This window comes from Onychostruthus taczanowskii, unplaced genomic scaffold, assembly GCF_017590055.1.
Source record: "Onychostruthus taczanowskii isolate IOZ18803 unplaced genomic scaffold, ASM1759005v1 scaffold48, whole genome shotgun sequence".
Classification (NCBI taxonomy): domain Eukaryota; kingdom Metazoa; phylum Chordata; class Aves; order Passeriformes; family Passeridae; genus Onychostruthus; species Onychostruthus taczanowskii.
The window spans coordinates 1,001,358-1,073,446 of NW_024502347.1; the positions used below are offsets into that span (position 1 = coordinate 1,001,358).

General features: G+C 39.6%; 3 protein-coding genes across 4 annotated transcripts in view; 2 read left to right on the plus strand and 1 right to left on the minus strand.

Annotated features, from left to right (window-relative positions):
* The window catches only part of METTL24 (methyltransferase like 24), a 47,524-nt gene extending 43,221 nt beyond the window's left edge, over positions 1 to 4,303 (plus strand). The window contains exon 7 of the mRNA XM_041414859.1: positions 2,813 to 4,303. Within this exon, the coding sequence (XP_041270793.1) occupies positions 2,813 to 3,127 (315 nt within the window). The 3' untranslated portion in view covers positions 3,128 to 4,303. The remainder of the gene's footprint in view (positions 1 to 2,812) is intronic.
* A 7,502-nt stretch (positions 4,304 to 11,805) lies between these two features.
* Positions 11,806 to 48,931, minus strand: CDC40 (cell division cycle 40). Of its 2 annotated transcripts, XM_041414912.1 has the most exons (16): positions 48,686 to 48,931; positions 48,282 to 48,586; positions 39,969 to 40,055; positions 38,563 to 38,692; positions 29,588 to 29,671; positions 27,524 to 27,663; positions 26,817 to 26,913; positions 25,021 to 25,160; positions 23,366 to 23,440; positions 22,740 to 22,785; positions 21,304 to 21,405; positions 19,956 to 20,071; positions 19,739 to 19,872; positions 15,104 to 15,180; positions 13,532 to 13,676; positions 11,806 to 12,787 (listed from the first exon to the last, which is right to left on the minus strand). In XM_041414912.1, exons 2-16 carry the CDS (start codon positions 48,474 to 48,476, stop codon positions 12,610 to 12,612), a joined length of 1,746 nt encoding a protein of 581 aa, XP_041270846.1. In that variant the 5' UTR covers positions 48,477 to 48,586; positions 48,686 to 48,931; the 3' UTR covers positions 11,806 to 12,609. The 2 variants fall into 2 exon arrangements, with proteins under 2 accessions (XP_041270846.1, XP_041270845.1); XM_041414911.1 differs by having other exon boundaries at positions 48,282 to 48,931.
* On the plus strand, positions 48,490 to 59,464 carry LOC121341395 (neural Wiskott-Aldrich syndrome protein-like). Its single transcript, XM_041414860.1, has 3 exons — positions 48,490 to 48,569; positions 49,016 to 49,445; positions 59,405 to 59,464. The coding sequence occupies exons 1-3, from the start codon at positions 48,490 to 48,492 to the stop codon at positions 59,462 to 59,464; spliced, it is 570 nt and encodes a 189-aa protein (XP_041270794.1).
* Positions 59,465 to 72,089: the final 12,625 nt, after the last annotated feature.

Here is a 72,089-nt window from a genome sequence, read left to right on the forward strand (position 1 = left end):
GGAAACTCTGGGCAGAGAGGGACACCTTGCCTGGAAGACAGTAACAAAAGTTGGTGGGTTGAGACAGGTACCTTCCCCCCTCCAGGTTTCTGAGCAGTGCAGGGACCAAGAGCCACAAAGAGCCTCTGGTTTGTGTATGCAGCACATCTCCACTAGCCTTGTGATTCTTTCCTGGTCATTTCATTATGTGTTCAAGCTGTTATTGTGGTAACTCATTTTCTCCTACTGAAACACTGGTTACCAGCCACTTTTCAGATCAGTTTTGCAAATACAGCACAAAGCATGCAGAGTGCCTGCTGAGCAGCCAGAGCAGCAGTTAGTGTCACCAGAGAAAAACAAACAAACCTGAAGGACTGGAAACATTACCATGGGAAAAAATGTCCTACTGATGCCATAAAGTAAGACCATGGGAAAACAAAACTAAATGCCTAGAAACTTCTTCCCCTAACCCTCCACCCCCTCCCCCCAAGAAAAAAAAAAAAAAAAAGAGTTATGGGAAAACAAAACTAAATGCCTAGAAACTTCTTCCCCTAACCCTCCAACCCCTCCCCCCAAGAAAAAAAAAAAAAGAGTTTGAATAATTTGTCTGCTTTCAAAGTTACATAAGTCTCCCAGAGATAAAAATCTGTGGTTTCTTAAGTGTGGCCATGTGGTCCTGTGGCAATTGCACCCGTGTGGAACCAACTGCCTGCAAAACTGCGTTACAGGTAGAGGTATGAGTTGGTATTTGCAAAATAAATAACCAGTTTAAATGTATGAAAGAAAGCAAGTGGGCTCACCCACCAGCTGAAATGTCATGAGCTGCATCATTTAAATTCAGCCTCCCCTTGAACCCAAAGGAGCGCTGTGTTCAACTCTTTCACTGACCCGCGGATGGACAGACTGACAGGCTCTTTGTTAGAGAGACAAGTTAGGAAATACCAGAGCGAAGGTTGTCTGTGCAACCTTCCTTTCTGCTCCCCATGTGCACATACCACAATATGGGCTTTAATTCCACAATCCCTTGGTCATTTTCCACTGGCCCCCTGCCTCCTACAGAATGAAGGAGGCACAATGCCTCCTTAATGAGCAGACGAGCGGTGGCTTGGCTTATTATGGTTCACTCTGTGACCATGAACCTCATTCAAGTCCTGCTCTGAAAATGTGGTGTTTTGTTTCCAGCTGGTTTCCAGCTTGTTCCATGCGAGTCTCGCAGCCCTTCATGCGCTCAACCCCTGTTCGGTGATTACCACCCTTGTTTTACAGATGGAGACCAGAATGGGCACCTAGAGATTCCTGCCATGCCATGCCCATCCATAGCGCTGGGGCACAGCCCCTGAGGAGGGCTGAAGTGGCTGTGAGCTCTGCACCCCAGTACCTCAGCCCCTGGCATCCCCAGTCAGCAGTCCATGGAACACGGGAAGGTAGATGTGGCCACCCCTTGCCACAGCCCTGTGGTTTCTGGGCCAGGGCCATGCAAAGCACAGCTCTGGTTGTACTGGAGATGTGCTCACAGCACAACTCCTGCCCTGTGCCCGGAGCAGAGGGGTCTGTGAACCCCACAAAGGGGACATGGCATGCATGACACCAGCCAGCTGCCCTGGGATGGGGAAGCTTGGGAGAAAAGTTGCCTTGGAAGTGCTTTTACATTATCTGCCCAAATTTCTCTCCTATACCCACACAAGTGCCTTTTGTGGTACTGCCACAAGTGGTTAACGTAGACTGCCAGAGAGAATCTGGGAATTTTGTTGGGTTTTGGGTTTTTGTTGTTTTTGTTTTTTTTTTTTTTTTTTTTTTTTTTTTTTTTTTTAGGAATTCTTGACTAAATAAAGTCTTCAGATTTTCATTTCAAACCCATCTTGATTGTGAGCAGATGGGCAGAATCATCAGCTCGGGTGGAACTGGCACAGGCAAACCCTACTCTCACAGTGTAGGACTTTCCCCTGCTGGGCTCTGGAAAACAAGCTGAGCTCTGCAGCAGTGACCACTGCTGCACTGTGGTCGTTGTTTTCTACCAGGTGTGAAATGGTGATGAAATGCTCTTTTTATGTTAAAGCATCAGCTCACCTCCCCCAGCTAATCTCCAAACAAAGTCAACCCACAGTTGTGTCGGGCTATGAAAAGATGGATTCCTGAATATCTTACTACAAAATTAAATAATGGTCTAAAACCAGAAAGCGGCACTTTTGTGTTAGATCTGTTATTCCTTTCAAACATCCTCACATCTTCTTTTCTGCTATGCCTTTTCTTTTGGAGGAGCTGCCCTTAAAATCCTGAAGACTCTTTGCATAGTTGTCCTTTGTTTTGGTCCTCCTCTCTGGGCATCTGTAGTGATGCCTGCAAAAGCTTCAGCCAGCAGCTTGGCCAAGGGCACCTGGTCACCTGAGCTGCTCACAGCATTTGTTTTTTACTTTGGTCTTCTCTTGCACTTGTGTGATGCACGTAACATTTGGCTCACAAGCACCCTACTCAGCTATGGTGCAGGTAATCCCTGTTAGTGGGTTTGGGTCTGTTGTTTGGTTCTGTTTCTTTTTTTCATAGTTGTGATGCCACCCAAGAATTGTGAAGGAACCAGTAACACACTTTAGTTGTAGGAGGCATTTGGAATATGCAGCTTTTCAACCCTGAGTTGGATGCAGGAGTAGAAGGGCTGTGAACAGTCAAGTGTGAAACCCTGTGTACTGCCTGTGTTAGTCCTCTGGGACTTTTTGATTTATTTTTTTAATACAAAATGAATATCTATGTGTATTGAAGAATGGCTAACCCAGGCCTCAGATGTAACTATAACTGCAAAGTTTCTCCTTTTCACATAGTAATGGTACTTTTGTTACAGATCGATGTCCTCAAAGCAGACGTGGAGAGCGCCGAGTGGAAAATTTTGGAAAACCTGATCCTGGAAGATGTTGTTGAGCAGATAGGACAGCTGGTCTTTGAGGTTCACATCCACTGGCCTGGGTTTGAGGTCAGTGGCAATGACAGCACCGTGGTGCGGTACTGGTACAGTCTGCTCCGAGAACTGGAGCTGAAGGACTTCAGGCTTTTCCATACCTACAAAGACTTATCAAAACCACAGATGTTTCTGAAAAAGGAAGCCTTCAACGCCAGTAGCTGTTACACATTGAGCTGGGTAAATACAAGATGGAAATAGCAGAAAGGAATTTATGATGTGTGATTGCGAGCCATCTGGCCCCGTAGTGTTATTGAAGAGGATTTTGGTGTCACTGGCTAAAGTTGCTAAATATGCACGCAGTGACTGCTAACAAAATGAACTGACTTTTACATTTATATGTTGTCAAGAGAACTGGCACTAGGAGAAGATACATGGTGCAGATTTGTATAGCAATATATTGGCCAGTGGGTACATTGTCCCAGAGGACAGAGGTTTCTGTAAAGCCTGTAAAGCTCTGTCTGGGGGAGCAAAGAGCATGTCTTTTCCAGGCTGCCCCATGCCTGGGCATGCCAGCCAGGAGGGCGTCCCACTGGGGCTGCCCTGGGAAGCTCTGCTGGCTGAGCTGGACCAGCCCTTGGGCAGGACAGTGCTTGTGATGAGGTGTCTTTTTAAGAAAGCATCGTGTGTTACTTCTCTGTAAAGTGATCATCTTTGATTTGCACCTTTTTTACTTTGGCCTTGTTTCCTATGGAACAAACTTTAGGCAAGAACAGTATGTTCTTGAGCCCACTGGTAAATTTCAGCTGAATTTGGCAGAGACAGAAATCACCACCAAACAAAGTCCCTACCTATTTCTTTGAGCAGCTTCTGAGTGCCCTGAGCTGGGTTTTTCAAGGTAGTCTGGCTGCAGAAAGTGACTTCAACGCTTCTGACATGGGAGATGGTGGGACAGAGACACTCAGCTGCTGGATAAGCTGCTGCCTTCCTCATCCACAAGAGCCACAGAAGACAGGGCTTCCCTAGTTCAACTGCTCAAAGAACAGCTTGATTGAAATTACTCATGCAATGGCTGCAGCAAGTGGTTTTTGATCTAGTGAGATAGATGTAAGAGACAAAAATGCAACCTGGGCTTTTTTGTTTGTTTTGGGGTTTAGTTGAATATTTCCTGGTGCCTTTTCCAGTGCTGTGCCTCAGCACCTTGCCTCTCCCTGGCATAAGGAGGCCAGACCCTGCATCTGTACTGATGCTGGTAGAGGTGGCAGCCCAAGCTGGTGCCCTGGACTGCAGCTGTGCTGGGGCTCTGCTGGAATGTGGATTGTCTGAAGTGCCTCTGAGAGCCTTTGACATTCCCCAAAGAGCTAAGGAATGGGGGAGCTAAAAAATATATAGGAGGTTGGATTTTTTCTTATCTTTAGATCAATTTTGACATTAAACTTTTCATTAAAATACAAGATGTCACTTTCATGTCTTTGCTATGTGGACTTCTTAACTGCCTTTGGTTTCCACCTTCTCCAAGTCTACAGCTTCCTCAAGGGAGGTGGTGGAGGGGGAGATGCTGATCTCCTCTCTCCAGTGACAGGACATGGAAAAATAAAATGAAACTGTGTCAGAGGAAGTTCAGATGGGTTATGAGGAAAAGGTTCTTTACCCAGAAGGTGGTCAGTCACTGGAACAGGCTTCCCAGGGAAGTGGTCATGGCACCAAGCCTGTCAGAGTTCAGGCAATCTCTGCATGACTGACTCTCTCACTAACCTGGTTTAGTTTTAGGTCCAGTGAGAAGCAACAGGTTGGTTTTGATGATCCTTACTGGGCCCCTTCCAACCTGAGATGTTCTATGATTCTATAAAAGTAGCTCCTGTTTCTGCTCCTGCACATCCCACCCGGACCAGGGCTTTGGAGACACCCAGGGCAGGGCACTGTGGGTGCCCACCATGTCCTCAGCTCTGCATCAAAACCAAGATGACCTGATACAGATGTGTAGAATTCCCCATGTCCAAGATGTTTGGCACAGTACTTTCCTCAGGGCTGAGCTACCTATTGCCATCCCTGAACCAGGTAATGCACAATCCAATATATCCACAACCTCTGAAAAATGAATAAGAAATTCCTTCTTTGTGACAGCCAGCCTTGCTACAACCCTCATACATTAAGTACTGAAGTTGTTTAACGATGCAGAGCCATGAGGAGATTCATCAAAATGCAAGAGGCTGCCAGGGCTTCCTAAACTAATATCTGGTGTGTTGCAATGGCCACGCTCACTGCACCGCAGAATGGCTCAGCTCCCATTTTTCAAATAACGGGGTGGCAGAAGTCCAGCTGCAAGTCCTGATTTATTAACGAAGTATAAAAGTATGGGTTCTAGCACTGTGCAGGTTTTTCCTCCTAACTAGTCTTAGAGTAAGTAGCCTAGCAGCTTGTTATCATTTGTTTAAGAAACCAATAGATAGAGGTTAAAAAATAAATTACATGACCTCTCTCAGATGTTAAAGTTGAAAATGGAAGCACATCTTCCATCATTTATTTCCCTGAAGTAATATGGTGATATGCAAATTACAGAAGTGGAGTAGAGGTCCATCCTGGTTCTTTGGTTAGTAAGGGAGTTTAATAAACCCTCAGGTAATCTCTTGCTTGGGATTGCCAGGTAGTGTCAGAACCACTTCAGGCTACAGCAAATACATCTTTGGCAAAAAAGATTCCAATAACTATGGTAATTTTAAAGAAAACCTTATCTCTAATACAAGGTAGATAAAAGCCATTTATCATTCTGGAGGTAGTTATGTGATATTACAGGAGAAAATGAACAGTGCTTATTTAATGCACTCTCTGCTTTTCTACTTCACATCTTTTAGAGCAGAGTTACAGCCTTCCTTTCTGAGGTCTTGCTTTATGCCCTTACCCCTTCTCTTTTATTGATCTCTTTTACCTAAAGGACAGACCTTTAAATTAATTAGGTTCCTGTCTGCTAATGCCTGAGCTGCTGGATACGTGCCCAGGACACAAGCCAGTGCTGGCTGACTGCTGCGGTGGACAGGCTGGTGCTGGGGGATGTTGTGTGGGGTCTGTGTCTACCCACTGCCACACCCAGGCACAATTGGCCCTGACCTGCTCAGAGATCATCTCCATGCAGTAACCACATGCTAGTGTTGCACTCCACAACTCTTCCCAGATCACGCCTGCACAGAAATCATCACAGTTTCCCCCTTCTTCAAGGGCTACGTCCAGAGAGCACCATTAAAACCAGTGTGGACAGGGCGTTCTGCCCTTGTAGCCATGGCCTGGAGGCTGGGAACTGCATGGCTATGGAGGAAGTCAGACTCAGCCCCAGATCTGCTCAGCACCACCACTAGAGATATTGCCCAGCTCTGCTGTCCACCCATTCTCCTGGCCTGCTGTCCTCAGGAGCACTGGGCATCTCCCCACCCTCCCTGCAGGCACGAGCATCAGCTCACCAGAGCAGCCAGTCCACTGCTTCCAGCCCAGGAGCCTCCTTCCTGCCCGATCCTCAGGCCTCTCATGGTGGCCACAGCCAGTGCTAACAGACATGATGACAGGTCTTGTTCCTGACGTCAAGCCATTGTTGCATCAGCTGGACAACTCCACCAGGAGATGTTTTAGGTTGGTCTAAAGTGGATCCTTGCAGAGATGACCCAGGGGTAGAGGCAATTTTACCTGCACAAATCCTTTTGTGGGGGTGAGGGCATTTCTCTTTCAGACAGGCTCACAGTGATTTATAAACCACACACATTTGTGAATCAGAACTTACAGGTGCTGTCCATAACCTGGTGAAAATGAAGAGAAGCAACAGATATGAAATCCCTCAAACTATCCCAGCTGATACTGCAACATGAGCTTTCCATGATGAGCCCATGGCAGCACAGAGGGCAATTTGTTAGAACACTAATACACTCCTCCAGGAAAACTGGGTCCTTTCTGAATGTCATATTGGCTTCCTTAGAGGTTCCAAAATTCGCCTAAAGAAAGGTCTGACCTCCTGCTGCACTCCAAAACCTGTCATTTATTGCAGGTACTTCTGGCTGCAGGCTTTGATCCCATTGTCACTTGTGAAAGGTTGTTCTTTGAGCGCCTCTCAACTGTGAAAGAACAAAGAAAGCGTAAAGGGAACATATGTCTGCCCTTCCTTGGCAGATGCCAAGAAGACATATCACTCAGTAGCACACCTGAAGAAATGGTACTCATTCTCTCTGGTGAATAATTCAACGGCTGAGACCATCTGGTTCATTACAAAACTTTGATTTCATGAGCTTCATTAGCCGCTCCCTTGTCCTTGACAGGATACTCAGGGTTATTCAGTAGGAAATCACTCTTGATTTTTTTCCTGCTTGTTAACACAATGTGACATTTAATTGCAGTCAGTAGAGACCTGGTTTAGTGGCAGTGGAAGTTCAGAGCTGACCTACATTCAGAGACATATTTATACCTGCCCCCCTCCACTGGCTTTCAGGGGCAGCATCTGCAGAGCAAGCTTGGCCCTTGAAGGGAACCACCTGCAGTAATGAATGGACCTCTGCCCTTAAAGAGAAGTCCCTGTTCACAGCACAGTTTGGCCTCATGGAAGGAGCTTTACCTGCTTCAGAAGGAGACCTTCGCAGAGACAGCCCATGTTACATCCCTTATCCCAAAAGGCAGCGCCTTGCACAGGAAGAGCAGGAGCCCGCTGTGCACTGCCTGGAAGGGATGACTCAAATGTGAACACCAGTGCTATGTTCCTGCTCTTTTTGGTGGATTACCAACATAGATCTTTGAGTTTAAGCAGTTTTCTGAAGGAAAGTGCAGTGGTATACACAGTACAAAACTTCTGCAAATAATGAAAGTGCTTCAGTGTCTTAGTTGGTATTTCCCCCCCTCTATATTTGAAATTCCATTTCTGAATCAATCAAAACCAATGTGAATCCCACCCCTGCATCCACCTGCAGATATCTACAGTGGAGCCACCACCCAGGGTGCCACTGCCCTTGCAGGGAGGAGGGGACAGCTGCCTGACTGGTGTCAGACCCCTGAGGCAGCAGCAGCTGTGCCCTAAGAGGACCTGTGTCTCTCCAGTGGTTTCTCTCCAGCAATACCAGCCAGGAGCAGCCAAGACACAGGGACTTTGGTAGTCCCAAAGCATCAGCATGAGGGCAGAGAAAGGAGCTTGCAGTAGGGAAGCTCTTCTGACAAAACTCAGCAAGGTTTTGGAAACTCCAGGGAATGGGCCTTCCTTCTTTTTCCTGTAGATGTCTGGCCTGACAAATGATTTCAGAGTCTGAGTTCCCTTTTTATCTCCAAGGAATACTGGAAGGGATTATTGTTTGAGAGAGAACATGAGGAAAAGCTGAAAGAGCAGGACTGTATGGGGATGCCAAAGCAAAATATGAACAACAGCCCTGAGCAAAGGCCTGGGGAAATCAGCCTGGAGCAAGCTAAGGTGGGATGTGAAATTGTTACAACTCTTCTAGGACAGGGCATTTTTCCTTTTTTTTTTTTTTTTTTTTTTTTTCCCCCTCTTAATATCGTTTTGCAAGAGAATAAACTCCACCAAAAAAGAAAGATTACACAATTCCAAGAGTTTAGCTGGGGAATAGGAGCGAGACACCAACTGTGGGGCAATTATGCTGCGAGAGTGGGGAAGATTTGCAGCTCCCAGAACTATGTCTGGGCAACTGTCAGTGGTCTTGAAGCTCCATAAAGTTCCTATTACTCAAATGACTACCCAGAGGATTTGTGTTGCTGTCTTCCTTTCCCAAACCAGAGAAGCAGGCTCAGTTAGCCTTGACATCTTCCCAGCTACCCAAAAAACACCAAGGCCTAATGAGAACCTCTTACTCTATTGACCAACACAGCAATGTTTCATTTGAGCAGTCCCCCGGTGGTGTGAAGCACGGCAGGGCAGAAAGCCTCGGTGCATTTAACACATTTTAAATATTCTGTCACATAAGATAACAAACAGGTCTGAGGACAAACTTCCAGTGTGCCTGGTGAATTTACAGGTCCATGGTCCGCTGAAAGTTATTGCAGCTTGTTTCTGAAAGCTTTAAATTCTGCAAACAGCTTCTGTAAACATAACTCTGCCACAAGTAGTTTCCTCTGAGTGCTGCAAGACAGCCGTGGTGTCTGTTTTGCTTATCAGCAAGCCTAACAGCAAAGGCATATTTTCCTGCAAAATATGAGGCTTAAAATGTTGAGTGTATGCTAGTTAAGTCCACCTACAGTAACAAGTCCTTTAAGTAGTCTCCAGAAGAACAACCTTCCTGGCAACTGATTTTTTCTGGTGTATAGGTTATACTGTTTATAAAGCCCTCCAAGCAAAACTCCCCTCCCTCCTCCGCTCTCTGCGTGTTCCCTCCCGTGCTGGCTGCTTGTCATATGGAGCCTTCCTAGCAAATGGGAGCAGGATTTTGTAATAACCAGCTGGTAGAAAGAAGTACATCGTGTTACTGGGCTGCCAGAGCTGCAAGGCTCCCTGTTTAAATCAGCTGTTAAAGACCACGGAGTTAAACAGCGTACGGAACATCTGCCTGCTGCTAAAAATCGGATTTTTACAAGACAATCTTGGACTTTCTGGATGCACAGTAATTTTGATGTTTGTTCTTTGTAATGAGGGCAAAGACTGAGCAGCCCCATCTTACTGGGGACAATTATAAACTCTGAGCAAGACAGATGCCAAGACCATCTGCTTCAAGACAGCCAGCCTCCTTACCAGCAAGATGCACGAGGATATGTGGGCTATTTCCCCCTCTTGCATATAAAAATAAGTCCAAGAAAAAGCTGGCAAAAGGTGAAAGGAACTATCAATTTTCCCAGACAGAACTCCAAGAATGATGGAGATAGTTGACTGACCTGCAAAACTTCTGCTATAAAAGCAATCAGTATTAATAAAACAGCAACATATTGGCATGTAATTTCTGAGATCTGCAGGTGCATGATCAAGGGGAACAAAATAACGATGCTGTGATGGCAGCCCTGCAGTCCAGCTTTGCTGTGTTCCTCCCTGGCAGTGCCACACACTCTCTTCCAGCCCTCCCAAGATGTCCATTCAGCTGGAAGCACTGAGCTGCACTCTCCACTAATGTCCGAGGAAAATTAACCAGGGATCTCGAAATGCGCTCTTCCTTTTTCTCCCAATGCTGACTTTTCCCTGGATCTGTCTGCTCACAGGCCATGCTCAGCATAGAGGTCTCAGCCTAGACTTGCTCTGACCCTGTGACAGACCAATTTCTGGTCAAACATGAAATTGGGAAGGACATGATTTGAGTTGATGAGGCCAGGTGGCTGCTGGAAAACAAGTCTGGACTCGCACCTCACTCACACACACATCTATCCTTGTGCACAGCAAACTAGCTGGCAACGTGAGCTTTGCAGTTTGCAACAAGAGGGAATTATCCTCATGAAAATTTCCCCTGCAGGCTTCAATGCAGATGTGAGAAATTCCACAAAAGATTAATGCAGTGACCAGCTATGAGGGACAAAGGATTTTATCTGAAAGTTTCTAGGGTAATTTTGATTCTGGTCTTGCTGCAAACATTTAATCCCAATTCATCAACTCCAGCAGAATTGGTTGAAACATTTCTTATTTTTTTCCCTACAGAGACAACACCCAGTATTATGAATAGAAGAGTTTATACACTTATTTTCATATTTTGCATGTACTATTTTACAAGTATATATCTAAATATATATCTATATATTATCTATTTCTATCTAAATATATTTTACAAGTATATATCTAAAGTTCAGCATGGTAGATGACACATGGAAAAACACAGTACCAACAACAGAGCCAAGCATCTTGTGTATTATGATTTAAATGGTTTTAAGCATTTGGGAAAGGTGTTTCTGATGTGAAAGCCAGTACGTGTTCCTGTGGGAAGATCTTCTATCAGCTCTATTCCTCTTCTCCTCCTTATTTCTCTGTACATACAAACTGTTAACAGTCAGGGCACACCGCCACATGCATTTGGGAAATGTATTTGAAGGAGAAAATCCGTTCCAAATTCCTCCAGCCCACTTTCTCTTGAAGCAGCACCTGGCACACAACACACACCAGAGCTCAACTCCCAGCTCAGGAATCAAAACTCCCCTCTGAAAAGCACAACAGAAATTCATCCTCTGCAAGACAGCAGCAGCCCTTTCCCACCCACATCCTGAAGAGCAGGAACAGCCTCTCCCAACAGAGGATCAGTCCACAGGACATGCTGGACCAGCTCTTTCCTCCCTCTCCAGGCTCTACCATTTTTTATGTCAGTACTTGTATGAGAACAAGGCTGGGCAATACCTAGTTACCACCAGGATGGTGCTTGTGAAAGTGTGGAGTTTTTCAGGCACACAAGGCTGCTGGAATGGGAAAGTAACCAGGAATGTGTAAACTCAGTGCAGTTACACGGACTGACAGTGGAATGACTCTCGAGATCAGCATTACAGAGTTTGCCTAAAAATGCTTAAGCTTCCTGTTCACTCACAAGGCCTAACTTGTATAACTCACTCTTTGAAAGACCAGAATTTCTTGCATCATTCAAACAACCTAAAACCCACAAAACAACCAACCATCTCCTTCTGCCTTGACCATTTGGGATTCTGTCTCAGCTTCTATCCCGCTGTCAATTAAGGCAATTACTCCTTTGCTAGCCTTTCTAGTGGTTGAGCAATAATTGGATTTACAGTAAACAATATAGTATAATTCAAAACTGTAATTGAAGACTGATCAATGGGATAAAATTCAGCACATGCATTTATTTTTATGTGCCCAAAAAAGAGAGCAGACAGGGAGTAAAAAGGTTTTTTTTTTTCTCCTGCTGCCAACTTGCCTTAGTTTTGAATGAATACTGCAAGTGAATGAGTTTATCTGAACACTGATACAACTACACATTAAAATACCAAACGGCAAGAAATATTTTATATGGACAGCTCAAGACAGAAAAATTGAATAAAGATAAGCAGAGTTTTTATAAAAAGATTTATTAAAAATAAGTTCTTTAAAGAGAAAAAGTGTGACATGTATATACATTGAATTGTCAAAACCTTCATGGGGCTTATAATACAAACTATTCCAAACAGAAAAAGAGACATTCACTTTTTTTTTTAATATGTCATGCTTATTGGAACAGAATAGCATATGGGGAGACAAAAAAACAACACAGCACACAACCATACAAGGAAAACCCTGAAAATGAAGACTACTTGCAAAAGTGAAACTGAGTAGCCTCATGATTCTACAGACAGAAAGTAAGACTATGAATGGCATCTTCAGTTGATAGAGTTCATCTGAGAACTGCTAGCTTCCAATTAATTCTTTATTTCTAGTGTGAATTAGCGAATCCCAGCAAGTGGATTTGTGCTTATCTTTTCCAGCTCTATTGCAGTAGGTACCAAAGATTTCTTCTTAGGAAGAAAGTTCCACAATTGCTGGTTCTCTCTTTAAACTCTCTGACAGCCAGAACCACAAAAATAGTTTTTCTTAAAATTATTTTTATTTTACAAGAGTGTTTTGCACAAGCAGAGGCAAGACAAACTGGCACATGATTCTGCATGCTTCAGATGACCTCAGCTTAGCTTCTCATTCCCAGATGCCATATTTAGAACTATATCCTTTCACCTGAGTCTTCTGAATTTCCTGGTGTTTAGTGCATATATACAGAGAGCTGAGAACTGCAGTATTACAAATGTCTACCCATCCTCACAGCAGAATGCACCCTAATCTCAGATGTATGCAGGGCTTGCATCTTTTGGTCTCTGTAGCACCCTCTTTAGTCCCATAGTTTAATCAGACCATCCCAGCCGCACGTGATGACTTTGGATGTTTCGTGTGGATGCCACACTGCACCAATACACACTTTGTCATGTGCTTTTAACCTGCTGTAGAGTTTTGTTGTCTTCCAGTCCCAGATGTTTAGTTTCCCATCTGCATCTCCAGATATCACATAGCTGTATTAACAGGAATAAAATGAAAGTTGTATCGTGTGTGGACTGCTTGTATGCTATTACAAGCAGCAAGTGAGCAACAGAAAAGAGCTTCCTCCAGGGATCTTCCCATCTGACACAGCCTGCAAACATTGCTACCAAGGAATTAGCTTTCAGGCCGTGCTCTAAGAGTGCACAAGTCCTGCAGAAGGTGATTCATCAACTGCGAGGCAAATGTGCTAAGCAGTGTGATTGTACCCTGCATGGTGCGCTGGAACCCAAGAGAAAGTGCCACAAGTTTCTCTAAAATTATGGACACTTTCCTCCAGGTTTGCTGAGGTTACCCCCTGGTTTTTATAGTAACTTGTATCTTATGTACATACAGTACTAAATGTATGGGCATATTACTAAGCCAACGGGAAGCAAGAGATGGTTCTCTAAACAGTAAATGAGGATACCCACACCAGACCTACGAACTGGGGAAACGGGGTGAGTTCAAATGCCAGCTTCTCTAGACAAGTGCACATTGTGGGAACAGACCCCGCACTGCACACCCCATGCAAAAAGATGGGAGTTGGATGGGGAAGCCTCTCTTGGTCCTATCAGATGCCAAGAGTAAACTTTCTGTTCTGCTGCTTGACAAGGGAGCTCTGCCCAGTGCTGAGCTAACAGGACTGTGCATTCATGAATGTTGCACGGGATTCAAAAGGAAATTTAGTGTCTGTACTCACAAGTTTTAAGATGACGTTCATTCCCACAAAAACTTACCTCATATCAGGTGAAAAATCCACTTGACAAGCGTAGCCAGCTACCATGTGACCTTTGAAAATTTTCTTTTTGTTTAATCTGAATCTGTTCTGAGCTCCAAAAATCAAGATTTGGTTATCCATTGACTGGCAAGCCAACCATTTCCCTATAAATGCAACAAACAAAGGTGGTGTCAGTGTGTATCTCAAGAAACAGACCTAACTGGGATGTTTTTAGAGATTTTGACTTTTTTTCTTGCACTATCTGAATCCAGATTTTCATTATGTAGCAGGGATTTAGGTAACAGTTGATATTGTTTCTGCCTGCCAAGAGTTGAAACCTTATGTTTGACAGGCTTTGGGATGCCTATACCTACAAAATGCACTCAGGACTCTACTAAAGCTCTGCCTGCTCCAGCTAGGAGCTGCATCAACCCCACTGACTTCCTGTTAAGTTTTTAAGATACTGTGTAATCTTGCTGGTGCTCATAATCACATAGCTCAGTGAGGGGAAAAAATTCCATCTAGCTACACTCTACTTGATCACCTGTTTTGTGGGTACTCTAAGAAAGTCATCACCTCTTTTCTTTATGGGAAAATAGGTCTAAGGTAGACTGAGGAGTTTGCAACTATGTAGTATTCTCTGCCTTAATGGAACGCAATTAACAAAGATATTTTAGTGAAAGAAAAATTGAGGCTTTTCTAATCATAACTTCATCTCATTTTGCATCTTGGCAGTGCATTAACTCCTGCCTGAGAATCCAGTGATGATGATGTGCTACAGAACACCAGAACAGACTTCTGTCCCAAACTCTGCATATTGTCACTGCCTTTAAAGTGTTTTATGCAGTGACAACATAACATTGGCAGTGCAACAAGTTGATCAGCCTCTACTCAGCCTAATGGGATTGTTAACAGCAAGTCTGGCAACACTGTAATAATGGTGACACTAAAGCTATTTAAATTAGGCCAAAACAGATAACAGGAATTTTGCCTTGTTAGAAGGATTTTCACTGATTACTTGAGGCTCTAAACAACTATTCTTCTTCAGCATGATTCTAATTGAAGAACATAAACACCAGTGAAACATTAACATACAGAAACACTGAGATAATTTGGGATTTCTCTTATGCAAGAATTATTTGGACTACATTCATAACAGAAGGGAACAGGATCACATACAACATGAGTTTCTACTTAACTGTGGCACCACAAGGATTGCTGACTTGCTTAACACTCTGCCACCATTTGTCAGTTCCCTCCATTGTTTCTCTTAATATTAAATACAGCAAATAAATACAGCAAAGAGCACATGGTAGCTCTATGGAGAGTCCTTTTGCCTTGTCTGGATGAAGGCCTAATTTTAAACTGACACAGTTACCCTGATATAAACCCTCATTTTGACACACTTGTTCTTTAGAATTTTAAATCAAAACTTGATCCAATCCAGTCTTGGAATAAGTGCACAGAGAGACTGGGGAGGGGTTATTCTGGGGTGAAAGGAGGATGCAACACAGCTACATCACAGAGACAACAATCAGTAAAAGATGCCTATGTAAATTAGGTCTAAGAAGGCAGTAAAGTGTTAACCTACCATTTGGAGACAAAGTCACGGCTGGCATGGAATGCATACTTGGCTCAGCTATGTACTTGAAGTCTACAGGAATGTCCCTGCAAAAGGAAGAAGTATGTGTTTTATGAAGACATGGAGATGTTCCAAAGAGCTGCTTCAAGTCAGCTGATTTATGTGGCAACTGAACCATGGAGAATGTATGGTGGCATCCAAAGGAAGAATATGCAAAAACTCAAAAATATTATGAATGTCCACCCTACAGCTCTAGATGCAGAGCCATCTAAAGCATAACCTCAGAGTATGAATTTACCCCAATCAAATGAGCCAGAGTCTAAATTAGAGTCATAATTATAATTGTTAAGAGAAAAACGGTAACACAACGTTCCTTTATTGCTTCCAGTATAACTGCAGCTCTTACAAAGTTTCTATTTAGATAGCAAGAACATCCGGACATATGCATGGATCTTACTGGAACATCTTATTGACTTGAGTTTTGTTTTAACTCAAATATTTCTGCCTTTTAAAAATTCTTCTTTTTAAAACATTTTTTACAAGGAAAAGAAAAAAGGATTCTCTCTCTCTCTCATCTCTTTGACATGCCCTATTCCTCCTGACCTCCCCAACTGGGATGCCAACCAATTCCAAATATTCACAGCTGAACTGAACTCCCCAGCTCAACTGCACAAAGACTGTGCCAGTGCATGTTCTTAACATACACTGTCCTGTACAAAGGCTTAGGGTAGAAACAAGGACAGTCTAATCCTTACTCTGCAGAACTGCCCTTTGGTTTTGACTACATAAATTGAATTACTAACGGTTTGTGCATATTCACAGTGTTCCTCATACCCTGCACTGGGAGATTGCAAAAAAGGGAAGGCACGTACATGGCTTTCTCATTAAGCAAAAGAAACCTCCAGCAGAAAATAGATTTGATTAATGTATTCTGCAGAAAACACACGCAAAATGTTCTGTAGCAACGTTAATTAATACAAAAGGGATGTTTATGACTTCATTGTCTAATTCACAGAGCAGAAGGGCTGCTGGGACACTCTGGGAGCAGAGAGCGTGGGTGGCTGCCTCGTCCCAGCTGCCCGAGCCTTGTTGGATGGCAATACGGTCGGCATTAGCAAGGTAATTATCATCCTGCTTTATTGTGGAGGAAGTTATTTCCCATCATCTTGAGTTAAGCAACACACACAGGGGCAGCAGGGTGAGAAGCTGCTTTGTTGTCAGGAAGCAACACAAATGCTCCTGTGAGTTAAAATCATTTACTCCTCAGAAAAAGAAGGGCAACCCACTTAATACACTGGATAAAAGCATGCACTTTAGGCCAGGGACAACAGCTTCCAAACAGACACATCTAAGATGGCTGCTGGGCAGCAAATCTGTGAAGATTTCACCATCATTCCACCATTCCACATCATCTCTGAGGCAGATCAACACAACAGCATAGGAAGCGCAGCCCCTGTGCACACCCTACCCAAACCATTTCCAGCTCCATTTGCAACAGGACACAAGGTTATTCCTGCAGCAAGGCCAGGCCCTGATCCACTCCCACCACCCAACATTCCTGCAGACCAACAACCTTCTGGTGTCCTCAATGCCAGGTAAAACCAATCCCACTGGAAGCCCCATTAAAGTCTCATTACAGAAGATGAATCTGCAATACTGAATTGTTCTGCAGTCAGAAATTTAAATGCAGCATCGGTTGTTTTGCTTCTCCTTTTACAAATGAAGGCTCACCTACTAGAATTTATTCACAACAGCTCTGCTTTATGTTGATACCTACCAGGCACACTTAAAACAGCAGCAGGATATGCTGCATTAAATTATTAGGCAGAATAAAGAGATGCGTTTGTGTTTCACATTTGCTTCCAGTCAAATTGCTAAATAAGTAATGTCAGCCTGCTCCCTTAAAAAAATTGCCAACAGAGGTGCTATCATGGCTGCCCAACCTCAAAACTCATGTGATGTATTTGGTTTTTTTTGTGACAAATACTTAAATATTTTAAAGTCCTTTCCCTACTTGACAGCATTTCAAAGGCTGAAAAGTTTTAAATATCAGAAATTATATCTGCTAGCCAAGACTTAGAAGTGTTATACTCTGGGGTCTTGATACAATTTCTTCCCCAGGCAAGTGACAGAAAAATACCTTTAACAAAAGAAGGAAAAGAACCAAGCCAAGCCAAACCCTCAGTACAACCCAAACCAGTTTTGGGACCTACATATCATGCAGATGTCTCTCAGGAGACTACATGATCTCTACCAGGAGCCATGGGTGAAAAGACCCACTGAGGGGCACAGATTTACAGAGATGACAAACCTCCAAAGCCTGTCAGCATAATAACTAAATTGCTACTGCACAGTTCTTGCTTTACTGGCTGACTTGGAGGTAAAAAGCAGTAACAGCCTCCAAAGTTAAATGCTCACATCATTTCAGTGCTTACCCAAGCAGGATCAGATGCATACAAAGCAAAGACAAAATAATATTTTGCATTTCTAGAAGAGAGTACAAAGTATATGATACCCATGCCAACTTTAATATCCCAATCACATGAAATGCAAAAGCAGGAAAATTTTCAAGTACTCCCACTAATATTCCTAAATAAACTATGTCATCTACAAGAGTCTGTACTATACTTGAAGTCTGAACTTCCAGCAACTAACCAACAGCAATTCTATGTACAGCCCCATGAAATCTTTGCATGGGATGAATTTTTGGGAAAGGAGATTTAAGTTCTCAGATGTTCCTCACTGTCAAGTCAGACATGCCATCCCATTACCCATCTCTGGCCAAGGCAAAGTATTTACAAAACACACTAGAATTCCTCTAGACAACTGAAATGAAGCAATTAGACCAACTTCTAATTACTAGCTTTTAAGCCATACTCAGGTCATAATTACTTCTACTTTGTTTCTGTAGGATACTGAAGAAACATTGTGCTGAAGAACATATCAAAGAAAAGTGCCAAAAGGTGCAGCAACCAAATCACTGCTAAGGAGCAAATAATTTTTCTTACCAATTTAGGAAAAAAGGATTTGAGAAATAATTCGCCATGGAATTTTTTGAGCTCCAAAATTTTCCATAATGAATGTATTAACTTAGTTTTAAGGCATTTTAAAAATCTGGATCTTGAAATAATAGAAATATGCCTACACCAATTAGCATATATCATGGTAGGTTGTAGGGAAAGGTTTTCAAGTCATGCCCAGAAACATGGCATTACATTTGCTCTTTATAAAACCAAAGTGTTTCCAACAACTGCATTACAGAATACTGCATGGAGTAGAGTTTCCTATAATTTCAACAAGGGAGCTCTTTCTTCAGTGTACAAAACACTATTACATGTTTTTTTTCCTCAGAAGAAAAAATCTTCTGCTACTGGAACAATCAGGTTGTGATGTTCCCATGCCAGAACCTTTTTGCCTTTCCTGCTTTTCTCCACAGACTGACTAAATCCACCCACTTCACTATTTATTTCAGCCATCACACAAAGCTCATAAAACAAGGGCAATCCAATCTCAAGGAAGTAACAGATTTGCGCAAGCGAGATCATCCTCCCACTCAACAAAGACAAGACATTCCTTAGCAGACATGGTATTGTAAAGGTTTTTCTTTAAGGAGCTCAGTAAATCCATGGGTCTGCTTATGAAGAACTGAACAGAGGCTTTCTTGGAGCAGCATATGGTGACAACATTTTATGTCTAGCCTAAGCCTGGCTTCCCAGACTTTGGTCATTCCCACTGCTACTGGCAATGACTGCAGACGATCACAGACAAGCTGAGGATTTAGCTGGCTGCTTGGGTAACATTCCAATACCACAGATTGGAGTCTCTTGTCTAGGATACAGAAAAAAAAAAAGAAAAGCAAGCAGCCAGGAAGAAACTGATTAGTCACAGAACTGTTGAACTAGATTCTATATTATGCAACAGCTTTGCATGTGTGAACAGCAAAAGGAAATGAATACCTCAAGACATGGGACTGATTATTTCAAAAAGAAATTCTCAAATCCTAAAGAAATCTTAGAAGTTCTAAGTTCAAGATCTTAGTACCTAGAACTTTGCGAAAAACATTTCACATAGGAGTGATCTGTTTTCTCTGCAGGTTAAATATTAAAAACTGGAAGCCATTTCAAATATTTTGTATTTTTTCTTGGACAGACTTTCCCTTTTCTGTCATCTATTGCATTCATACTGTGTGCACCAATTATTGCTAAAAAGCCAGACTAACAGAAAACCAGAATAAAGCTACACTAAACTAGTTATTTCAAACATGAATCAAGTATCATATAACACTATGGACATCCACGTTCAAAGCATTCAAAACCAACAAACACCAATTGTAACAGAGCAGACATTACTTTAAGAGTTAATTTAAGACTAATACACCCTTGGGGAAAGGGGAGAGAGCAGAGACCACTAACAGAGGGCAGTGTGCTGCAGGCTGATAGGGCTGCCTTAAGTTTTCTTTGGGGAAGAGGAAAGCAATGAAATGTCTCAAGCATTAAGTCAGAACAGGGTTTTAAAGCTTTTCCTGAACTAGCTAGAACTCAGTACATTCCAGTGGCCGATATGCTATGTGTACTTCTAAAAATTAACTCTCTCTCAGTTTGCTCATAATGTACCTTGAGGTAAAATTCAAAATTTTAAACTTACCATTCCCAGACTCTTAAACTCTTGTCATCAGATGTACTCACAAACCTTCTATTTTCATCCACAAACACAATGGTGTTGACAGCTCCCAAATGCCTATCGTATTCCTGCACAATCTCACCACTTCGAATATCCCACTACAATTAAAAAAGTCAATATAAGAACCTTGTTTTTACTAAACACCAGTACTTTTAGAGAAATAAATATTGAGTAGACATACCTGTACAATTTTCTTATCTGACATCCCTGCAACAAAGAGATTTTGTTTATCTTCGTCAGGATTGAACTTGACACAATAAGGAACCTTCCTGTTGGTGAATCTTGAAATACATTGCCCTGCAACAGAAAACCCATTTATAGTGTATCAGGTTGGAAGTCCTATGGGCTGATTGGTTGTTTGCATATACTGAAAAAAAGCATTTTACTAAGAGCAGACAACACTTCTTTTAATGTTCTTGAGAAAATTAGAGGGCACAATTTGCCCTGCTCTTTGATTAGGCCGTCTTTCACATTTGCATGCATGCACCTGCATAAACATGCACACACACACACACTGTTCTGTAAGTTTGCTACAGCTTCCCAAACAACACAACTGCTCAGTACCCTGTATGCCACCAAGACATAACAAGAACATAAGGACAGGTTCAGGATATCACAAGCTGACTACTGTCTGCCAAACATATCTCCTTAGGATCAGAGTCTTCTCAACAAGAGATACAAATTTTGGCAAGAATTCAAGACTAACCTCAGAAAAGGTTAACAGTAATCCAACTGCAAAATAAAGCTCTGACCTCCCCTCTTAGCTTCAGCCACAAATACCCTGATAATTCCTTTTCTGTAACTTACGGGAGATGTGTTAATCCAAAAGCTCTGTCTAAATAAATGAGTTCAGACTCAAGTACTGGAGAATCAGACTTATACCTTTCTGGCTATCACCTGTGTAAGATTAGTGACACTGCTAACCCAGAAAGCCAACAATTTTTTCAAACATGGGAACTTTCTGTCTCAGGAAGAGACCCAGGTTTAAAAGAATATTGACAAAATCTATCCTGTATTTTTTTTAACTTAACAAACTATGTAGCAGAATGTTACAGAGCATCTCCCAGGCATTAGAGCATCAGAGCTACCATTCAACTCTCTACACCAGCAGGTCACCATCTTTTCTTATTTGGAGTGCTCTTAAGGTTAAGCAAAAGATCAAGTGAGATAATTTTTCAAAATTAAGCATATTTAGGTGTAAAGAGTAATTTTATGCCTGTAAATATAAACATGCAATTAAATGATTTGACAAGATGTCTTTTTGCTGAAAATCGCTCTAGGATTACAAATAACTATGAAACTTCTCAAATTAAAAGCTATATGAAATACAGGTAGTGTCAGTTGCACCAATGCAGATAACAACAAAACAAATGTGAAAAAAGACTAATTATCCTGCAATGAAAGCCTCAACAGTGAACTACAAGACAATATGAAGGACAACTGGAAACAACCTGAATGCTGAGGTATCTTTGTAATCCTTATTAATTAAAAAGGGTGCCAAATAACAGCACCTACAAACACAAGCCTACCTGTTTCGGTGTCCCAGAGTTTTAGATAGCGGTCATATGCAGCACTAAGGAACTGAGTGCCTGCATTGTTAAAACAGATGTCTCGAACAGCTTTACTGTGCCCTGCAAAACAGAAAAAATGCAATGGTAAGCTTTCATCCATTCATACTTAGAATTAATTTTAAAAAAATCCCAACCCATATTACTCAAGTTAAATGCTCTAACAATGCAAAGAGAAGGAGAAAATCACTTATTGAAGTTCTTCATGAGAACTAGTACAGAATAATTCAAGTGAGAAAGAAAAAGTAACTCCTAAAGAATCGTGAGAATAAAACCCCGTAACACTCTCACACCTCTAAAACACTGGAGAGAGAAAAAAAAGCACTGCACAGAATCAACTTGATAAACAAGTATAAACTTGTATAAATTGATACACAAGCAGAACTTCAAAAGAAATTTAAAATACTCTAATAAATTGCAACATCTAATGAAAAAGAGGAGAGACAAACACTGCATGAGACTCATTTAATGGAGAAACATTTAAAATTACAAAGCAGGTACAAATTAGATCAGAAAATTAAGAATGCTCTCATCTGATGTTAATCTTGCTACCCCTTAGCCTCAATACTTTTATGTGACCACCACATTAGACTTTCAGTTCTTTTTAGTTCAAATATTGACAAAGTAATTGAAATATAGCAAAATGGTAGGCAAATCTGGTTGATAATAAGAATCTTTTGAGAAAAACAGTCACACTGTTCAAAAAGAGCAGTCTATTGAGAGAGAACCTTTTTTGAGCCATCATCTTTGCCACACTGCTGTCATCAGAAATAATAGGTGAAAAAAGACTTCTTTCTTGTTACTCAACATATATTCACTCAGTGTTCTAGAAATGTTCCTATTTCAATAGGAGAATCAGTAACTTTTGTTCTGCATTCAAGGTTGCTAAGAAGTTTGTATTTCTCTCTCTCAGCTATCTGCTTTAAAAAGCACCTGTTACATGAACAAAGACTGCACCTGAACCTAAAAAAGATTTCCCATGCTTTTGCACTAAAAACTCACCACAGATGGAATGACCTATTTAAGGAGGGATCAGACCACGAGACACCCTCACCAGTTAAATACAGAGGGTTGCTGTTTTGAACATGAAGGTGGGGCAATTTCATGTCAAAATTTTGCCTTTGAAAAGAAGTCTTACATGAAGTATTGATGACTATAGAACACTAATGTTTTGTTTTAAGGGTTGCAAGGTGTAGAACATCAACATTAAATTGCTTGGAATAATGACAAATAACAAAACATGGATCTTTTTCAGTTCTTACTGCCAAGATCATTCCAAACAACCACTGACTTGAATGCACACAAGTCCTCTCCATGACAAATTAGTAAGCTAACCTAAGCCATATTCTTCCAGGAAGTTGTTCTAGACATAAATGAGTTTAAAAAAAGACTATTACCAATAAATGTTCGTAGACATCTTCGATCACCATATACTTCCCATAGCTAGGAAAAAAAGAATGGAGGGGAAATATGTCAATTGTTAAACAATAATGATGCTGAAATTAAGTGCAAACATATGTCAAACATCTTTTAAGAAATTAATTTCAAACATATATCATGTACTGATTAATCACAATCTATCCAGAAATTCACTAGAATGCTGTCACCTTCCTGTCAGCAAAATTCCCTTAGAATAACTAAACTCCCATACCATATTCCAACTTTAATGACTTAAGGTTTTGCTACTAAAAAAAAATATCACCCAAAACAACAGCTTTCTGTTGATATATGCTGGACTGAAGTGAGATTAGTTCACACCACAAATGCTTCACTAAAAGATTTCAGCAGAGACCTATTGTTAGTTGTAAAACTAGGCTTCACAGAAAATGAATTAATATAACAACAAAGGCAGTAACGTGAGAAACTTGTGACCTTCTAAATGCTATTAAAAAACAACTAACACTGTTCTAACACAGACAAAAGGTATTTGATAGAAGTACCAAATGCTTACAGATCCTAAAATGCACTGTTTGTATTCCAGGATGGAATAAAACGTATTCACGAAAACAGAAAAATAACTCACCTTAATTTTGCAATCCATAGAGCAAGACAACATTATATGCCCAGACAGAGGAAACAATCTGACTGCACTGACACCCTATAAATAAGGACATAAGTTAACAGTAAGTGGATAATCTAGAAGTTTCTTCAGTTCATTTGCCCTCTTTTCCAAGCAAAAAGCTAAAGCTTATCTTCATAAAATATACAGATACTGTACCTTGAATAGAAATAACCTGCCCACATTCCATTTTAGAAACAGTGATGTATTTTGAACAAATGCTATTGGAAAAAAGTTGCTTCACTTTAATAGCTGTATATATAACCTCATAAATACAAACTGGGGGTTAAAGGAACTGTCTCTGCATAGCAAGCCTTTTCAGATGGGACAGGTACAGAATTTTTCAAAAAAAAAGAAAAAAGTTTTGGTCAGCTCAATTTCTTACATATAGTACCAATGCCTTCTACCCACTGAGCTCAGATTTCCTGGGCACAGCATCTTCACTGCTGTCTGTATTTCAGGTATTCCTTTCTGGGAAGTCCAAAGAACCGCCAAGTACTTGTGGTTTTAATGTCTCTCCTTTCCATTTCATGTTGATTACTCTATTCATATGCCACCCAGTTCCTCCCTCCCACCTCTGGTTGGAGCTGGTACTTTATCCTAGTACTTTATCCTCCCTTTATCCCCCAGCTTTTCTAAATTTGTCAGCCCATTTTTCTTTTGCCTCTCTCATCGATATCATTATTCATCTTTTTTGAAGGAAAAAGCCATTTTTATTATTTTATTTATTACAACAGACATCAGTCTGTTGTAACAGGATAATAGGCAGAGGAGGGACTAGAGCTTTGGGGAGGAGATGTCATTCTGGAAAGCCCTGATAGTTGCAGCTATAAGCTTGTTGATGCACCAATCATTTAAGAAGAGCTCAGAGACGTGACTCAACTGAAAAAAAGGTAAAAGCTAAAAACATTCCCTGTGTCCTCCTTTCTTCCATCTTCCAAATATTATTAAGGTGATGTCCATTGCAGTGCAGCATATTCCCCCTCAAGCAATACTTCAAATTAGTGGCAAAAGAAGCAGCAAATTGAGCTGTACAACCCTGAGCAGTGAAACACTTTAACACCAGAAGCGTGTATATTGTTTTGGTATCTGACACAAGAAGGAACTATGGATGTTAAGCAGCATCAAAGAAAACCCTTACCAAGACACACCTCTCAAAGGCATTAGCTACATTTGGGAAACCTAGAATGCTGATGCACCATAATCACAAAACCTATGTAACTTGACCCAAGTTTGATACAAAATAGCCCTTAAGTACTCTTCTACAAAAAAACCAAAACCCTCAAACCCCAAACTTTCTTAGGATTCTCTAGAATCAGCCTTATTCACATTGGAGTTTAGGAAATAACTTCAAATCGCCCTGAAGTCACTGAATAATATTTTCTCTTGAAGGTAGGTCAGGAAGTCACTGTGTTAACACAAAAGTATATGCAGCTAGACAACTGCAATGGAGCAGGCATACACCTTGTGTGAGCACGTAACTCAATTAATTACATGCACAGTATGGTAAAGAGAAAAATACTCCTTTCTTCTACTGATTCTTCAGTTTTATAGAAATTACTAGCTGCAGACAGAGAATTAAATGGGTTGTTATGCTGTATGCTTCCAAACATTCCTACCTTTGTATGCCCAGACCACACATGGATTTGTTTCTTTGGAAGATAGCACTTCTCAGGTGGTACTGTAGAACGGAGATTAACCCCAACATCTTGAGGGACATGAAGATAAGATCTCCCCTGGTAGTCATACATTTCTTTAACTGAAAAGGTAAACACAGAATTCTGAGAATACATATTTTAAGAGGTTATAATCTTTGAAAGGCTCAACAACTCACATAGTTATGGTTTTCTCAACACAGCTGCTCTGCTGTAGAGTGAGTAGTGAGAGAGGGGGTGTAAGAAAAAACAGCTTCTTCACACAGATGTGGACTCTTATTTGACATCAGTTAAACTCAAATTACGACATTTCAGCGAAGTCTGCTTGGAACCTTACAATCCAAACATTAAGACAATCTTTCTCTTATTCTTACTCATCATCAAACAGCAAGAGTTCCCCTGACCAAAAAGACTTAGCTTACACTAACGCTACGTAGATTAAACCGTGCAACTCTAACCCCGACCTTTGCTTGCAACTCACATTCTGGCCAGCTCTGTGCTATGCCAGTCATGTCAACAGAATTACAAACCAAGGAAAAAAAGATTCATGTGGCCAGCATGAACCAATACTGGTCAGCAGCAGCCAACAAATGCTCTTTAACTAGATTTAAGAAGTGATTGGACAGTCAGAAACACAGGGATGCATTGTGCAGGAAAATGGATTATTTCAGAGTAGACGTATGTTGGGTAGCCATGACAATAAACTGTTCACTGATTAAATTAATTTCTCAGTTTCTGCAATGTTGTTATGGCAGTTTTGGTTGTACTCTTGCACAGACATGCACATGCATACACACATCTTCAAAATGGGGTATTTCTGGAATGTTTGCATGCAAGAATATGGCAAGGTCTTTCACTGTGAAATTTCAGGTAGAGAGCACGAAAACTTGGATACAAAATAATTAGTCCATAGGAGGCTCAGTGGCTAAAATTTCATGTTTGTTATGCTCACTGCTATAAATACCATCACAATTTACTGCACATAAACAGAACAATGTCCTAATGCCAGCAGTGCTTTTCTCACAGCCACCACTTCTTCCTCAACGCACATTAGAAAGGATGCTCACAGCTCGTGTGTGTGAGCCTGGCTGTACAAACTGGCACACAAAGAGAGACCCTGTCTACTAAACTGTGCTCACCAAGCAGTGTTACACAGGGCTGTTTTGTATGCAGAGAGCTGAAGTAAACAGCTTAAAAAAATTACTGAATTCTACTTAATTACCAAACCATTTTCTTAGAAGGTACCACATACTACAGGCTTCTGTAGGGTAATTAATTGATACACAATTATTCATAGTATGACATAGCAAGAACATTTACATTAAAAACTGAGGAAGTGTAAAGTCCAAGTGATTTTCTAAATTGCTCATAAACCATAACTCAGAGCACTACCTGCTGATGAAAATATTGACACATAAAACTACAATAATTCTGAAGCTGAAACTAAGCCAAACCCATAACTTCAATATGTTTGCTCTGTGAAACAGAAAAGAGATACGTGCATCTAGTAACACTGAAAATAAATAAATAAAAGCAGTACACTGAAAAATGGTATTTCCACACTGCTCTTCACAGCACGAAGTGGAATTAGTCCAAGTTTATCTCTTTCCCTGTCCTTTATGCTTTTGCCTGTGAGTGCTGTTATGTCCAACACAGAAACATCAACGTGCTGAGGCTGTCTGCCATCCTTACTAATTAACACAGCAGGCAAGAAAACACAGCGAGCTAGAAAATGAGAACAGCCAGGAAGATGCCATTACCATGTAATATAGTCTTCTCCTCTCCAGGTTTATCATCTTCTAGTTTTCCTCTCTTCTGCCTCTTAGCTGTTATTTCATCCAACTCCTTCTGCTCTTCCTGGAAAAAATAAAACATGATCTCTTAAAAAGTCAGCATTCGGAATTGCATAACAAAATCCAGAACTGTATTATTGTTTACTCACTACTACGAAGACATTTATTTGCTAAACAAGATTAGAAATATTTCTAAGCACCAACAAAGAGAATACCCCATCAAAACCACAAAGGCTTGGAAAGCTATGTACACTGAAAAGAACAAATATATTTTTATTCATAGACTAAAGCTAAGCACTGACTGGGCAAGAAGGATATCTGTTGGTTGGATGGTTCAGGGTGCATGCATTTTTGTGTGTGTGACATTGGGGGTTTTCATTTGCCTTTTTTTTTTCAAAAAAGTTTTACTATTTCCCCCCCCCCCCAAGCTGTTTCTTTTAATCAGACTATGCACACAGATTGATTAATTTTATTTCCAAAAAGTGTTCCAAATAATTTAATGCACAATATCTGGAACATCTTATTTGGATATATCACCCAAAATGTTTCTAATTACCCCAAAGGATAGCATGGATCTGCTTGGACAAGCACTAGAGCACTAGAAACCACTGCCATGTTCTGACAATTTGCATCCATTTTAAATGGATAAAGCAGGACTTTAAAGCAGGACTTACTTCTGATGGTTTGGCTACTTCTTTTTCATCAACATACTTTGCCCATGGTCCCAGAAAACCATCAATATTAGACGCATCATTCTCCTTGAATTTCTTCCTTTTTTCAATTTTCCTCTGTCCTGTTTCAAACACTGTTAAACCTGAAGAAGGAAACAATACACTAACTGCTAACACAGAATACATCAGAGGTTATACCACAGTCAGCTTAAAAGAAAAGCCACCACCACAGCTCCTTTCAATATAAAGGACAACATGGAAAAAGTATTTGAGCAAAATTGGCCAAAGCATTGCTCACTTCTCCAGCTATGAACACTGCTGACCATGTGCAGTAACAGAGTAACCACTTCAACTGTGCATCCTTGCTTGTTAGAATATTTAGCCATGCATGTACCATAAATTTTTAACAGTCAGTCTGCAGACTGTATGAATACATCAATTTTCATGCTTTAAATAGTGTAGTTTTTGAAAGTAAAGTCTTCTTGGCTTTTGATCCCTCTGAACCCTCTCAGTTTGAAAAAAACAGCCCCAAAATGAAAATAAGACAAGTGTCCCAAAACCCCAACCCCAACTGTGTATTTTAATTTAGAAAAAATTAATAGAATTATAGAATAGTTTGGGTTGAAAGTGACCTTTAATGGTCAACTGCTCCAACCACTTTGCAATGATCAGCAACATCTTCAACTAGATCGGGTTGCTCAGAGCCCTGTTCTACCTGAACTTGAATGTTTCAAGGGATGGGGCACCCATTACCTGGCAACTTGTTCTAGTATTTCTCTAACCACATTGTAAAAAATTTCTTCCTTATAACTTAGTCTGAATCTGTCCTCTTTTATCTTAAAATCATTACCCTTGTCCTACTGCTACAGGCCCTCTTAAAAAGTCTGTCACTATTGACAGAGTCAGCTCCCTTCAAACACTATCATCTTTAATAGAATACTAGCTTTTCACAAATATTGCACCTTCAGAATTTCATGTGTCAAAACCACTATACAGTACGGATATGGGAGGGAAAAAACCCTCTAGGTAATTATTTTAACATATTTTAAGTTTTTCAAGCTTGTATATACAATTACGTTCAATTTTCAAAAAATGTTTTTGTGCAGCAGCAGTAATATTCATCTAGTGCAAAAGAGACAAAAGAAGCTTTATGCAAACAAGGGGAAATAGGCAGTGTAAAAGTTAAGTAGTGATCAGAAGGAATCATATTAATCAAGGCTTTTCTTAAAATGAAGTATGAAATTCCATTATGAAAAGGGTTTTTTTTAATGGTTTAATCTTAGTTATTTCCTTCTTTGGAAGGAAAGAGTGAAATAAGCTTGGATATATTCTGAGGAAGAGGACACAGAAATAAAGATCCTTTGTATACCCATGTGAATAGGGTATTTGAAAAAGACATGCAAGGAAAAGCATAACCATGACATTTACACAGGTACAGTTTTCCAATGCGAACGAATCCCTTTGAGTGTTAAATATCTTGTATCAAAGTATTAATTACAAACCCCATGCCTGTGGTGTCAATCCTCCCAGTGGCACGCCATGCTCTTACCATATGGCCACCTTCTAGTGGTTTTTCTTTTCCAAATAACCCAAAGAGCTTAACTTTGCTAAGCAGAGATAACATGCAGCTCCCAACAGGAGTGCCAGAGGTTGCACACACAGCGATCAGTTTGCTCCTGAGGAGCAGTTATGGTGATCAGCTCAACATACAGCTATCCTAACGCAGACACATGACAATGTTAGCTTAGACAGAATTTAAGAGGACTAAAAAGATGTTTCAAATTGTACTGATAAACTGTATTCATGCAATGGCACATTACAAATCCTACTCTGAAATTTGTCATGACAACCTGAATCATTTGCTACTTCAAGAAAACAAAACACTCCAACATCTCTCTTCCCTCTCTACATTAAAATTGCAACACTTCTCTTCTTTATTGTGCTCTTGGACATGGGTAAGTCTCACATAATACCTCCTTTGCTAATACCTATTCCATTTCTTAGTAAAGAAGCAATGAAAACAATTTAAAGATGCAAGTAATTTATACAAGATTCTGAATTAACTACCTTGATTTTTTTCAGCTTCTTCCACAGAACCAATATATTTGGTAGCAGCTTCAGGGTTATCTACAGAGGGATCTAATGCATAACCTGGAACAAGAGGAAAAAAAATACTGTTATTTCAAGCTTTTCAGTTTTGTACAATTTTTACTACTCTGTCCCTCTGCAAATTCTTTCCTGTTAACTCTGAATGAGCTGGGGATCACAAAGGATTGAGACTTTGGAATCCCATTAACTTGCCACTTGGCCTGAGTATAAAGATTACTATGAAGTAGAGCCATGAGGCCCTTGAGTACATACTGCTATCAGAATTCTTAAATTTGCACAACACAGAGAAAAAAAAATAAATCTAATAGGCAACAATTAACAACATAAGATACATAACATAAGATACAAAGGGGGGTAATCACAAGAAGCCAAGTAACAGAATCTGGTGGGAAGGGACCCCAGGATGCCCCTGCTCCAAGCAAGGTCAATGCTGAACTCAGGCCAGTTTGCTGCAATGCAAACAGATTTTTGAAACAACATAGCAACCTCTTCTTGTAGTAACATAGCATAAGGAAAAGACTAGCTCAAAATCTTATGTCAGTGCACTCGACGTTAATGGATGCTGCTTTAGAGCAGGACACTGCTCCTTGGTTTGCAAAGCCAGTGAGTCACATGGAAAGCAGCCAGCGGCTGCTGCATGCACAGAGCCCTCTGGCTTCAGGAGCAGCCTCCTGCTCTGCCCACTACTTCTGCTGGGTCAAAGACTGTCAACTTTGGCAGTCCTGGGGTGGCAGCAGCTGGAAGGCAGAGGATAGAGATGGGGGACAAAATAAATGAAGTTTTTTAGGGCTTTGTGTGTATTCTGTCTCCCACAGCAAAAGTTACTTAATCCTCCTCCTGCCACAAGTGGGAAAGCTTCAACTTGAAAGGAGTTGCTTTAACTAATGTGGATGGTACCAGAAGCAGCAGTCAAGGACTTTAATTTTTAAAAGAATTAAGTATTCACATCTTCATTTCTCACATCTTCATTTCCTGACTACAGCTATTGAGCCTCGATAAAAACAAAACAGAACAATCCCAACCACAACAAAATCTGCTGCATTTAGTCTTAGAAATAATTTATAAAATGAACAAGCATTTCATAGCTATCCAGGATATTTACAATTTTATTACATATATCCAACTTTTTTCCTCCATTTCTCCTGAAGTGGATAACATGATCTTATAAGACAAACAAATGAATTAATTTGGTTTCCATGGAACAGGTGGTGCACTGAACACTTACTGACCACCATGGCTTGTTTTTTTTTTTTTTTTGGGAAAGACTGCACCCTGGTGGACATAACCCCAATTTTTATTAAATATTGAAGTGACAAAATGTCTCTTGAGGAATCAGTGAGAATTCCTCTGTATCAAGGATGGAAAAATAGAGAAAGAAAGATATTAAACCAACAGTAAAACACACATAATGAATTAAATCCTACAGCATGCAATCCAATTCCTGTATTTTTGTTGATTCACAGAGAATCAAGAGCAGGGGGAGATTATCCAGTCTACTACTGCAGGCCAATGGCTGGCTCATAAAGGCACACACAAATGCATACAAGCTGAAAACCCACTGACACCACTCCAACAGCCAAAGGAGATTGTCTCCCCAAACATTTTTCAGAAAAACTACTCTTCTAGAACATGGTCCAGTTAATTTCTTTTTAGATGCTGGGGGAAAAAAGTACTAAATTAGTGGAAAAGCCATTCCAAGAACACAGTAGGTATTACCAATATAAATAGAACATTCCACCTGCCAACCAGCCCTGTAGTTTCAAACCTGGTAAAACTCAGCTGTGGAACAACATATGTCCAGATGATCCATGAACACAATATAGGGAGAGAAATATACACCAATGTCATCTTACAAAATATACATTCCTGCTATTCCTCTGTTAAACAAGAAAATAATTTATTCTAGATTTTTAGTAGGATTTACTTCCATGGCTAACCAAACTGAGCCAACACTGCAATCAGACTTCCCCTAATTTAGCTGCCTGCTTTTACTAAGCCACTATTTCAATGAGTTCCCTTCCAAGCTATAAGGTTTCTGTTAACAGTAGAGAGATATTACTTTGGATCACTGTCAAAATCAATACAGTGGTTTACTTGTCCTCCAACTGTATTGACACCATCTCTGGGACTCTATTTGCTTGGTACTTGTAAAAGAGGGACAGTATTCCCATGAATAGGGCCCCTGGGCCAAGCACAGCTTCCCGTGGAAGTGGAGACTTCTTAGAGTTGAGTTGAATTTAGTCCAGCATCATTCTCATAGAAAAGCTCTGAACAATTTCTACTTTCTAGTGGATATGTGAAAGGGAATATTTTCCTTCTGGCTGGGACTCCTAAACGCAGCTGCAAAAGACAGCTTGCTTTTATCCTACTCAGCTGGTATCCCACATAATGTGCCCTGACTTCTATGTCTCCTTCAGTTTTTGTTAGGAGGCAGATATTTCCCACAACATTTTAGCACACCTACATCCATAATTTCAGTGCACCTGAAAATGCTTGGTTAAATAATTAGACTTTGATGTGCATTCCAGAAAGACAGCTCATTAAAGCCTGTTTACACCTCAATGTGCAATGCAGCACATAGAGACCCAAAGTAGCTCAGGTATGAGGAAAAATACAGCTGGACCAACCCACTCTGCACTGGCATCTCTGCACAATCAAAGTAATCAGAGAATAAAGTGCCTACAATTGTTAACAGGTAATAAGTGACTGTAGGTGTTGCATGTAACATGAGTAGATTAAAAAAAAATTCACAAGTGTTATTTCCAAGGCAGTTATTTTAGGCTCTCAAAATATCAGTGTTAGTGATGACATAATCCTGCTATAACCAAGTTACTAAGTACTCAGAAAGAGCTTTGAGATTCATTAGGCTTCAATAGAAAACTATTTTTTATTAAAAAGGACATTATCTTGTGAAGAAGAAATTTAAAAATACTGAATGTTGCATGAATGAAGCAGTCCACTATTAGGATGAGCACTGATGCTCAAATAGCTATGAAATGGCTAAAATATTCATGAATAATTCGTGTGCAGCATATAAAAAATAATCTGTAATTCTGCTTCTGAAAATGTATGTGGGCTTATACATTGACTTTTTTATCAGTACTCAAAAGAGAATTTTCAAGAAAAGAGACTCCTTCAGCTGAGAGCAGATACAGAAGAATAAACATGTGCTGTATGTTAGGACTTCCTGGTCTTTTTTGACATGCTCCAAGGAATACAACATTGAAAAAATAATGCTAGTTAAGCATTTTAAATCATAATGTATTGTGAAGGGGAATTTTATTTTCTAGAGAGACAGCCTTCGCTTGATAGTTGAAATTAAAATAAGAAGACTGCCTTACATCAATGGAATCAAACTAGGGTAGATCACTTAGGACTGCAGATGCAAAACTGGTTACCAATTAAACAAGTCAGACTCCCACAGAGAAATTATTAATGGTTTTCCATTAAAGTGGGAGAGGACCTTTCACAACATCATAAAATGCCTACTTGGACTATTTTATTCAATGTTTTTTATGGATTATGCCATCAGTATACTCCTTTCAGGTAGCTGGAAGGGCAATAAGGTCTTACCCTCAGGACTCCTTTTTTTCCGAGATAAACAGTCCAGCTCTCTAGCCATTGCAGATTTTAACCCTAATGTGGAAAACATCTCCAGTGCTTGTGACAACTTCACTTCCTCTAACTCCTAGAATAACGGGAACCTTACTAAGAGGGGTAGGTCTCACTTAAATCATAAAGCAGATGGCACAGAAAAGGTTCAAAGAGTACTTTTTGATAAAATAGCTGGGCTACTTAAGGAATACCTAAAGAAATATAATACTTTAAAAATATACTTAAAGAAAAGTAATCAATTTGCAATGACACACAATCTTTAGAAACCCATATCCTCAAGGAAAAGGTAGCTCAGAAATCTGAAATTTCAGGTAACAGGGACAGTAATAATCACAGAATCCTATTTAAACTGAAGGCAGGGAAACGGAAAACCCAAGGACACATACAAAACAAGAGAGGCTAAAAATAGTATATTGAAATATCTTGTTTTAAAATAATAAACTAACATAATTGGTAGGACATTACTGACATAATTGGACATAGAATATATGCTTTATGAGGTAGAAAGAATACAGAAATAAGATGGTCATGCCAGTGGGGAAAAACATGCTCTATGCCATAGAAAGCTTGAAGACAAATCAGATTAACAAGTTAATAGTGTTAATGAGCATTAAACGATCCTGTGGACTGAAATTTCAGGTCTTAAGTAGTGGTGAGTACAGTTGCCAGAACTCCCAGAGTGACCATTAAGACAGAAAATGCAGTAACCATGAAACAGTAACAGAGATTAAACAACAGGTGCCAGGGAAAGAAGCACAGGCATAATGACATATTTTAGTCATCTCCTTGCAGCAGACTGCACAAATCTCACACCAAGATGCAATGATTTTTACACAATGTACTTGTACCATGAAGCAGTCATGCCAGAGATTCACATGAAAAAAGCCAGTTTAGCAGTGCAGGAAACTTGATTTTAAGATATTCTTTCTAAGGACACATATTTTAACAATGACCATAATGAGGTATAAAACTAACATTACTGACAAAGCAAAGGAAGATATAAAAACATTTATGACCGTTATTTCCATCTCAAAACAAGAGAGCTATATTAAGAAAAGAACTTTAAAAGGAACAGAAAGTAAAGCCTTTGTCAAATGCAGGGGCACTTCAAAGACACCATGTAGGAGGAAAAAACCTAATGCTTGCCAGCTAATAAAGGATGACTTTAAAGCATCTACACTAAGGCAGCCTGCCCCCAAAAGTGAGGGAAATCTTATAAAAACTAACACTTGTCCTTTGTCAAAACTGGCAGGGACAGAAAGTGCCCCCGAAAATGTGTAGGCCAACTGATGGTCAAGGACTGAGAAGAGCATCTGTGAGGGCTGTATTAAACACATGTTGATGATAGTGGAGCTTGGGTAGACTCCTGTGCCAAAATCTTGCTTTATGGGCAACGTGACGCTGTATCTACCTCAATGTGAAATGCCAGGAAATTACAGACTCAAATAAGTGGTAACAAAACACCACGATCAGAGGCAGTCACCCAAGAGATCTAAAATCAAAACACAGTGCAGATACTCTCACCTAATATCACCTCAATATGACAGAAAAGGAATGTATCAAATACAATGCTGTCTTTTAAAAGACATTTCAGAGGAGATATGGAGAACTACAGATCAACCTGCCACACATTTGTACGGTTAGAAGATTCAAGGAGTAGAAACCACAATACAGAAAATGAGTATGCACTCGGATGAGCATTATATATTGCAGGAGAACAGACACCACAATTTTCTCTACAGATAAATCACAATGAGAAAACCTCCAGAATATTTCTGAGGTGGCAATCCTGTGAATGAGCTTAGCTGATCTTGGATATCTTTACGAAACCAAGTTAGACTGATTACAGGGTGCCTCAAAGACATTTTAAAAACTCATAGGTCCTTACATGATCAATTGATGAAAAGTTATGAAAACACTGTCAAGAATAAATGGTTGGTTTGCACAGCACAGGAACGTTGGTGGATTCATGCTCAGGCCCATGACATTCAACATATTGATAAATGACCTGGAAAAATGGAGCAAGTAGCTTTGAGCAAGTTATTCACAGACCAAATTCACAGCGAGAATAACATGTACCTGCTGTGCACAGCTTTGCTCTCCATCTTAGGAGCAATACAGTAGAACTAGAAGAGATACAGAAGAGAGACAAGGACAGCCATAGGCATAAAAAGGCTGCAACTGAGGAACAAGAAGATTGATCAGATCTATCCAGGTGGGAAAAAAAAAAGGAGACTGAGAAGAAGCTATGGCCAAGATCTATAAAATAAGAAATCACAGAGAAATGGTGAATAAGAAATGATTGCTCATTTCATTTTCCAGCATAAGAGACATGGGGATATGAAGCCAAACTAGAAAGCTGTTAAGTTCCACAAGTTTGAATCACTGATACTTCCTCACATAAGGAGCTGCTAAGCTGCAGAGCTGCCTGAAAGAGGTTACTGTACAAAGAAAAATTATACAGGTTCAAGAAGCAGCTGGAAAAGTTTATCAAAAAGAAAAAACACAGAAAAACCCCAACAAGTTGTCTGAAAAATAATAAATATATAAGCATTGCCCTTGGCTGACAGACTGTGTATTGAAAAGAAGTATCAGATGTATCACTATTTTCTTGCTTCCTTCCTCCACTCCTCACTAGATAACCATTGCTGGCCACTTGTCTAATGGAATAAAGGGCTGGAAGGGCCCTCAGTCAATGATAGCATGGATGTTCTCAATGATGCTATCCAAGCATCACAAGAAAAATGTACTTTTAAGAGTAAATATTTACTGCACAAGAAGTAGATCAGAAAGACTAATTGCCAAAAAATACTTAGGTTTTGTTTGTGATTAATATACAGGTTTCTCAATGAATATGTATAAGCTTTCAGGATTATATATATTATAAGGCTGTCCTTTTTTTTGTGAAAAACACTGGGACAGTTGAGCTGTTTTGGATACATGATCTCATTCACTACCCTTGTCCTTCATTTACAGTCACTGCTTATCTATTTGCCAGCCTTTGCAGATTTGTTCGAGACCTCCTGCCTTAGTGCAATGGTGCTAAACAGAGTAACAGAGACAAGAAGTCTCAAGATCTGCAGCTTTTAAAAGAGAGGTTTACTCCTGTTCTTCTAATAGGTTATGACTCAGTCTTGAAAAAGATTTATGGCTTGCGTTTATGCCTATCAATTTTACTTGCATTTCTATACTTTGTATTTTCTGAGAAGATATTTATTACATCCTTCCAAATGGAAAAAGAGAGTATTGAAAGTGTTAATAGATAACTTTCTGACAACTTAAAGGAGTGCTGTTTTTAAGAGATCTTTACTGAGCCAGAATATCATGCTCACTTACTGCATCTTCTAGTTAAACAGTAAGAATCAGCTTGTCAGTGCTGGTTCTTACTGTTTAAATTGCCTATATCTCAGCCTTTTCCTAGTTCCATTGTCACTGTATCCAGATCATTATCTGTTGAACATTTCTAGAAAGCTGAATGATAGCTGCACAGTTGTCAGCTGCACAGTTACAAGGTTTAAAAATACATTTCTATACTCACTTCTAATGCAACTTTCAAGACAGTTGCTATACAGTGATGACATAACCAACAGAAGTAGTTTTGAGTAACTTGCTAGTTTTATCTTTCTCCAAATGAAACTTTTCAAATAAAAAACCCCAAATGAAACACTATATGCCTACAGGCACCTTTTCCCAGTATCTATTTTACACACACTAAAATGTTACATTTAATTTCAACCCACAAAATTTTACATTTAATTTCACAGAACAAAACCTAATCTGTCTATTCAGATGTTGAATAGAGGCTCCTACTTGTATTGTCTGTCAAGTTCTAATATCAAAATTATAGTCAAGTAAGTTAAAATTATGGTATGAAACTAGACATCCATTTCTTAATATTGTCATTTTGGTTACAGTCCACATCCTAACAACTCAGTGAAAAGTACCTATTAGCTAAAACTATGTAAGAGAAAAACTCTGTCATTAATATATTTCAATTTCCAGTATTTACAAGAAAGCTTCTAGTAAAACTCAAGTACAAAGAAAAATTGAGTGTGGCATAGTCTCTGATGTTAGGCATTTTCTTCCACTGTAATAGCTAGCTACCACAGGTGTAAGCAACAAAGTCTGAATCTCATGCATCACAGAATGCAGACAGTGAATTCAGGCACGCATAAAGCCCTAATGAAATTAAGGATACTTGTTTAGGAAGGTGATTTTTGAGGCAAAACAGTTTGCAAGAAGTAGTATTTTGAATGTAAATATGAATAATGAAAGACTGGGATCTGTTGTGCAAAAAGTTGAGTGTTGTGACATTTTAAGTTTACACAGGAAGCATGAAATCTTGCTTAATAAACTGAATTTCAAGTATATAAAGGATGCTTCATTTGAACAAGCACTTGCAATCAAACTTAAAACAGAGATGAAAGCTTAGAATGAATCACAGGAAAAAAATTAACCATTGTTATATATAAACACATGGCAGCTTTGTTCTTTCAAATGTGTGCAAAAGAATGTTTAGAATCCATAGTCTTTCCATATTTCTCCTATCTAAAAAAAAATAATTATTTTTCTTACAATTCATAAAAAGCCTGGTTCCCCAAGGTTCCCCAAGATTCAAATGTTTTATGTGCCACTATTTGCGAGGGAAAATGTTATCCAAGATAAGAAAGCAGTTACTACACTGAACACCAAGACAGTTCTTTGGGTCTGTCTTTGCCAAGCCCGTTTTAGTAATGCATTCCCATTCTCAGCAAATTTGGTTCATTCAGTTTGTACCAAGAGGCAACCACTGAAGAACCTGACAACTCAGTAAGGGTTCCTTATGGTTTAGAGGGAGCCAGAATCACATGAAGAAATCTATTTGCATAACAGATGTACAGTTAGTCATGTGAGAAGTGTGAAATTTTGATTTGTGTTTTGTACACTTGATGCAACTAATGGAAGGATTAATTAAGAGGGGCTTGCTAGGAAATCATACACTGGATTACAATTCAAAACAGAATTACAAAATCAGTTTTTCCAAATATGATCACTATTCATATAGATTCTTATTCAAAAGCCTTTTCCCATTTTATTAATTCTGATAAAAACCAGTTGACAGAAGTTACAGTCCTATTAATTGTTCTATCAAGACCACCATGATTTGTCCAACCTGTCATATCACTATTCATATCGATTCTTATTCAAAAGCCTTTTCTCATTTTATTAATTCTGACAAAAAGCCGTTTACAGAAGTTAATTGTTCTATCAAGACCACCATGATTTGTCCAACCTGTGTATGATAAAGATGTTGGTGAATTCCACTGTTAAGGACTTACCATAGGTTGCAAATGTTCTTCTCTGTTGTTCAAACATGAAATCATTGATGTGAGCTGGTTCTGCATATCCAGAAAGCATGTTTCTAGGTGCAGCCATTTGCTGAGTCCTAAATGGGTTTTCTGGTCCAAACTTAATCAAAAATGTTAAAGCAAGGTGGAGCAGAATTAGTAATCTATTCTTTTTGTGTATTTTTCAGAAAAAAAAAAAAAAACCACACAGAAAAAAAAAGAGAAAAGAGACCTGTCTTTCAAAAATGGTAATGTAAAATCACTTCAACTTTAAATTTCTTTGTGACTACTGAGTAAGCTTCTTCATCTGTTATTTCACACGGTAATCACACAGCTGTTCTGAAGAGTTGATTTCAGGACTGAACTTTCTAGCACAGAGCTTTCTGCACAGAGCTCAGGTTGACATGGGCTACTTGACTTGTTGATACTTGAAAGAACCAACACATGTTGTCATTCACTATGGGACCAGTACCAGCATTCAGAAGACAAAACCCAAGGCTGTCCTACAGTAGGTCTCCCTAACTAAAACATTTACACACAGCAGCACTGAAGCAAGTTAAAAACAGTACTTTTGTTCACACACATTGTGGCTTTGATATGTTGCAAACTCACTTATGAAAAGGCCAATTTATGTGGTTCCTCAAAAGGTTTTCTAAACATAAAGCATAACTAATGCAGAAATTGGAGCCTGATGCAGTATTTGTCTACCTAGAGAAGGCTAACCCCTGGTCAAAGAGAAGACAAACTGTACAAAGAGCTTAAATACGGAAAAAAGTTAAATGCTTGAACAGCTATTTTTATCTTTCAGATAGCCTGTCAGTTATAACAAAATGGAAAGTGGTTCACATGGCACCAGGCAGTCTAAATTCAGTCTTAAAAGGTTTTTCACCATATAAATTTAGCACAGCACAAGTTACTAAAATTCTTAATATTGATGTGAATAATTAAACTGAAAGTACTTTGATTTTAATGTTAAATCCTCCTCTTAAAAGTCTTATATCTGCAAGTCTTACAAATGTTAATTTTGCCCTAACGAGCACAATGAATAAATAGCAAAAATGTGAAAAGAGTAAAGGACCACTTCAATGCAGTTCATGTTTAACTCAACATCTTTATAATGCTATTTTCCCAGCTTAATTTTTAATTTTTATAGCCATAATTCCGATAAACATTTTAAGACTCTTCTTAGAAGAGCTTTATGCAGAATATTAAAATTCAAGCACTAAAAATACCAACATACTTGTGTAGAATCTATTTTTTAGTTTGCCCACACTATATTCCAAAATGCAGCAAGCACCCAAGGAAGTTGTCTTATAGGAAAGTCATACAAAATTTATACAACCTCTTTCCTTTAAGCCAAAGGCATTTCTGCTCTAAAAACAAACATTGTTTCTTACCTCAGGTGCAAACATAGTTTCATAAGTGGGATTATATTGAACTTCCTTGATAGCAGGATCAAGGTGGACTCCTGTTTCCACATCTTCCTGAAATAAAACAGACATGTTAATAACCTATTTTTCACACACAGACATTTAAATATATGACATTACCTTCTTTCAGTCCAAATTAGGGCTGTGGTTCAAGTTGACACTTGACAAGTATTATGAAAGAGAAGAGCACCCTGGCCAAAGTTTCTATTTTACAAAAATATTGATTGCAAAACCAATGTCAGGTGGTCACTGAAAAACCATGAAAGGTTTTGAAACTTGTCTAAAACACATGAAAGATTTTTGCAAGTGAAAAATTATTTCTTTTTATTTAAAGATTTCAGCAAGACTGAAGGAAAGACTTTTTTTTAGGAAGTTTGAAAACCAGACTTGTAAAGAAGAATCAATTAAAATGGCTATGAATTTAATATAAAGGTATGAAAGCTAGAACTCTACAAAAGGTACAAGGCAGAAATCAAAAGCAACTATTCTGACAGACAGTTGCAAAGAAAAAAAATTACATATCAACACTACATACAAACATTATGTATAACAATGGTTTTCACAGAATCCAATAATCCCTTATTTCCAAAAGGTATATTTTTATACTGAAAGGTATAAATGTAATTCAGCTTTAGTACTTAAACACATTTGCAAGTCTGATGTGACAAAAATTTAACTTGATTGATGAAAGGACAAGAAAGAGGAATTAACCAAAAGAATAACTTCAAGCAATTCACAGGGAAAAATTCAGAAGGGCACATGCAGCTGAAACAGAAGACAGAGAAGAAAGAAAATGGCTGACAAGGTAGCAGTGCCCAAAAAGACCTGGTTTCAGAGCTTTACAAAGGCTCCCTCTCATCATCAGAACCCCTTCCCTCATCAAGACCTCAGTTAATGAAGGAGAATGTTATTTTGCAGAATTATTACTGCCATTGCTTCCTGTGTCTTTATTCTAAAAAACAGCACTGAAAAGGACTCAAAATGTGCAAGTATACTGACAAAATCCTAGTAATCATACTGAAAAAGCAATCTTAGCATCTTTGCTTAGTCAGTGCTTACCTACAACAGGATCCCAAAGCATTTGTGACTTACAAAAGAAAGTGGCACAACAGAGAAGCAGATTTTAGCAGTTGCTTCATTAACTGAAAATTATCTCAAATAAACTCAATCTTGCTTTATATTATATTATAGTATCTCAAAAGAACAAAATGATACATTCTTAACTTGTTTAATATTGTTAGTATTCTCTGACATAAGAGAACAGCTAACAATACCAGAAGAAGCTTTTTCTCTCCCCAATTCAACAGCAGGTCAATTACGAATTTGCTGCTGCATACAAGACTTAAAAGATTTTAAAATCTGATTTTCTAGAACACAAAGAAGAAAAACAGTACCTGAAGATCTTTGGCTTGTTACCTGATTATATTTGATTAAAACTGCTCAACAAAGGAAAATATAAGAATGTCAAAAAACCTCAAAACAAAGCAAAAACATGACATCAGCAATCCCGCTAATTGCTTTTCTGCTAAGGCCATTGTCTCAGTAGAATTGTTAAGTCCAAGCAGAAAGCTTTACTCTCACCACATTATCAATTATTTTAACAGGCAGGTCCAGCCATTGCAATGATCTCGTCTGAAGCCTCAGCACTACCAGTTCTCAGCCTGTCCTCATTTTTCTCATCACACCACCCTTCCGATCCACTGGGCTGGGATGTCAACAACTACTGGTGCATTCACAGCCCTGACTTCCACACACCATGAACTTGCCGGCAAACAGCACAGCAGGCCTAATCCTGTCATTCAGCAAAAAACCCACACGTTTCCAGTCAGAACAGGAGCATACCAAAACCACTTCCTAACCTGCATTACCTACAAACTTACACTTCCTTTCACTGCTCCATGTCATGAGGACATTTTCCACAGACAGCTTTTTCAAGTCACATCATACAGCTTATCCTTCCAGCTACACCTCTCATCTTGTCCACAAAACTCAACATTTGAGAAAATAAAAATTCATATAATTGATAATAAGGCAAAGTTTATCTGATCAATGGTTAGTGACATGTGAACAGTGATCAGCTTACTTGAAATTAGGACAGGGTTTTTTTCTGCTCTTTAATCTGAAAAAGCAAAAAAATCCAGATTTGCAAAAATGCCAAGAATTTTTCAGTTCTGCTATTTTTCCTCCTCTTTTCTTCCTGTGAAGTTCTATTATATGCTGCTTGGTAATTGAGAAAAGAAACAGATTGTGCCATAAAAGCTGATCCTCTGCTGGAGGATTACAGCAATTCTGGTTCTACTTCGCTGCTGGTGGAACAGTGCTGAGTCACTTGAAAGCCACACAATATGTTCACTCCTAGACCACCACAGGCACATTCTTTCTGTGAAAACCACCGAGCCTTGAAATTGAAGCACATGTTATATTTATAAGAGCTACACTCCTCAAGACCTCCAGTCTTATTCACGTTTTCATATATTAGGGCAACAAATGACAATCCCATAACATGCTGCTGAAGCACGTAATGGTTATCTTTCCATTACATCATTTTGCTTTAAACTGTGTAATCATTTGAATGTGGTCCAACTACCCACTCTATTTTCTCAGTATTTTTAAAAAACAAAATCTTGATAGGAATCTAAAGTATTGACACAATATATTGCCAAATATGCTAGTCCATGGCAAGAGTCCAAATTGCAGCAGACAAATTATCCTTTGGTCAGCATCTGGTAAGTGCCATTTTGTACAGCATTATGAGACTCTAGTAGGTAGCAGAAACATTAAAAATATTAACCTAGCCCATCATTCATTTCCCCAATTGCCAAGCTATCTGCATTGGCATATTTTGGTTGCGGCTTTATTTATTTTTTTTTTCAGATGAGAGGAAAGAACTCATCAGCAACCTCTGCACACGGTGAAGATCTCCTGGTACAACTGCCAGAAGACCATTTCAGCAGAACTCATCTTTCTAGGACCCAGAAAGCAAGAAAAGGTAACACAGGTCTCACAACACTGTTCCCTTATGCTGGCAACAGCCTTAACTGCATGCATTTGCCATAGCTCTGGCTGACAGGGAAGGGATCACAGGAGAAGCAGTCTGGCAGAGTGTGACTGAGATAAGGTAATCTAAGAGATCACCTCTCTGCTGTGCTGCAGCTTTTCCTTTGGTCACAGGAATGATTTATCTAAAAGCCTAAGGTGAGCAATCCATCATGTAGCTTATGTGCCAAGTGTGACACAAGTGGCTCTGTGGGATGGGAGATGATCAGTAGTTAAGCTGAAAGAGGAGGGCATCTGTGATTTCAGTGAAGGGCTAAGTATTACTCTAGATCACTTCCACTCTCAAAGGCATAGGAACCATAAAAAGGGGGGTCAAAAAGCTCTCAGATACAATGTTCCTTTGGAGAAAGTGAAAAGTTCAGCTCTATGACTGGCAGAAAAGCAGCTGGTGTTTGCTGCAACTCAGAAATTGTATTAATATGGGCTTTATGGCATGCTGAAATATCATTAAAGGGCTGTACACCCCATATAACCTGGAACCAAAGAATTAAGGTTTTAGGAAGTTATATTTTACTGAATATGCCTATCTTGAAAAACATAATAGAAAGGAGCTGCAAACTCAGCTCTGTGTGTCACCTCTGCTTTTCTCAGCACTTGTAACAAGCACCTAACTGAAATACAGTGACTGCATTGGGCACCACATGTCAGGTAAGACACATGCTACTGAAAAGTGTTCAAAAGAAAAAAAAAAAAACCATTATTGAAGGGCTAAGAAAATACAACCTGAATAGAAAAATTGAGCAATCTAATTCAGCACAGAAGAGATTCAGATTATACAACTTTGCAGAAATAAGGAGAATCAAAACCAGAAAATGCTCACTCCATAGAGCCACTGAAGTTTGGTAGACAGGTTGAATGAATGTCTGTCCACAGAGATGCAAGAATCACTACTGATACGAGGCAAGAAGAAGCAGATGATGCCATTTCACCAAACTACTTACTGTGTTGGTATGTTGTTTTGGGTTTTTTAATATATGTGATGTCTACTTATTTGCAATATCAGGTTGCTTTACAGCTCAGAGATGACCTGATGAGGTAAAAAAATTATTTTGATAGTTAAGTGTTCCCCCTTTGTACCTTCTGTTTAGCAAAACACAATCACACTATTATGGGGGAATGACACACAGGGCTGTACTCTTGAGCATTAGCATTGCCTAAGGAGTCTATCTTGAGACAGGAAAAGGGTTTTGATGGTAAGTGTAGAAAAGGGGGTGCTTCATTACAACTTCCCAGAGATCACCAAATGTCTGGTTCCTTTCAAGGCATGCTCCTTGAGTGCTACCATAAAGCTTGGCCACTTTAAAGCATACAAAAGAGGACAGGAAATAGAAGGGATTTTAGACTACAAGTACAGTAGATCTGATTAACTTTCCTCCTTAACAAGTTCCTTAAACATGCCACAGTCCTCTTTTTCTTCAAAAAACTCCTACCCAAATGCCATAAAACAAGTGTTGCTTTTTACAAAAATCACTTTAATTTATGGAATAAAAAATAGTTCAGTAATTAAAAAAAATTAAAAAAGCTTGCTAGAAGTTTCTTTATGTGCACACAAGACAAAAATATTTCTTAAATTAAACAGCAGCAAAATCCCTGTAACAGGCAAAAACCCGAAGTCTTAAATAAAAAGATTGAGGTGCACTGTATACTGCAACACTGGATAGTAAATCTGCTCCTTAGAAAGAATATAACATGGCTTATATTTTCCAGCTTCATCTCATGCAAGCAGAGTTTTGATGTCTACATGTTGGGAGTTTTTCTATTTTTTTCTGGACATTTGAGATAATAAACCTACAACATTCCATTTCCCCAGGTATAGTCATTACTAGTTAGTCAAATAGCTAAAAAAGGGCAGGCTGCTTTGCATAACATTTAATTAGTTTTAATTATCAATCACATTAAAATGTGGTAAATTAAGCCCACATCCCATGAGCCACTGAGACTTAAGCAGTTTGTCACTTATCTATTTTTGCCTAAACCACTTGGGCTGTCAAATGCACATTATCTCATTCTAAAGATTTACAAATTTATTACCAATAGATAAATAGCATTTGCAGTGAAGCTCCAACATTAACACATAGCTGTTATCAGCTTTTATTCTTCCTACCCATTCATGCACTCCTAATAGTAAATTACTGCCTCACTAACTTCAACAGAATAAAAATAAACCAGCAAGAAAAGCATATGCTAAATGGTTTTGTTGAACTAGGCTGGATTCCCTGGATCTTGCAGAATGACAAGCTCTAAACATCTACTCCATACAAGATATTTTGTGTCAAAGAAAGTTGGAAAACCCACCCTGTCAAAGATAAACATTCCCAACAAGTAACACTTCCCAAGTCTGCTAAGGTTCAATCCCTGCTACAGAATTGTTATATGCCACTTTGTATCTTTCTTCTCTCCATTGCAGGCAGGATTAGGTTTTAAAAAACATCAAGAAGAGTGACTGAAGTCGACTTCCTCCTCTTATGTAAAACTTCTCTGGAAGCCTGCATAGTGCCAAAGGTAAACTGGATTCAAAGGGAACTGACACTTCCGATCCCCTCTCACATTAAAGGCAACACAGATCCTGCAGCTCCTGCACTGGGCTGGGCCAGCCTGGTTATTCCAACCCAGTTAAATGTCCCCTCCTCAAGACCACTGAAGGGCATGCTGTAGAGAAGTATCATAAAATCTGCTCTGATAAGAGCCTTACCCTGGACAGAGATCAAACAATAACTGTTCTCTCAAAAGTAAAGCTTATAGACACAATGGTTCCTGTGAAGTGATTTCTTCACAGAAAGTGCAATTTTCTGAATTTCCTTCCACGTGTATAATTTAAAAGTGAAGAGAGAATTGTCAGCAGTGTTAGGGTGATTTTTTCCCAGAAGTAGAAACTGTAGGAAAACTAATTATAATTGGGTTTGACAATTGCCTGGTTGTTGGCAAGTGGGCTCCCTTCTCTCTCTTGAACAGCCTCTATTTACAACACTGTCACACTTACCTACTGCTTGAGGATGTATCTGGAAAAAGAATATATCTTGATTAACCTGTCCACTGCTCCCACAAAAGAAAACATCTGCCTTATGGAAACTTGGTATTTGGGGAGAGTAAGAGCAGAGCAAGGGTATATGATGATGATCTGCACTCTCCCAACAGCCAAATATTTTCAGGTCTTGGTGAGACTTGAGGACATCTGTGTATTTATTGACATCTCATCCTTTAATGGATCTCTTCCAAGTACTTGTCCAGACTCTCCTTGTAACAAAATTCTTCAACACATTGTACTTCTTGGCATGACAATAAGCCCTAGTACACATTGCATGAAGAGCTGCATCCTTTTATTTGCTTTGAACCTAACTCCTACTAGACAGCTTATGGCTGCTGTAATGGAAAAGACAGTGAGTATTTAACTCCCTCTCTGTGCCACTTAATGATGTTGTAGGTATCTATCATATTTGACACCTCAGCCATCTGTTTTGGCCTTCTCATTACCCCCTCATACAGAAGCAGAACCCTTCTTCAGCCCAGCTGTCTCTCCTTGAATGTCCTGCAGTTACAACCTATCTTTTTCTGCATGAAGGGACCAGAAGCATAGACCTTCTGCCTCTGCTGTTCCCTCAAGTGATTTTAGTGGTGCTAAAAACAGTAACAGAAGCATGCAACTTTCTTCCAATGGGCTTTTCAGTTTAGAATGAGAGTAGAAATATTACTGGATTGGAGTCACCAATAATTATAGCTGTTACGTATTATGAGCAATTTAACATCAAGATCAGCAACAGAGCTATTTCAAGAAGCAGACTGTCAGAAGAGGGTGTAACAAAAACCAGCCCCTCAAACTTTTAAAACACAGTTACCACCCATTAGCACAGCTTCCAATTACAGAATGATTGTTTTCATAGAAATGTGACTTTATGTAACTACGATATACTTTGAAACAAGGACTCAGCAGATTTCGACCAAAAAACTAAACAGATGTAGGAGTAACATCTTAGGGTTTTATTTGCTATGCACACTTCAGTAGCCCAAATGCTGTCAGCTCAGTGTGCTAACAATGACAGCTGCTATTAAAGAGAGTGAGGACCCGTTCCTGTTAAAAGCATACATAAGTCTTTGGCCAGTTCACAGGCCAAAATTCTGAACTAGAAACAGCTAAAACAGTCAGAATGCAGAACAGCAACCATCTCAGGTTCACACTCTCAGCTGCCAAAAATGCAAGCTGTGGTTGCCAGTCCCTGTAGTTGCCAGTCCCTGAGCAACTACATGAACTTTTGTGCTGGCAAGGCAAAGGGAAAACCTGTTGCTACAGGCTTAAAGGTGGTGGAAAGCCCATCCAGTGCTACTTGCCATTTCTCCCTAACACTCAGGAAACATTATAGATGTTAATTAGGATTTGTTTTCAAATGTGCACAAGACAGCCTGCTGGATGCTGCGACTTGAGAAGCCAGATTTCCAAGCCTCTAAGAGATAAACAAACGTAGTCACTATAAACAACACAGCAGCTACACAAAAATATGATAAATTGTGATATGAATTAATTAATGGCAACAAAGTGAAAGAGCCCATCCATCTCTCGGTCACTAGGCAAGAAACTTTTCTGAGCATGTGGCAGCAGGACAGTAACAACGACAGTTATCACAGCAAGATGCCTGCTTTTGATTAGAAATTTGTTTTCTATATAAAAAAAAATCTCAAAGCTAAACCAACACCCTCCCCTCTCCCTTTCTGCTATCACAAAGGTGAGACAATGCGATACTGAACTTGCAAAAGAAAGGTTTCCCCAGCAATAATGATACAGAAACACCAACCAAACACAAACCAGCTTTCAGGCTGTCCTTTCCAAGAGGATTCGGTTGCAGCCACCCTATCAAGAATCGACTTCACCCCACAAACCGGGAAAGCCACGCAGGAAAACACCTTACACAGGGTACAGCAAACAAGTGTCTCAAGAACTGGAATCAAGGCACGCTCTGAGACGGAGCGAACACGTTTTAATAAACCTGACCCCCGCGGCTGGAACCCACGGGAGCTCCCCGACACACGCACAGCTCCGACCCCCGCGCCTCCAGGCAAGGCAGGGCAGGGCCATGCGGCGGCACGCACCCCTACCGGCACCGCGCCCCTTCCGCCCCGCTCCCCCAGCCTGGGGCTGCTCCAGGGCTGCCCCCAGCGCTGTCCCGAGGCCGGCGGTGCGGACACCACGCCGGGCGGGCGGGCGGGCGGCCCGGGCCCTGGAGGGCTGCCTACCTTCACGGCTACTTCCGGGGCCGCATCGACGGGCAGGGCCGGGGGCGCGGCGGGCGGCGCCCGGAGGTGCAGCACGGCATCGCGGCTGGCGAGCACGGCGGCGGAACCCTGGGAGCCGCCCTCGGCCTCGGGCTCCGAGTCGGCCTCCGAGTCGGAGCCGCCGTAGGAGGCGAGCGCGGCGATCGCCGCCGACATCTTGGCGCGGGGGATGACGGGACGGGCAGGTCCTGGCAGCTCCGCATGGCTCGAGGCGTCCCTTCCCCCGAAGAACGAGCGGGGTGGAGATGCGTCTTAAAATTGTGGCTCTTTAAAACAGAAAACACACTCTAAAGGATAAGTTTTGTTGCGGAACATACAGGCGTTTGAGGGGAGAACAATCCACTTGGCTGTTGATGGTGCTTAACCTTTCAGGACTCTAGAGGACTACAAGCTCCAGCATGCAACGCGGCGCAGCGCTCGGAAGTTTCCCTCCGGCGCTCGCCTTCACTTTGTCTGGCGGCAAGGGAAAATAAATATTCAACAGCCCGGGGAGAACTCCAGCCGGCCACTTCTTCCGCCACACAAAGCGTCTTCGCCGTCTTTTCGGCAGAGGACAGCGGAGCAGGGAGCCCGGCCCCGCAGGACCGCCGCTGTCACTCCCGGGCTCCCACCGCTCCGGCCCCGTGCCGGGCCCCGGAGAGCACCGCCCCCTCGCGCTGATTGGCCGTCGGCACACCCGGCTTGTTACGTCACAGCGGCGGGGCCCCGCCCCCCCGCGCCGGGGAGAGGGAGCCCGGCGGGCTGGACTGTACCACCTGCCCGCCCGCGGGGTGGGGGGCGGCGGCGCATGGACCAGCCCGAGCATCGGGCGGTGGTGGGGGGGCGGCCGGGTTCGGCCGCCGGGTAAACAGCGCTTCCCCCCCGCTCCCTCCCGCCCGGCTCGGCGCGCCGGGAGAGGCCCCGCCCCCCGCGCGCGCACACACGCGCACACACACAGAGACACGCGCGCGCTGCCCGGTGTCTATTGTGAAGCCGCCGGGGACGCTCCGCGCCCGCCGCCGCCCCCCGAAACACGGAGCCGCCAGCTGGGAATGGCCGGCGCCGCCTGAACTTCCAGCGCCCCGGCGGCCGCGGAGGGAGGGGCTGGGGCTGAGCGGCGTGAAGGTGCGCAGCGAGGGCAGGCGAGTAAGTGGCCCCCGCCCCCCTACCTTCCTTCCCTCGCGGTCTGTGGGGTGGGCGGGAGGGACCGGCCCCCGCTGCCCATCGCCGGCGGGGCTGCGGGACGCGCCTAGCCCACAAAGGGACCGGCGCTCGCCAGGTGTTGGTCCCCTCCCCTTTGTCCGCGCCCGCGCGGGGGGCGGCGGCGGGAGCGTGTGATGGAGGGAAGGGGGGAAGCACGCCGCGGAGCCGCTTATCCTCCGTGTCCCCGCCGCCCCCGCGGGCAGGGGCACGAGGGGGGCGTGTTGCGAGGAGGGGGCCGCACTTGTGCCGGAGCACGGCGCTTCCCCTCCTTCTCCCGCTCCCGGCCGCCCCGTGTGCCCGCGGCGGGCTCGGCCGGCGGGGAAGGTGCGGCGGAGCGGGGCCGGGGTCAGCGCGCGGGCGGGCGGGGGGCGGCGGGTGACGTCACCGCCGCCAGGTGCGGGCAGAGGCGCCCCCTCCCCTCCCCTCCCCGCCCGTCCCCGCCGCGGGAAACGGCGAGGGCAGAGGTGCGGGCGGGCGGCGGGACCGCCGGGCGGAGCGCAGGGGGATTCGGTCCGATCCCAGGGCAGAGCTGCCCGCTGGAACACTGCTACCATTGTTAAGAGGGCTCGGAGATCGCGGGGGATGGCCGGGAGCGAGGAGAAGCACGCAGGTTCCAACTTCTCCCAGCCCGCTCCCCAGCGCCTTCCTGCGCGCCCGCGGACGGGAGAAACGGGAAGCGCGGAGCGCCGGCCGAGGGCTGGCTGTAGCGCCAGGTGTGTGCATTGCACGCGCTTGCACCTGGAGCGGTTCGGTGCCCTGACTTCCCTTCGAGCCGCATGTGCTTTCGGAATTAAAGTGAGCACACAGTGACATCTAATTGTGACACAGTGGCATTTAATCCGATTAAATGCTCTACTTTGAATTTTCCACCCTCTTCAGCAGTCACGGTTTGAAATATTTGTTTTCTTAGCTTGAGAAGGTATCACTTGGTTTTATTTGTTTTTAAAGAAAGGCTAGAATAAATGTAGAGGGCATGTAGAAAGTGTTGATAGTGTGGAGTGGAGCAAGGTGCTGCATTAAGATCTGTTCTGTTAGACACAGGTATGCTGTGTCTTTGTATGCTAGAATAGGATTTTAGGTAAAAGTCCCACACATTTCAACGCCAAGACCTTGTGTTTTTATCTCCAACAGCTGAAATATGCTACCTTGAGCTAGCATTTCATATGGTAATGAGCTGACTTTTTCATCTTAAATCTATGGATGATGAATCCATAAGTAAGGAAAGCTATACGACGCTTCACATGAATCACTGCATATATCGAAATATCAAAAGGGGTTCTTCCACTGCAGTCAGTTGGTTTATTGGCAGCAATTGTTAACTGATTCCATATGACTGCATTCCTTTTTCTCTTGGCATGCAGGTATTGTCTGAAGTTGAAAGGTGTGCTTCCTGAAAAGTGAAAAAATTCAAGGTCTATTTGTGCAACCAGTTTGTGATATTTTATCTGGAGAATTCTGTTGAAAATCATTAAAGTAGTTCTGCCATGTTAACCTTGAATTTTAAGTGTTTAATTCACAAAGCCTTGGTAGCTGACATAAGTATGTTCTACTGTGTTGTGTCCAAGCGTCCAAGTTCGCTTGCCAGTGAAATGTAATCATCTGGGATTGTGGATGTGTTTGTTGCAGAACCTACAAAAATCATTTACTCGTTGAAATTAGCTGCCTTTCTAGGAGCAGTAGATAAGCAAATACATGAGAAGGCATTCAGGGCAATACTGTCTGAAGTTTCTCATTACTTAAATAGTAGCGAAGATTAATTTTCAGCAAGCAAGAACCAAAATCACTTCAGTATGAAAAACTGACTTGACTATGTTTGAAGTGTAGATGGCTAATATACGTCGTGATCTAAAATCTGGTTTTGTCAGAAAAGCTGAGGAGTTGCTGCTGGTCATTTGTGTTGAGCTAACATACTGGCTTGTCTTGACTATCAGCTGCATATTTGTAATGTCACGAAGTGGTTGATCGGTATAAAACAAACTGAAAGGATGATACAGCTTTTCTAAAAAGCCCTGCTCATTGATCACTGTGTGCTGTATGTTCTCTTTTAACTGAGTTCCACAAAATGTGTTATGTTATGCGTTGGATGCTGCTGGTTCCGAGGCAGACTGAAGCAGTGGGTGGAAGGTGGTTTGGGTTGCTTGGCTTTGCTTTCCATCCAGCTTTTTCACTGCTGCTTTGCCTTGCAGTCACTTAGCTTCTCTTGCTTTAGTTTTCCAAAGGAAGATAAAACTATCTCCCTTTGTACAGCACTTTTACATATCAAGAGGGCCTTTTAACACTTGTCTGTTGTTACTCCTGGTGGTAAATACTATACCAAGTATTACCATGTCTTTTCCCCTGGTGGAAAGAAAGAGGAAGAAGTATTTTTAAGAGAGTGGTTCCTTGAGCAGTAGAAGGCCGGATTTTACCTTTTTCCTTCTTTTTTTTTTTTTTTTTTTTTTTTTTTTTTTTTTTTTTTTTTTTTTTTTTTGTTTGGTTGGTTTTTTTGTTTTTTTTTTTTTTGGTGTATGTGTGTTTGTTCAGGGTTTTTTTTTTTTTAAATCCTGATAGTGGTTATAAGCTCTAATGGAATTTTTTTTTAGTACAGTCTCATCCTTTTGTGGATCGTCTAATGTCCAACAGGATGTTAATGCATTCTGAATCCTTTCCCTTGGTCAGGACAAACACAGCATCTTGATTTCATGAACTTAGCATTTTATAGGTATCTTTGAGAATTCTACACCTCTGACAAATTTGGTTGGATTCAGCCAGCCAGTTTCCAAGTGGAGGAACACCCATCAAATACCTGCCCCCCCAACACTTCCTGTTTGAGACAGATTTGCTTCACAATTTGAGGTACAATATATTAAATTTAACATTTCCCAAATTTCTTCCACATCAGTCTTTTTTCTTCCCTATAGTTGATCACGAAAGCTGTTTCCCTCTGCTTTTAACGTATTGTATCCTAATTTCTTTTCCCTTTGCTTGCTCTTTCATAGTTCTTTTTTTTGTTGCTTTCCATTATGGACATGCTTTATCTCACACCCTTGTGCTTTCAGCTGGTTTTTCTTCCCCACAGAAAATGATGCATATAGTCCTGCTTATTCTAGTTCTTTCCTCTATATTTTTTAGTACTCCTAAATTGCTATCAGCCCACTTGCATATACTCTCACTTCTCATCCACCAAGATCTGTAAATCTGCAGTTTGGATGAAAGGGAGAAAAAAACCCAACGTTATATTTATCAGACAGAGGATTGAACCAAAATACGAAGTTCTGTTGTCTATGGGAAATACAGCATTTGAAAGAAAATGAGGGGTTTTTGCCTCTGTTCATATGCTTTTGGCTGCTGAGAAAAGGTATCATGATGTAAGTCTTCTCAGGTTACTCCTACTGCATTGGGATTGGGCCCTTTTATAAGCACCTGCTTGTGTGTCTGATGCATCTCAGTGTACTCCAATTTAGCTGCTTGGAGACCGAGGCACATTTTATAACTCGCGCTCTGCTATTTCTACTACCTTGGAGCCTCTGACTGCTGCAAGGGTGATAATACCCCTTTTCTAGTTTTTGTTATTTTGGACTAAGTCCCGGATTCTGAAAGATACCAAGGCGCCAGATTGCAAAAAGAGTTCTCTGTTCCAGTACATCTGTGAATCAGTCTCTTTAAGTTTTTTGGAAGGGATCTAGAGGTTGTCTGACACAGATTACATGCTCTATATTTCATGTTTACAAGGTGTGGTTTCAAAGAATGATATGGGATAAGACTGGAACAACTTAAGACCGTTGTACTTATTTCAGATGATTTTGCAAACTAAATAATATTTGTTGCAGAGCCACCTCTTCCCTGGAGGATGGAAGCTGTGCAGCTTCTTCGAGCTACTCAGCTGCATATGCAGTACTGTGAACTGCGTCTTACAGCACAGGCTGAATGAGTACTGTGTCAGAGAGGCAGCAAAACTAATTATAGACTTCCGGGAATATAAACTTAATTAGCATAATTACAAATTTATATTGGTTTTCTTAATTCTCTGAAAAATGTTTTTTAAAATCAGTTAAAGGACAGAAAATGTCATCAAAAGTGTATACATTTCTGAAAATGTGTGCCTGTATTTTTGGGAGAAGTTAGATTGACAGCTTGCTTGTCTGTTGATGTAAGAATTATCTTATACTTTCAAAGACCTACAGAATAACAAACATGTAGTTACATTTTAGCAAAGCTCTTAACAAAGAGCAGAAATAATGGATAATTTTCAATGAGCTTACACCTTTTTGTTGGCTGACTTTTCAATTAGATACTATGGTTGCAAAATGAATTTAGACTTCTGACAGCTGATTCCATGCAGAAGTAAAATATTATAAATGCCCTAGCAGTATGACATTTAAAACTTATTAGAAAACAGAAATCTATTCTAAAGCCAGGTGTAGGTTTTTGGCATATAAGAAAAGACATTAAATTCTGTTGAAGAGATTTTTTTATAGCTAAGGCATTTGTACTGTCTTTTCCCCTTTTTTCTGCTCTGTGGTAAGCTGTATTCATTTTCTGCAAGCATTAATAGAGTGTCTGTTCTCTATTTGTCTCTTGTATTCATAAATTTGAAAAACAAATTTGGTAGAAAATTGGTCAATAGATGTTAAGTTACTGAAGGAGAGTTTCCAACAAATACTCTCTAAGTGGTCTCAAAGTTTACATAGGGAACAGGTCTGCAAGTCATTGGGTGCTCATAATGAAAAAATATGGACACATAATTCTCATCCTTTACAATCACAAATGCCTGTAGACAGAAGTATGTGATGACAACAGACTGATGGTTGACTCAGTAGCACTAACTGAAATCACTGAAATCACAAGTAGTTGGTACTGCTTCTGCAATGATAAATGTGCCTCACCAATCTACATGGGGTTTTGATTACAGTAATTTAACAGTGGATTAAATATTAATGTAGCTCTACTTTCCATACACTTTTAAAAGGTGTAATTGAAGTTTCCTCACATCAGACTATTAAATGAAAAAGCCATGATATGAGAGGTAAAATATTTTCATGGATCACAAAAATCTCTGAGAGGAATTAACGGAAACATTAACTTATAGGAGACTTAATTTTTTCTCTTACATATTGAACAGGAGCTGTCCAATATCTTTTATTAGTCTGTAGAATTTTATTCATAAAGTAGAATTATTTACTGAGGATTTAAAACAATTTAATCAAATTCCCAAATATTGGAAAGGTCACCTGAGAAGTCTAAGCAAGCAAGCTTTGTGAAAGGACAGCAGGATGACAGGTAGAACTGCCTGTTGGTATAAGCAAACCAGTGTGTTTTGGAAGCAGAAAGTTTCCATTTATGTCTGAAGAGTTTCTAAATTAACAGTATTAATAGAACAAAAAATCTGAGCATTATTACAGTTTGATAAGGTACTGTTATCCAAATTATAGCTGTAATCAGAAGTGGGCAAAAAAACAGAGAAGGAATTGCCATTGTACACAAATTAATTAATTCTTATCTGCTATTCAGAGTGCATTATTAACTGTCAATTAGTTTAAAAGAGATCAATCACAGTATTGTAAAGACTTTGATATGATGGATATGGCAGAGTTTGTCAACAGAATGAAAAGATTGGAATTATTTACCCAAGGAAATGAAAGAAAGTGAGGAGTGGGCTATAAAATACATGTGAATTTAAGCTCTCCAATAGCAGATGTAAAAGCAAAAACCCCTTCAATCAGTAAAAAGCAATTTATTGAAGCCATACTTTTTTTTTGCAAGGAGAAGGGAATTGAGGCTTTTTCCCTGTGCCTGCTAAATGTATCTGTATTTCTCTTGATACATGTATCTGTACACCTGTCTGTCATTCACTGTTGGGCTGTTTCTCTTGAACACACAGAACCAGCTTAAACTCCTTGCTTTACTTGCTTCAAAGCAATAATCTGAACTTTGTTCTTTCTCATCAGAAGTGACTGCTCAAATAAATTAATATTCATTGCAGTGTGGTATTCTCAGTTTTCTGTAGCTGAAATAAATGTTGTAATTTCTGGGTTTTGGAGTATTTTTATGGTTGTTTGATGTAATGAGCTATTTTACACAAAATGAAGCAGTCCAAAACAGAGGGATAATGAGTAATACTCCTGCATCGATAGATTGAATATAGAAATGGCTTATAGCATGGGGATGGGAAGTTTGAAAAATCATGAATGAAAGTTGATGTATGAATTGAAGCTGTCTTAGACCAGTCCAGCAAGTTTATGAGTGCCCTTTTTGGATGTGGAGTCTTCTTTCAGAGTAGCTCTTTTCTCTGGTATCTGTTCTGCATAGTAGATGTGTAGGTTATGGAAATCTGAAAGAGTGATTGACACTAAGATACTTTGCTGATCATATTTATGCTAAATGCCATATTGAAGCGGCTTGTCCAGCAGCTCCCAGTTGCCAGTTTTGATGTAATGGCCATGGAGTGGCCAAAATTAGAGTTCTTAGGTATATTTCTCCAACATGACACTGTTCGTGGTTTGAGAATCTTTCACCTTCTAGACACACACAGGTTCGTATAGATTGTCTGACAGGTGAGCTGTACCAGATAAGTGTTTTTCTAGAAAAAGTTCTTATTATCATAAAACAAAACCACACCCTCCATAATAATTTCGGAACAGTGGAACAAGCCTTCAAGTAATTAAAAAAAAATTGGGAAAGTCACAAGTCACTTATAAGTTGATAATATGTGGGAACTTAAGTAGTTCAACCAGCACTTGTAAAAGTGGCATGCAGAGTCAGCTTTTCATTAAAAAAAGGAAATGCTTAACTTGTTAAATCTTGTTCAGCCACTAGCCACTGAATGTCTGTGCAGAAATGCTTAGAAAGGTCTTTTAACTCTCAACTGGTTCTGCCTTTTGTTGATATTAAAGGAGAAGGCTGTGATTGACAAACTTCTGCAACTGTTTCCATGTGCAGTTGTGAAATTTAGCAAGCTTGAGAACACAAGTGAAAATACAGGCTGAGTTTGTCATAGGTGTCTTCATTTGGAAGCCTCTCTTCAGGAACAAGGGCTTTACAAAAATTGTTTGATTTGTGGGGAAGGAACTTTCACTTCTATGCCACCCAGCTACCCACTATGGCAAATGTTGGTCTGTGCTGGTGATACAGGAGAGTGGTATCTGTTACATCTTAATACTCTGAGCAAACTGCTCTGGCTGATCCTGTTTTGGGCAACCTCAAATGCCCATGATTAGATGATCTTCACAACAGAAAGAAAAATTGTCTTACAGTTAATTCAGGAGAAGTGATAGGTGGCTTAGACAACTGTAGAGATGGAAGTTTCTGGCATGGCAGTTTGATCTGAATTTTCCCTTATGAAAACAGATCAAACCCTATACAACACGTGTGGTGTTGCAGGGCCCTACATTGTAGCTGAGGAATGGCATTATATGGCAGGATGCTCACGGGTATCAGTCATATGCAGAGGGAACTGAGGTTACTCTGCCATAGAAGCTTCCAGTGTGGCACCCACTGGAAGCGCTGCTGTCTGCATCCCCAGGCAAGACAAAGGGATGCATTCTGTGGCTCTGGCTAGCATGAGTACTCCACTAATAATAATAATAATAAAAAAAATCCCTGAGTTAAAAAGAAGTTAATTTGATTTTTGATTTTTTTAAATTTTGTTTATATTATTGCTCTAAAAGAGGTCCAGTTCTTGTGGGAGGAGAATTGGACCTCTCTTCCATATCTGTCGCTACTCAGGTGGTCAACACATTATTTTATTCTGGGGTCACAAGTGAAGTACATGTCTTTAAGTTCTGGACAGGTTTGTATTCCTCCCATATGGTCATCTGTCCTACCTGCAGGAAAGTTCAGAGTGGTGCTTCATGGCTCAAATGTTTTAAAGTACTAGCAGTATTCATAAAAAAATTGATAGTAGTGATATTACATCAAAAGGGAAAAGAAACCGATTGAGGTAGATGGGATTGATTCTTAAGGTCTATCATATTTCATGGATTCTTAAAACACTGCTGTATTTATAGGCTGTTTTCTAGTAAGCTATACTTTCTTTATAAGTTTACTATCTGTTTATTCATTAGAAATCTGATCAGTGTTGCAAAAAGTTCAAAACCTGTGGACCATTCCTTTGAGTGTCTGGTGATTTCGGTAATACAGCATAGCATGTAATACTTGGAATGCTCTTGGTGGATTGCTGTGGCCCAATGATGGGACATCTTAAGAAATGTATGTAAATTTGTGACCTAAATTTGTTATTAATTCTGAACTTGGATCAGCTTCTGGCACTGTGCTCTCTGCCTAGATATTAGAGAGTTTGCATGGGAAGTAGCTGCCTGATGATCAGTATTGTCCTAAAGTAATACTTGGTAAGAAATTTCATGTAGGATAACTTACTGGTAGAGAAAAATCTTTGTTACTTCTAATATTTTCAATCTCTTGCCCTGTCACATAAAACAGCCCCTTAATTTTCTCTTTCATTGTTCCTGGGAATACATTGAAAAGGAAAGCCATTTGTATATAGAAACAATCTAAATGGGTCATCTTCTGTATCTGAGCATTTTCAGAAATGTAAGTGCTTTCCTGTAGCTCGTGCTTATATATGGAGCACTGGCTACCAAGGTTGATTTTTGAGCCTGAATGTGGTAAGAAGTGTTTCAGATTTTTGGAATCCTTAACCATATGCTGATTATAGATATTCTAGTCCATCCTTGATTATAACAAGCCTCTTTACTAATAGTAATTTTTTTTACTTGAAACTGTCTGTGTCATTACCAGAAAGACTCTTTTTAGAAAAAAGGATTGATTTTATTAAGCAAAGAGATAAAGGTGTGGTTTTAAAATAGAGACAGTTGGAAAAAAAACCTTTAAGAGCTGTGTAATGCAGTCATAAAACATGTTGGATGTTCTGGTTTTTGGTCAGTTTTTGATGTTTGCTAGAGAGAGCTAAGAACTGTGCTTGGTGGTAACTTTCTAGAAGGCTGAGGGACTTTTAAAGACAGATTCTTCTCTACCTGTTTTATATCTCCTTTTTCCAGGAATTCATGAGATCATGTAGCAACACTTTCAAACTTGCACTATAAGACTTAACTTAAGTTTCCCATTTTCCTCAAAAGTCTGACTTCCAACATGAAGCTTTTAATGTTTGGGTGCTTTTTTTCCTTGCAGCTTTCATGTATGTCATTTTTGCAAGTTAGCAGTTTAGCTTATTTTTCAAGATATTATGTCCATTTAGATCCCAAGACACATCTGTTGGCTTTATTTTTAGAGTGCTCAGCTACCTCTTAGCTGGAGTTGCAGACAAAATGATAGATGGCTGTGATGTCTTGTTGAAACAAGAGCAACCATTTGGACACCATTGTTGATAGGATTGTAGAGAAGTCTGATTCATGTGTACTTGGAAACAGTACTTTGATTCAAAAGAAACACTTCAGAAAAATGTGTCTTGTGTGTGACTGTTGAAATGTTGAAATATCTGGAGCCTTGTAGAAGGAAAATATGTATGAAGTGCACAGAGTTACGGCTCTTCAAAAAATGAAAATGTTTTCAAATGCTTAAAATGGACAATGAAACACTTGAATATAATTATAATAATAATATTGTTGAGATTGCATGGAGTTTTTTTCTGAACTTTCTTAATGAAAATTTATATCTGGTACATGATAGTCTCACTGTAGTGCATGTATGAATATTGGCTAGAATTATGCAAGCCTTGGAGATAAGATTTAATAAATGGTGTGCAGATCTATTTTAAAAATATAAGATCTGGAGAATGTATTGTGTGTCCTAACTGCTGAGTCATATACAAATGTTTGATCTTTGTCTGCTCTTGTGAATTTTGAATTGTTTTGTGCTTAGTAGAACAATGGCAAAGGGAAGGTGAATAATATTCCAATTTGTGTTTGTCTATAACATATTTTTAATATATGTATTGTCCCCCACAGGAGGTAGGAGGTATGCTTTTGAACTCCCAGAAGACCAAGGAAGATGCTTCTGCTTTGTAGGGGACAGACCTAATATCAAAGATGGGTACCCTGTCTCCTGGCCACATTTTTTAAGAGAAAATAAGGACAGGTGCTTCATTTTATGAAGGAAAGAATGTAAGCAGCTGAGTTCATCTTCAGTGGATAGAGAAGATTGCCTATAGGTTTAAATCTGACAGATGAAAACTAGAGAAGGGATGGAATATAAAGTTTACCTATCTTTACTGTCATTCATAGATTTTAGATTCATATCATACTGTATGTGGGTAGTCTGGAAGAGGTGAAAAGAGGTGTCTGCTCTGAAAGGCAGTCCATACTGTCATGGGCCATATGTTGGCTCATTTCCAGACATGAACAGATAGCTGTCTTCAGCTGCCCATGTAGGTGTACTGCAAATGTTGTATTAGATCTAGGCTTTAACATTATGGTCAGATTTGACCGAACTGCATGTAATGAAAAGTTGCTTGACACAACATGTAAATAAAAGCAAGATGGGGTGGGTTTTTTGGGGTTTTTTTTTTGGTTGTTTTGGCGTTTTTTGTTTTGTTTTTTTGGGGTTTTTTTTTTGTTTGTTTGTTTTGGTGCTTTTGTTATTGGGGTTTTCTGTAAAAATGAAGTTGTCTTGCGGTAGTGAAAAAAATGTATTTTTTAAATAAAAGCTGATAGAGTTAGGTCTGCGAGAATGGAGTCAGTGTCTTTTAGTGTATTTATTAGAAAAACTAAGTATGCCTCAAACTAAACTACTGGTGATTTGATTTTTTTATGCCTTTCCTTTTCATAATATTTCAATATGGAGTGAAGTGGTTAGGTGCACTTTGGGTAATTTAATTTTTTTAATAACATATTAGTAATCTTGAATGCTGTTTGGGGACAGACAAAAATTAAGCTGATCAGTAACTATGGTATCTTGGCTTGGTAGGGAAATGAGCATTGATAGACTGTGGAACCACGTTTCATTGTGATTACATACTTCTCTCCTTCACCCAAACTCTGGTCTCAGCAGGATCATATTCTTCTGTGTGTGTATTAAGTTTAAAGTCACAGTGTTTTCCTCTCTCTCTTCTAAATACAACACCTCTGTAAGTGCTGATTTACCCTCAGCTTTTTTTATTGCAATGGAGCATGAATTTATGAAGGTGATTTATTCCTACAGGCAGCAGAGAGACTTTGAGCAAAAAATTCAACACCTACCAGTGTTGTTCCCCCATTTTTTGTTGTTCCCCCATTTTCAGTGCCAGATATGCATAAGCATCTCTTCCTGAATCTGGTGGTGTGCTGCAAACCTTCACTGCTGTGATGCAGCTAATAAGAGTGTATCTCAAACTTTTTCTAAAACAAGCAGTTTTCAAACCTTTTTCCTTGGAGCTGCTGAGCATTGTTTACATTGTTTACACTGCAGTTTGAGAAACACTGCCTTGGTTTGACTATCCCTGCTCAGTGTACCTCTGTATACCCACAAAACAGAGCTGAGTATGAGGAATGCAGAGAGGCAATAGATCCGCTGTCTTTCAATGGAGAGAGGAAGGTACCCAAAACTGCTGCTTTGCTAAAGGGCAGTGATGACCTTCCCCTAGAGAATGCCATCTCATGCCTTTCTTCTCACCTCAGTGCTTGCCATCCATGGTCTGTCACACCTACCCAAATGGCCCTTTATCTGTAAGGGGACATTGTGTTTCAGTGCAACATTAAAAGCCCCTCAGATTGACAGCTGCTGTCATGGAGAAAGAGATCTCTGCAGATGTTGTGTGACTGCTGCTTTTTAGTAGCTGAAGAGCCTTGAGTCACTTTAATGGTCTGTTGTGGCATGTATATAATGGATATTTCATGGAATTCATAAGTTGCTCTTTGTCAGAACATTTTGATCTTAAGGTATTAGAAACTAATTGAAGTGAACATTTCCCTTCAGCCCTGGCTGACCTCTGCAATCCACGTTACTGCTTAAAATAGTAGTTGCATTCACTCAGCCATTAAACAACTTCTAGAGCTGTACTCTGATCTCAAGAGTGTAGTTCTCTTAATGTTTTTTTTTAAGTTGGCCATAAAAGAAAGACAAGAGCTACTGTCAGAAATATTAAGCAGTAGCGTGCAATGTGAACAGGCTAGTTTAACTCACTCCTAAATATAATTCTTCTAAAAATAACTGCACTCCAAACAATAAAAATTGACATAAGTTGACAGCATGTTTTAGCAGACGTTGACAAAATGTTGACTTCTAATTTTTGAGCTTTTAGATTAAAAAATGTAAGCAAAAAATAACTGAAAAAATAATTGAAAAAATAATTTTAAAATATTAAACTCTTCTCATTGTCCTTGTCTGTTTTTTTTTTTTCTTTTGGTCAGGTGAACAATAAAAGGAGCATTTCATTACTCTTCTGATTTTTTTTTCCCCTCATCTCACCATTGTCTTCTCCTTTTTTCTACAAAATGGTGATGCTTGCTGAGGCTCTAGTTTGAGCAAGAGAAAAGATCCTCAGTTGTGGAATAAGTTACTGTTCACAGTTCAAGCGAGGCAGTAAATAAAATGCTTTGTTCTCTTTTTGTGGTAGAGGTAAGTGTTGCCTGCATGATAAAGTAGAATGATGGCACACAGGACTTGCTTTAATGTGTAGATATCATACACGAGGCTAGGCAAGTAAATGTAGTACAAACTGGTGTCGAGCTATGCTTGCTTGAATTGGTGGGTCACTTCCGTGGATGTGGAAAGCTTAATTATTTTAACAGCCTAAGTAATGAGTTGTAAATTACAGTTACCGCTTGAAATTTTTTTATAATTGCTCTAAATGGTAATAAGGAATTTCAGTCCAGTGTTATTCTAGTTGTGAGGCTTATCACTCTTACAAATATTTTAAAGGTTGGACTGCTAAAATTGATTTGTTATACTGTGCTTATTTTTGTAGATTCATCATTATGTACCTAAGCAAAAAACTGCATTTAATAGGAGTAGAATTTTAAACTGAAAGGTAGAAATTTATACCAAGATAAAGAATATAGCAAAAGAATAATGTGTGACCAATAAATTCTAGAATGTAAAGACTATAAACATTTTGGTTCATTTGTAATAAATAGTGTAACTAGTATACTTTAAAGAGCTACATGTAAGGCACATGGTGTGATTCTTGGGACAGCCCTGTGCAGGGCGAGGACTTGGAATTTGATGATCATAGTGGGTCCCTTCCAACTCAAAATATTCTGTTATCTATGCCTCCATGATATGAAGAGAAGGTAAAATTTGCTGTCAGAATTTTAAAATCTTATGGTCATATGGTTTGTTTTTTTTTTTTTTTTTAAGTATTAACAATGCTGATATGAATGGGGATTTTTTGAGGAGTGTTTTTATATCGTGATAGGTAAAGCTTGCTCAGCAAAGAAATTTTTAGCTAACTCAATTAATTTGTTTATACCTAGGGCACGAAATAATATAATTCTAACCACAATTTTGCAGTTACTCTTTCAAAGATTTGTTTATACTTTCACTGTAGACAGAACTGTATTTGGATAGAACAAAATAAAACCATAATCCTGAGTGATTTTTTTTTTTTTAATTGGAAGGTTTCTTAAAATAAAGATGCTCAAGGTCAGACCAGTCATCTTCAATGATAGGTGATTTGTGTACGAAATCCTAAAGGATTGCTGTGTGACCATTCACAACTATAATAAATATAAATGTCATGTAACATCTCATAGCATTTATAATTGTTATAATGAAAGCCAAACAGAACTTTTAGAGCTTCTCTGCTCTCTTTAACATCTGGCCAGCAGTGTTATTAAGGAAGACTATTTGATTTCATCTTATTATTGTCTCAAGACTGGAAGAAACCAATAACTACAAATGAGGTTTAAGAGGTGAAAAATAGGATTTGGAAAAATAGAGGAAATTACTAATGAGAACAGTGAGCAGCCTCAGGATCATGTTGGCAGTTATGTTCTGGAAAAGATTTGCTCAGGTTCCCAATTGAGTCTTAAAAACTCTGCCACCAAATTAAAGGAAACCTCGAGTGTTGTTGTCTGCAATAATAGTCTCGTTTCTGGATGTTACTAAATCACCTTTATAACACAATTTATGTGGACATCTCAGGAAACCATTTTTTAAAGTATTACAGATTTTTGTAATGAGCCAGATTTAGCAAAATAAAATACAGTCTTGTAATCTGCTAAGGTGGTGTGCAAAATAGCCTCTTTACTTAGTTTGTTCTTCTATGTCAGTTGCTATGTTCAAGTGACTCCTGACTCTTTTGATAACATTCTGCTTTTTACATAGAATAAATATTTTTCCTAAAAAAAAAACCTTTATATTTTTCTGCTTCTCAATGAGTTTGTTTTTTTCCCATTGGTAGTTACTAGAAAACCTCAAAATGGAAAGTCAGAATCTAAACCTTGTGATATTCCTTTTCTTCCCAGTTACAGACTATGGATAGTTTTGCCACAAGAAGAAAAGGTTTGGTTTAAGGGCCTCTTGTGTTAACGCAACTACTTAGATGGGCTTTGGATGGGGATGAGCTGTGGAGATTTCAAAGTTCTTTTCCAAAGCCTAGTCTTTGGCAAGAAACCTGATGAGTACTATGAAGAAAAAAACAAACCACTAAGTAAGAGGTGAGTGAAAGCTTGTAGCTAAAAATGCAGTAGCAAAATGCCCCCTCTCTTTCACTTACAAGGCTGAAACAAGAACACAGACTAGTCAGTCATAGTTTGAATCCACTAATTTCACATTTTGTTTTGAGAGTGTGTTCTATCTGCTTAATTTCTGTCCCTCCTTGGATGAAGGCTAAACCTGACAAATGTCTTGCAGGCATGAGGAAACCTCTGTTGCGGTCAGTCTGCCATGTGTGAAAAAGAGATTTTTTTGGTTCCCTTCAGCCTGGAATGAGACTTACCATGTCCATAGTTGCCTGTGATCACATCCTGATGTGATGAAGCTGCAAGACATATGGATGAGTGGGATCAATATATGACATTATCTGTGAAGGCACTGAAGTTTAATCATTGAGTTAAGATTGGTGAAGCAGTGCAGCAAGAAACTGTAGGGAGGAGTCAGATGGAATAGGAAAAAACAGGCATTAGTGAATTTTTTCAAATGCCTACTGAATTTGAAGGGCAATGGAGGTTTCTGTGTGATTTCTCCCCTAGGAAAATTAAGTTTTAAAACTGCCAATTTTTCTCTTAAATTATTTAAAGACCCCACCCTTTTGAAACTGGTAGTAAAATTCTCAAGGTTTTCTTTAATGATGTATTAAATGTTGATAGCTTTATATATATATATATATAGATTGTTTGCTTGTGAAGGAAACTGAAAGAGTGGAGAGGGATTGAAGCATAGAAGATATGCTATAAGGAGGAAATTAATCTGGGAGCTGGGAAAGGGGGAAAGGAAGATAAGTGTGATGTGTTGATAGACAATTTAGGAAAAAGGAGAGGTGAAGGAGCTTTGGAAGAGAGCTCAAGCATGTAGATATGTACATTTGAGAAGAGATAGAGAATAGCAGTTAGGGAAAGGAGAATAGCCTTCTTTATGAGAAACAAAATCCTGTATACAACTACATATAATCAGTGGAAAATATGATTGAAAACAAATGGAAGGAAAAAAGCAAGCAGAGAAAGGTAACAAAAATACTAAGGATGCAGAGCATCAAAATGCAGATCCTTCCTAAATCAGGGTCTTATTTAGGAAAATAAAACCACCTGAATTTACAATCGTCCAAAAATGTAAGGGAGGAGGGTTATGGGATACAAAACTAGATTAAGCTGTGACTTGAGGTTTGAAACCCTGTGCAGAACTGAAAGGCCTGTAGGTATTAGTAGAGCTTATTTATAAGCAATATTTGTTTTATTTGAAGAACTTCTAGACAGTCAGTCTAATATCTTGTTAGCCATTGTCATTCATCCTATAGTCTTAGAATATCTGTTAGGTTTTCATCTTACTTCCTGACATGCTGTTTTCCTTAAACACAGCAACACCAGGTTTTGCAGAGCCAGTTATTTAAGTGTGGGTATGAGGCTTCAGTGCCTTATGTTAACAATCTACACAAAGCCTCAGCAGTGTCTGGTTTTAAGAACATTATTCAGCCTGAAACTTTATGACTAACTTAGGTTTATATGTTGTATAAAATGCTTGCACTGTGGACACTGAACTTGAGGCAGAAAATGTGTCTGCTTCACTTCTATGTCTGTATTTTGAAAAAATTATAGATTTTATGTGTATATATTTTAATTGTAATATATAACATATATAGACAATATTTTTATTTTAATATCTGTAAGACTCATTGATTTTCAGAAATGTGCTTGTTAGAATGTAGACTGTCAAGAAATTCTTGAGGTACCAATTTCATTAAGCAGTCCCTGCTGATTGTTCTTGCCTGCAAGGCACCCTGCAGTTGTGTGGTCTTAGACTAAGGAGGATTGGGTACTCATCCAAGGTCTTTTTGTTTTTGTGGTTTTTTTTTTTTTTTTTTGTTCTGAATTATATTTTGCTTGGATTAATACTCTCTTCAGAAAATTTTACCTGCATGCTTGAAGTAAAAACAGGGGTGGAAATTTCAGGATTTCTATCTGTGCTGCTTAAAAAGTTGTTATTAAATTATTACCAAAGTATTCATTGCAGATTTATGCAAAACTTTTCCAAGAATTCTTGTCAAATCTATTTATGCACTGGTGAAATCAAGGAGGCTTTGTAATTTATTTCAATAGAATCAGGCTCCTTATAAAAAGAAGCAGGGAAAGCTGAGTGGCTGCAGGGAATTCCTGAAGTTTCTCTTTAAAGACAGAAGCTGTCTTTTTCATTCTCATCACAGTATGATTAATTTTAAACTAGCAAAGTAGGAAAATAAGGCATCTGTGTAGATTTGGAACTGGACTTTACAGTTGGGCTTTTGTCAGAAATAATGGCGATGAGTATTCTACACAGAACATTCTTTCTAAAATCTCAGCTGTAGCTAGTCCTTATTCTTAAACTAGGACTGTTTTTCAGAGGAAAGTAATTCTTGTAAATAATTTATTTCAAACTGGAGACACCCTATTCTGTGAATACTTTCAGTTAACTTCTTAATTGTACATGTGACATTATCGATGGGGAAAGTATTAATGAACTTGGGGATGAGGGAGTTTGAAATAAAATAGGCAATAACAGTGACAGTTCAAATGAAATAAGATTTTATGTTGTCAGTTCTGTAAGATGGTAGAAAGATTATTCTAAAATCGAATAAGCAGTTTGCATGCATAAGTTACTTATCAGTAATCTGATGCCATGTCAGACAGACATCTGTAATTGTTTATTTTTCCAGAAGAAATAAATGCATAATTTAAAATAAAACATTAAAGTAGTGCTGGGTGGGGGTGGGGGGAGGGAGGGCAGGGAGTTTATTTTGCATAACAATGTTCTCAGAAAGTAATCTTATAGTACATCATCAGGACTCATTTAATTCAGACCATTTCTTCATATGTTATATACCTCAGCTGATGGACACATTTTATTTTAGTAGTAATTCCAGTCTTCCTTTCTGTTTTATTTTGTATTGAAACAACTGTAAGGGGGAGAAGGTCCTACAATTCTAAGATAATTACCATAACACTAGGAAAACTTGGTTGATTTTTCCTATATGTGTTTCCTGATTCTTTTAGTCCCTTAGCAGTTCTCAGCCCTTTACCATCCAGGAGGGCCCTGTGCAATTTCCTAGTAGTCTTCTTGAAGCTGGAATCCCAAAACCAGTATTCTCAGTTTTCCCTACCAGTACTGAGTCAGAGGCAGAATGGTAACTTTTCTTTTGTTTGTTCTTGTTTCTGGCTTGTTATTTTTCTTCCTAATACAGCCCAGTGTGCTATTTGCCTGATTTGTGAGGAAAAGGCTTTGTTGGCTTGTCTTCAGCTGAGGATCTGGGTCTGTTGCAACCCTCAGGTCCTTCTCAGCAGGGCTGCCACTTGTCCTGCCAGCTGTCAGCCCTTTCTCCTTGTACTTCCACTGTTTCAGCTGACTCATTCCTCAAGTATCTCCATGTCGTTCCTTCCACTATCATACAGTGAGTTTGGGTATGAGATTTTGTTTGGGTTTTGTTTGTTTAGGGTTTTGTGGTTTGTTTTTTTTTCTCCATGCCAAACAAGATGAGAACTATATGTCCACCACTTCTTACAATCTGTGATAATTTAAAGATGATTCAGGAATCAAGGACTTGGAAATGTGAAAGAAAAATGGTCCTGAACATCTTGGAGACCCAGTCCCCAAAGGGCTTCCTTAGATTTGTGTCTTAGAGAAGAAAGCTGAATTTCCAAACTTGTAAGTTACCAAGAAAAGGAATAAATCTCTTTTAATTTTCATCTTTGCAGTGATGAGAAGTTATTTCTACTGAACAGTTGTATAGTGCCAAAAATTCTGGAATTTCTTAGTAGTAATCCCAGCACTGGTTATACAATCACTTTAACTCAGTGTTATTCTCTGCTGCCCTTTGAGGATGTCATCCCAGTAAAGACTGTCCATCCATATACTATGTGTTGAATCTTTTTTATTGACAAATAAATACTTATTTTCTGGGGATGTGAATACCAGCAGCTTTCAGATGAGGAAAAATGAGCAAATATGTCAAAAACAACATTACAGTCACGTTGTGAATATGTGCAATAAAACCTGCTTTATACCCATGTATTTCAAATATATGTCATAATAATTTGTTTTGATTAATATAGTTAAAATTGGGATTATTTTACATAAATAATCAGATCAAACTCTTATGAGATAAACCTCTTATCATCTTAAGTATTTCTTTTGAAGATACAGTTTGAATGGAGAGTGGAGGAATGAGGTCTGATAGATCTGTGTGTGAAAAAATTAATTTTGTTAATCTTTTGTTCATGGAAATTTTAAAAGACGTTTTCTGACAACCTAATCTAGTAGTTTATTTTTCCTCAATATTGCAGCTGAAATTAAAGTCATCCATCATAATGATGTAGATAAATAAAGAAAATATTCCTCACAAAGGTGTTACTACAGGCTAATGTTCATCTGGCGATGACATTGTTAATAAAGAATAAATTTGAATAATGAGTGCACAGAAAGTTACTGTGACTGAGACAAAGAATGCAGGAGCATTTTGGTCTCAAAAAACAGAACTAAGATGTTACAAATAAAACTTTCCTGTGATTCTGATGGTTTTGTTACTGTTTTATCAACTAATACTGCAAGATTAGAACCAAAAGTGCTTATATTTGGTAGACGTATGACAAACAGTGGTAGTAGCAAAGCAAGCCTCCTGCCCACACACCAAATGCTGTTGCCTGCTTTCAATTCACATTTAACATAGTCACTTTAAGGATGTGAAAGGAAGCTGGGTGTTCCTTTCCTTCTCTAAACTCAAAGGTTATTTTCCATCTTTAACAGTACTTTATGTTTTAAATGGAAGGTTCATAGATATGACTGGTCTCTGCTCTTGCTTTCGGAGAAACTTTCTCATCCTTATGAAGTTCTACAAGGCCAAGTGCAAGGTCTTGCACCTGGGTTGGGGCATTGCCAATCCATAGAGGCTGGACAGCAGTTCAGCTGAGAGCAGCCCTGAGGAGAAGGGCTTGGGGTGCTGCTGGATGAGCAGCTGAGCGTGACCCAGCAATGTGTGCTCAGAGCCAAGAGCCAGCTCTGTCCTGAGCTCATCCAAAGCAGCGTGGCCAGTAAAGAGAGGTGATTCTGCCCTTCTGCTCTGTCCTCCTGAGACCCACCTGGAGCACTGCATCCAGCTCTGCACTTGCCCTAGCACAGGAAGGACATGGACCTGTTGGAACAAGTCCAGAGGAGGCCATGAAGGTGATCAGAGGAGACTGGAGCACCTCTCCTATGGAGACAGGCTGAGAGAGCTGGGGTTGTTCAGTCTGGAGAAGAAAAGGTGTCAGAGAGACCTTCCAGTACCTAAAGAGGGCTGCAAGAGAGCTGGAGAGGGACTTTTTACAAGGGCATGTGGTGAGGGGAATGGCTTCAAACTGAAAGAAGGTGGGTTTAGATTAGTTTTTAGGAAGAAATTCTTCACTGTGAAGGTGGTGAGGCACCGATACAGGTTTTCTGGAGAAGGTGTGTATGCCCCATCCTTGGGAGTTTTTAAAGCCAGGTTGGATGGGGCTTTGAGCTGTCTGGTCTAGTGGAAAGGTCCCTTTCCTTAAAAAGGCAGACCTCTTTAGAGTTTTCTTCCAACACAAACCATTCTGTGATTCTATGAATTTATGGTGCACATGGAAAACAAAGGTCTGTTTTGATTTCACTGTATTTTTACTGCAACTCCACATTACATTTTTTTTTCATCTGTGTGCTTTATTACAATAGTGGAATATTAGAATCAAAAGACTAGCGTCGTATTTCTGGTTTCTGAGCAGGGGGTATTTTTGATGGATACTAAACTTGGTTTTGTTCAGTTGATTTTCTCAGCTGGAAATATAGTATCCACAAGTGTAAAATCTCAGAATGGAGTGCTGAATTCCCAATAAACTAGTTGATCTCAAAGAGACACCCCCAGGTGGAGTTACTTATCTGTCTTATGTTTGTCTTACCTATTATTTTGCCATGAGCTGACTAATTCAGGCAAATTTGTAATCCCTGTAGGTATGATGACATTCCAAACAATAGTGACTCTGGAAATAGATTGTAGGACGTTACGTTCCCTGTATTTCTTCATTTTTACTGCAGGGCAAATAAATATATATTCTTTGGCTCACAATGATTACACCTGCTGAAATACGGGACCTTTGCTCGAGACTATTGCTCTGTGCCAACAGCCTTATTATAACTGTATTTTTTTTCAGTCAGAAGAGCAGTAGGAGGAATAATGCATTTAAATATACCAAATCATATTTAATTTGTTGCTTAGCAGCCAAAGCAAATTATGGAAATCTCTGAGACAGATCAAAGATTGCTGTAGTATAGGGATTTCAGATCATCTTGCCCATTTTACACCAAAGTTCAGAGTTTGAGGGAGAGAGATCTCTTTTCCTAGTTACCAATGTCCTCAGCAAAAATAATTTTGATGAAACCTGAAATGGCATCAGGAGAAGAGAAAAAGTGATTGCTAAAAAAAAAAAAAGCAGAGTTGGGATAAGAGTACAGGCAAAAAGAAAAACAATTCTGCCTTTTGATATGTCACCAGATGAGCACTTCAGTTAGATACATAGATGAGAAAATGTGATATATTCCTGATCTGGATGTTGAGGGAATTCTCTGGATGCCAAGTTAATTTACAGGTTTTTTCACCATGTAAGTTCCAGTGCATGGAAAATGCACAAACTATTCAGTAACTAGTCAGTGCTGTTGTGAAGGTACAGGTGATTCACTTTCACGTTGTGCATAGGGCAAGCTATGTTATGTGTGAAATCTCAGTTGTTTGGTATTAATTTAGTTTTGCTGTCTATAGCTGGATATGAAATGTAATAATTACCACGGCAAAAGCAAACACAAACTTTGAGCACATACAATTCTTTCAATATTCTTCTGTCTCCAATATTTTGCACAAGAAAGAATTGCTATGAATTGATGTTTAGGGGTTGGGAATGTGGAATATAAAATCTATTTAAAGATAAAAGTACTTTCAAATACATTAAAAGGTAAGATATGTCTATAAATACACACAAAATAAAAAAAGGCAGCTGCTTTAAACATATAGGTAAACATTAAGGTATATGCAAATAGGAATGTTCATATATGGGTCATGAAAGATCACCTGAGGGACTGGTATAGCTCTGTAAAAAACCTTCCAAAGCTCTTGCAGTGGAGAAGGGTGTAGATTGGGAAATATTTTACCTTTTTTTTTTTTTTTTTTTTTTTTTTTTTTTTTTTTTTTTATGAAGGAAGCAACTGCTGCAGTGCATGACAGCTGGGCACTGTAATGGGAGATGTGCATGCATGTATGAATGGAAATTTTTAAGCTTAAACCATGAAAATGGACTAATTTTGAGTCAAATGTTTTGTGATTGCAAATCTGTTGCTGTCATAAATTATTCTTCAGAGAAACTCAAAACCTTTTGAACAGAAAAATCCTTTTGGTGGGAAACCTGATGTACACTAATATCTTTGGTACCCAGCACACAAGCACACAGGCCACAGTCCATTTCTTTGATGGTCATATAGGAAATAGAAGCTGAAATTCCCTGGCTATGACCACAAGTGTGATTTTTAACTTTAATTCTTTGGGGTTTATTTCTTTTTCAGTTTCTGTTGGTGTAAAGGTAATGCTTACCCTCAGTTTAAAGTTCCTCTATCTGGTTTAAGTGAGTAATCCTTATGTGTGGGCAGCATCATTTTGAGGGAAGCTTTTGATGCATATAAGCTGCTGGTGCAGAGAGATACTGGATATTTATGGAAGTTGGGTTCCAAGGTTTGGGCTTTTTTGTGTATGTGAAGGAGTGGAGTATTTTTCATGCTAACATAGAGAAAGAAATGTATACTTTTTAAAATAACATATAGAAAATGTCAACAACTTTTACATCACAAATATTTTATAAAGAAAAACTCAGACATACTACAATCTGAATGTTTACTTTGCTGTGAAATCTTTCTGCAGTTTGTATTGCAGTTTGGTCTTCTAAGAATTCTGTTTATGCAGTATCCTTTGTTTAAAGATATTTATGTACTTCAAGGTTTAATTTGATTTAGTAAAACATGTGAGAAACATTGGAAGTATATGTTTTCTTT

Coding starts and splice junctions, on each gene's coding strand:
- CDC40 (XM_041414912.1), bottom strand. CDS start 48,476: ATGTCGGCGGCGATCGCCGCGCTCGCCTCCTACGGCGGCTCCGACTCG. Junction 27,664..29,587: donor AGAAGCTGAAAAAAATCAAG/GTAGTTAATTCA, acceptor TTCCTTCTTCAG/GTTTAACAGTGTTTGAAACA. Junction 15,181..19,738: donor AGTTTAAGAGTCTGGGAATG/GTAAGTTTAAAA, acceptor TTCCTTTTGCAG/GGACATTCCTGTAGACTTCA.
- LOC121341395 (XM_041414860.1), top strand. CDS start 48,490: ATGACGGGACGGGCAGGTCCTGGCAGCTCCGCATGGCTCGAGGCGTCC. Junction 48,570..49,015: donor AACGAGCGGGGTGGAGATGC/GTCTTAAAATTG, acceptor GTTACGTCACAG/CGGCGGGGCCCCGCCCCCCC. Junction 49,446..59,404: donor TGCGCAGCGAGGGCAGGCGA/GTAAGTGGCCCC, acceptor TGTCCCCCACAG/GAGGTAGGAGGTATGCTTTT.